This window comes from Argopecten irradians, chromosome 8 (genome assembly GCF_041381155.1).
Source record: "Argopecten irradians isolate NY chromosome 8, Ai_NY, whole genome shotgun sequence".
Classification (NCBI taxonomy): domain Eukaryota; kingdom Metazoa; phylum Mollusca; class Bivalvia; order Pectinida; family Pectinidae; genus Argopecten; species Argopecten irradians.
Genome location: NC_091141.1, coordinates 1,718,043 through 1,790,131, shown reverse-complemented (window position 1 = coordinate 1,790,131; position 72,089 = coordinate 1,718,043). Strand labels below are relative to the sequence as shown.

At 36.0% G+C, this 72,089-nt stretch overlaps 1 protein-coding gene across 1 annotated transcript; it reads left to right on the top strand.

Annotated features, from left to right (window-relative positions):
- Positions 1-19,422: 19,422 nt before the first annotated feature.
- Positions 19,423-66,853, top strand: LOC138329074 (choline/ethanolamine kinase-like). Its single transcript, XM_069275798.1, has 9 exons — positions 19,423-19,792; positions 24,870-25,092; positions 29,780-29,916; positions 46,126-46,245; positions 58,892-58,950; positions 59,177-59,261; positions 61,281-61,389; positions 61,884-62,054; positions 65,310-66,853. Exons 1-9 carry the CDS (start codon positions 19,509-19,511, stop codon positions 65,373-65,375), a joined length of 1,254 nt encoding a protein of 417 aa, XP_069131899.1. The 5' UTR covers positions 19,423-19,508; the 3' UTR covers positions 65,376-66,853.
- The last annotated feature ends 5,236 nt before the right edge of the window (positions 66,854-72,089 follow it).

The following is a 72,089-nucleotide window of genomic DNA, read 5'->3' as shown; positions in this document are numbered from 1 at the left end:
GATGTTAAAATATAACCTATACAGAGCAGTGAAACTGACAAACTGTTTTATTTAATGGGAAATTTTATATACAAGTTGCATAATGGTTCATTTGTATATACTTGTCAGTTTGATGTACTTGTTGAGTGTGATGATGTGACCAAATTATTATAAGAACAATTTATTGTTGATTTGTTTTGTTGATTGTGATGTTTTAGCCAAAATTGTTGATGTGACATTTTAAGACAATGTTATTAGTTCTAGAGTTATATGTTCGGAGGAAACGTTTTGTTGTTTACGTCATCAATACCACTTTTGAACTGACGTCATTTTACACCAACTCTTGTCTCGTTCAACCAGACGCTTGATATTACACATTCTCTCTCTGGCTGGCGTAGTATGCGTAGTCAACAAAAGTCTGATTGAACTCGACTATACTAACACTTCGCGTTTCTCTCGTTGAAAAAGTCGAACCTGATTCCAGGGACAATTATGCCTGCATAAGCAGAAGATTACAGGCCACTACATACCATCACTGTGATCCCCAATAACCATGATATCGTAGTTTTTCATGACAATCCAATCAATATTATGGGCAGAGTTGTAAAATCTTAGTGTGTGAGGTCAAAAGCCAAACCAAAGAATTATTATAGCCATTCTCTGTAGAACTACATCATATGAATAGAATATTTTGTTGTCACGAGTAATATTTGATACTGATAAACACATTTAAGAGTGTATCATACGTGTTAAGTGGCTCATATTTAATTTGCAACTTATTGGTTTCTATTTGCTAGTATGTGGATCCGTATACATGTATGTTAGCTTTATAATGGACTTGTGAAAATTGTCGTACCTGTGTAAGTGTTTCGTGAATAGTGCACGTGGTGGGTTACCTGCGCGGTTCTTATTATGCAAATGTTAGCCAAAGAAATACTGCATATTAATACCCGCCTCATCACCCCTTTTGCTTAGTGTAGGCTAACTAAATGAGAGTATGATATGCCCTGGATATGGTTCAAACGAGAAGTAGATGTCGGTTAGTTGTCAATTGTTCTTTAAGCTATAGTATTAACATTCATAACAAGTACATATATGTCCATGTCATGTGTGTGTATGTAGCTAGTGACAGCTACTTTAATTAAGATGTATCTATTAATGGTGCTTTGTGTTTTATTAGTATGTTATATTAATTGTTTTAATAAATATAAAAGAAGCCTTTTTCAAAGTTCAGTTAGCTTTTACTGGTATTAATGTTTGGAATAAAAGCCAATGTTGATGCGCTAAAAAGAACATTGATAGCGTTTCGGTACATGAATTTAATATAAGATTTTTTTTCTGTCCGATCATTCTTGATACAATGGACCATCGTCTCAGGTGGTTACACAAAATAACAGAAACAAATTATATTTTGTAGTATTATGTAATGAAAACATGCCATAGCTTCGGCAAATATACCAAATCTGTCATTCGCAATTATTTGGATACGGGCTATGCCTTCAGTATACAGATGTGTAGACCAATTCAAGCTATAGAATTATCTTTAACATCCGGGAAAGTCATCCTCCCGATTACCAGACGCCTCATTAATTATAATAGGAGATTTCGGCAGACTTAAACATTGCAGAATAATCCGACAAGTCAGACAATGTGTACGTGAGATAATCTTTAACAGGAAATGTTAATCGACCGAGATCACGACGTGGGTAAAACCTGATCTGTATGCACCTGGTCAGAAAAGATCATCCCACAGACTTAAGTTCTGACCTAGTGAATCATTAATTCCGTTATAAACAGTTACATTATTGTTGATTGGGTATGTCAAAAGTCAAAAACTGCTTTATGATCCTGGGGCCTGATGTATAAAGCCTTGCTTTCAGTTGACACTAGGATAGCAAACGCTGACAGTTCTTTGCTTTTATCTCGCGATTTAAGCTATCAGTTCTTATCAGACCTTGTGTACGAATATTTAACTTTATACCAACAAAAACAAAATAGCTTACTCCTCCAGCAGGTAAAATCATATGAAGTGTTCTTAAAGTTGTTATTTGACAAACATGTCCAAATGGGCAGTTAGTATGTTAATTACTATAATGATGTTAATCAGTTTCTTCCAATTAACAGCTTTGGGCCCAACTATTGTTTTATGAAGGTACGGATAGGTAGTGAGAAGATATTTAAAAGTGATTCAGGTGAATATCATCTGTAATATGCTTCAGTCAAATAGCACTGTAAAGCACAAAAAGATTAAAATTCATTTAAATCGTCAGCTATATATCGTGTTGACTTCGCTGGTCCTATTATCTCTACCAGGTTCAGAACCCCATGAAAGGTTATATTGTTTCATGGTGGGTATTGGTGGTGAAAGTATCCATCTTCTGAAAACAACATTTTCTAACCTTCTCAATAGACCGTTGCAATGGTAGCATGTAGCATATTTCTGATATTATATTAGAATGAATTTAAAAGAATCAATAATATTAAAATAAAATATAATGTATTGCTAAGACATACAAATATACGTTAATCAATGGTATTTCTTTGCCATCCTTCACATCACACAAAATGTTGATCTGTAACTGCTATATATCACCGTACTTTTATGATGCTAACAGTTTTCGTTTCTTGGAACCGGTCTTCACATAAACCGTTTATGAACTACATCTGGGTAACGCAATACTCTATACTCATGGGGTTAATATAACAGAAAAAAAGAGTCGTATAACGGTACACTGTGGTTGACTGTGTTGCTTTGAAGTTGAACGTCGCTCTCTTTCTAAAATTTATAATCATCAAAGGAAATCTTTGCAGACATGTTTCTCCTGGGCTACCTCCAGTTTTACTATAAGATAGCCAGGGGTGGATATAACGTCAGTTATAGTAACCCCTGGAATATTGATGATGAGGTAAAACTTGACAGCGTGTTAATTTTGTCCTGTCATTCGTCTCAGTCCGATCCACTACTATATAGTCATAATAAAGTTCAGCGACGTCTTCCAGATGACCGGCTTATGTAACCTTTTCTGGACACTAATGTTATCTATACTAACGGTTGACTTCTGCCTCTAACACAGGAAAACAAAAATAAAATGAATGGGACAGAAAGCATATTTCCGATGTGACTAAAATGTGAAAAAAACCCATTATGCCGTCATTATTGTGCACGCATGTGGTGCTTCTTTATTTAGGGAACATGATTAAGATATGATGTGATTCTATTGTATTTAAACATCAAATGGTATTAAAGTCAAAGTGTTCTTTTGGCTTTTCAGATTAAGGCTAAAACAAACACCATCCAGAAAAGGTTGATCTTGTCTCCGCTCGACTTACTATTGTCCCCGACGAGCCAGTAATTACTTGAATGTATACGTGGTCGCCAGTATCCACAGACACCACAACTACCCCTGTCGCACTGCCCCAGTTCTTGTCATCCGCATCAGAATCTATAGCATCAAAGGGGGATCCATTTATCATCAATGCTGTGTGGATGTGTCATAGGTACCATCATGATTCGTTTCCGATGTAATGGACCAAGTAAAGACATACACGCCACTTCGAGGAACTATATATATACCATCTCCACGGTTGTACCCATTTCCTTCATCCAAAATCAGGTGACCAAAGATGAACGTCTCGTGTTCGTGAATACTTGCACTGTTCAGCATAGATGTACTAAATGCCACATCTTGAAAAAAAGAATAATAAACAACATCGATGTCTTTTAAGGAATTCTAATAATGTTCGTCATTATAACTTTTTATAATATTGATATTGATATTTCCGAGCATTCACTCAAATTAGCGTCTATTTTTAGTATGGTAATTGTAACTGCGTTAGACTCAAAGAATTTTAGAACATACGTATGATAAAAACAAGAAATGTAAATATCATTAGTAAAAGAAATAGCAGTGACTGCATCCAATCAAGGGAAATACATTTAAAGTCCATTTTATGTTTTTTTAATTTAACAAAATTTCTACAAACTAAAAGATCTATAATCCTTATGGATATACTTGTTCAAATATAAACAGTTTCGACAAAAATGCATATTAAAGAGATATTTAAATAGAACACATGCATGTGTTTGTCTGAAAATAGCCTATGAGTCCTTTCGTACCGGATGAATACCAGGTAAATCTTGTCGACACCAAGGAGAAATAAGTAACATATTTAGATATATTCAATGTTTAACAATGTTCATCCTAATGAAACAGGTTCTTCTTTCCAAAATAAAAAAATAATACTGCAGTAGAACAATGTACTTAATTCTGATGACTTTACCCACGCAAAAGATCTCCAGCAGACCAATCTATAGTAATATTTTGTAAAGGACTTGAATATCTTAAGTAGGATTTGAAGAGATTCACTTAAAAACGACGAAAATAAGATGACAATGCATTAGTATCGTCTGTCAACATCTACCAGTTGACAAACTGGGGTCAAATGTTTTACAAAGCGGTCCTCATGTGTGATTTTACCCACGTGTGGACTGAAGCATCAAAGAAGCAAACATAACGGGAAACCCTGGTATTTTTCCGTCATTGCTACAAACCTGATACCACTATTCAGGGAATTCAGTCACATGTAAATGAACAAGAGTAAAGAAAGCATGGTAAACACTGTCAAAACTATTGTACTACCATCAATTATGTCTACTGAAAACAAGTAATATGATGCATGGTCATATTTTAGCCGTATTAATTTGGATCCATACTTGTTCCAATAGATGCCCGTACAGCTCTTGCTTTGTCTATTTTCGTTTCAGCATTATCTGCTGCAGAGTCTATCACCTGGTTTGATTCCTCTGGGGTTGTTGGTTGTTTCATTTTGTGAAGCTCATCATGTTTTTTCAACTGATGGAGCTCAGTTTCTAGTCTTTGAATGCGTTCTTCTTTCTCGGCCACTGACCTCTTCAGCTGACGAATGGAATCTTCCTGATGGTCCAGTCTTTCCATCAGAGAATCAAACATACCTCTTATTACGTCATCGTGGGATAAATTTCTGTAAAACACAAAAACATTAAAATTCAAAGGGTAGATACATTGATAAACCTCGTCGCAATTATTTCTTGACTATGATTGTGATGTTTGAGTTGTTTTAATTATCACTACATTACCATTGCAATAGATTGTAACAACACATACAAGCAAAGATGATACGCTGGTGTCCATTAATAGAACAAAACACAGTTGGCGAATTACAAAATTTGGTTGAATATATACATGAATGGCCCGTTTATAATAATCATTACTTCACGCGAAACATGTACTTGTATTATGAACGCAATGGAATACAGACATATTCTTCGCTAATGTGCTACATTGAAAATGTCTGTATCTTATTGCGTTCATACCAACTTTAACACAATCAAAATAATGTTGAATCTCTATTTGATATATTGGAAATACTAACTTTATACATCTTTTACACGTGAGCCAATATCAACTTGCCGCTGTGCAAAAATACTGTGATATAAGTCATGGATTAGGTCATTTCATTTTCATTTGCCAAAAGGTCATGAGAGGGTTATGATGGGCATCGACCATAGTAATGGAATGTTACATTCTAAATGAAATTATGTAATTTATATATAGGAAACGGGGACTTTACTTACAATATTAGAAATAAAATGAGTTAAAGCATACAAACAGAATCAGACCACGCACTATCCATAATATGCTGCGCGGATTCACAGTTTGCAACCCATTTCTTCTTTTTACTCTGATTAAAAAATAGTTGCATCAATGCTTGATACTTTGTTTTCAATCTAAATTTAATGCTTTAATTTATTTTGTACGTTGTTTAGAAATACATTGCTTGGTTGGTTCACTTATATCAACCGTTAGTGTCGTGTATGGGAGACCCGTGCTCTATGCAATGTGTTGCGCGAATGAGCGACGTAAGTACTTGTTGGTGTGTTGGTGTTTTTGTCTCTTTGTGAAACTGTATAATAATGATGAAACGAAAATGGTTATAACTCTTTCCATGTAGTTCGTTTGTTTTCGTTTATCTTGTGAGTTCATAAAACTTTTCTGTGTCTGTCTATAAAATTTACGTACCTTTATGTGAACATAATGTCAATACATGATTACGTCGTAAACAAAATGAGAATTTGCTTGGTTTTGGATTGAGTCTTACAAAACTATCAAAGAACAATATGAGCAAGGTAAAAGCTAAATTTAATGATCGACGAAATGACATCCTCGAAACTTTAGGGGTTACCATCACTATCATCAAATCCACATCTAGAATATACCATGTCAAACAATTTACAAGGTTATGAAAAGTTTCTAATAATTAAGCTCATCTACATGTATACTTGTACAATCACACTGATATTAAAAGCGAAATCCGTTCAGCCAAAGTTTGAAATTACCAATTAAGGGGTCGGTGGATGAGAAACTACATTGTAAATCATTTCATCTTGTGTGTAATAACGAAATATTTTCCGACGTGTATTTTAAACCCATGGGGTTATTTGATCTTGGCGATAAGGTCATTGCTTCAAGAGAACGAATGTGGGAGGCTCATTAAGAAGCAAATTAATGCGATATTTAATAAATTCTATTATAGAAATAAAGGTAATCCCAACAGAACTGTATCTTTCACATTATTACTCAAAGGGTAACTTTAAGAAATCGGAATAAACTCTAGGTAATGCCTAGATTCAACCAATAATTTCACCAATAAAGGTTCAAAGTTCAGGGGAAACCCATTATATATATTATATATGAAGTTGACTCAAATCCAGCTCAGAATATAGAGGATTTAAGAATCACTTCATCATTGCAAAATGTTAAAAACTCGTTCCGGCTTTAGAAACAGATGTGTTCGTTTACCTAGTTCGTAAACAGGAAATGCCGCAACGCAAACCAATAAGGACCAAATGGTTTGAAAGTGTAGTTGTATTCGTGTGTGACCATTGTACAGTGCTAGCGTTAGGTGTCCTATGAACGGGGTCACATTCTTATAGATCATGGGGTTCTTCTACTTTCTAAGAAATGCGTGTTCTTTTAATTTCCAGACTATGCTTTAAATGATATTGGGACGGCATAAATGCAAATCCTGGTATAGGCCTGAAAGTGTCGCTTTGACACTGGGGTCAAGGAAATCTTGATTTTTGCTTTTTTCGTTGGTTTTAAAATTGCACTGTAATCCAGGCGACCTTAATTTATATGGAAGGTACCATGGACGAATAAAACAACGCTTAATTTTATACCTGGGATCACATGTGCTGTTCACTCTTTGCTTTTTAACGGCGAACTCTGTACAAATGTTTCAGTTCAATCTTTTTAATTAAGGGTTAAAGTTCAGATATTCGTATCGAGTTGCAGAACTTAAATCGGTCCCAGATGTTGATATAATTTGTAGATCTAGTCAAAATTATGCTACACCAAGAATATTGGAACAATAACACATACCCGACCCACTATATCTTTCAGTCACAAACAAATATCTGTAGAAACGAATTCAGAACAACAATATTGCAGCTACAAGAATATTTATGATGCTTTCTTAGTGGCATTGGTGTAGAAGTTGTTGAAACTTGGTGTTTGTAAACATGTTTGATTTCAAACTAATCGCCATTGAAACTAAAGTGTTGCCATGCGGAAATTAAAATATTTAATTATTACCTCGAGCGAGTTTGGCGCTTTCTCAGTAACGTTTTCAGAATGTCTACCAGTAGAATTTTATCAAAAGTTTTCGAACCGTTACCATCAATCTTTACTTCTTACTTTTGTATGATTTATAGTAGTTTTTTTTCTTCAAAATTCTTCTACATCATGAAAAAAATGGGAATATAGGCCTAGACGTATATAAAATTATACCATAACTTCCAAACAGTTGTACAAGCATGTCGAATATAACAGCTGGTGTTTTGCCATTTGCTGGCGATTTGCCCTATTATTTCCTATCATATCTATGGCCTTGTCAAAGCACGCTTTAACATACTTTCTTTGCTACGTTTATATCCAAGGTCAAGGTGGTTCTTAAAATGCCTGATGGGGTGTCGCTCCAGGTAAAGTTTGTGTTGTTGTGCTGATAAAGTGCCGTACGACACAGCTAGATTAGAGCGTGCTGTTGATTTGACCTTCAAGTCATAAAGACAATGGATTGTGTCTTAAAAACTTTGGAATCAGTATGGATGTATGGAGTACTCAATATTATTATTGGCCACATTCTAAAATAAAACTGTTTAGGTGACGATGTTTTCAAAATTAGAACACAACATTTTCTATACCATTTTAGCTGTGAACCGGTCAGTAACTTATTAGCTTCATATATTATAATAAAAAGATTCAACTTGCAATATAAGATTGCGGACATTGTATAGATGTCGACTTTTTCTTTTACGTTTTATATTTTCAAATTAACCAATTATTTGAAATCTATATATAGATACACTATATATACATAAACATAATTAGATTGAGGTGGGCGGGGTTAAGTTGGAGGTTTGATTGTATATATTACGGGTTAGGGTTGTGATATACAGGTTGGTGAATACCAATGGACAGTTTTACGGTCGATATTACAATTTCGTTGTGAAATACTTTACGTTCCAATGTAATTCTGGATATTCTACGTGTAGTACCATAGTCTCTGAGTTTAAGTTACACTTCATATGTACATATGTATAGAGGTGTCTGTATAGCTAGAATACAAGTACATTGAATACTGCAGTAGTACTAATAAAAACTGATAACTAGTTAATTAGGTAAAGTAAAACATAACATTAATAATACTAATAATAATCAATAATAATATTTACGGTTTGCACTGACATGGACTCAATAACCATGCTTCCTAGTATTATCAGTGTATAATGATAGTAGAACAAGTGCGGCGATTCTATTGTTACGGGAATAGTCGCTGGCGTAGCAACGTGGGGTCATGACCCCACTTTTGGTGGGAACAAATGAATGGCTCGATTCCAATCAGCTGTTCAATCGAATTCGTTGATGATGACGGAGAAGAGAAAAATATGGGTATTTTAATAAAAAGAAAATATGCAACTCTCGCGAGAATAAATGATATTAATTTGCGTGAAAAACTGTAAATATATGGAATTGCTTTTTATTTTGTTGAGGTTATGAGGGTATAATGATAATGGAGCCCGTGTAAATTATATGTAACCCCGGTAATTTGCACGGGCTCCATTATCACTATACCCTCATAACCTCAACAAAATAAAAAAAACTATTCCTTAAATAGACTTTATTTAGAGTCGATAACACTTTTAGTCAGAGACTCGTCTTCCAAGTGGTCGACATAAAAATATACCATATTTACAACACGGAATAAATCATAGACAATACATATTACAGCGTTGCATGTATTATAATAATGGATTTCGCAGTCAGATTATCACAGAAAATAGTATTAAAAATTAAAAAGGCACTCGTAAAGCTCATGTGCATAAATATATGGAAAAATAAAAAAATACATATTTAATGAATTAGTGTCTAATATACAGAATATATATGCTATTATAGCATGTATCAAAATTGATTTTGTTTGATTGATTAACGATAGTTTACTAAGAGGATAAAAGAACAAAAAGTGCTGGGTTTACTAAAATAGATATTAAAGTTGTATGGTCTATAACTTTCGCTGTTTTTGTCATAGTGAAAACTGTTTAAGTGTTATACATATTTTTCTCCGTCTGTCTGAGGTTTAAACTTTCTAATTTTACCACTTTTTATAAAGTTGCAGCACTGGAAGTATCTTTAATTATAAAAGTAAAAAATCTTTTTAACGTGTACACGTGAAAAATAGGCTCGAAAGATGCCGAATCATTCTGAACTCTTCCGAACATCGTCGCGACAATCTCGAAGTAAAACGAGAGTTGTGAAACCAAGAGAAAATATCAACAATTTTTCATAAACAAAATATGTGGTCGACCTCATCAGACTCTATCTACAAAGAAAATAATGCTCGCACATTACAATATTTGATACACATAACATTTTACGGTAATGTGTAAATTGGATGTTTCAAATACTCAATCTATGGACATATTATATTAGCATTATTTGCTCATATAGGCCAGAAGGAAAACGTAAACAAACACATGTGTGCTACGCTAGTTACCTGGCTCACCACGTGCAGGTCGTGTCGAACGTCAGTCACGTGATACGATTAGGAATCCGACAAAACCCGAAGTCACTGAACATGGCGGTGATTGAAGGCGCTTTATTCAAAACCAGGAATATATGATTCCTAGATTTCGGCTCTCTTATAGGCCGACATATGCTTTTGGGGAGCTAAATCATCAAGTTACATGTCAATGTTTAAATATCAAATGTTTAAGTTACATTTCGTTACAGTGAAATTAACAGCAATACAACTTTAAGAAGCAAATGAAACAGTGATTATTGAGATGTATGTAGAAAGTGTTTTTTGCATTCGTATTTGAATTTAGAGAGTTTTGTATTTTTAGAAACATTTTCTGGCAGATCATTCCATAGTGATGGTCCACTATACTTAAATGAGCTCTAATTTTTTTCTGTTTTAAATCTAGGTAATAAATATTTCCCTGTAGTGGGCTGATCTAGTTTTCTTTTCATGAACATTGGATACTAAATTGTTACAATCTAAATAATTAGGACATAATTCGTTAATAACTTTGAACATAAGAATACACTCATTCTACCCTTTTGCTAAAAGGTAGCCATTTTGATTTGCAAAGAAGTTCCTCACCTGATACGGTATAATCTTCGTCTAAAATAATACGAAGTATTCTCTTTTGCATTCGTTCAAGTTTGTTTATGTACAGCTGGCTACAATGGCCCCAAACATTTGAATAATAATCAAGGTAAGGTAAAATGAAACAGTTAAAAAACGTAATTCTTTATAAAATCGGTAAAAAATTCTTTATACGACATAATTGATAAATTTAAAAATTGACCCTTTTTATAACATCTTGGGCATGTTTATCCCACGTAAGGGTATCATCAATACAAACACCAAGTAATTTTTCATGTTTGCCATTTTCTAACTTACTGTTGTTGTTAGATACATCACATAATATATTAATCTCATTTGAAACCCTTTGTTTTTTCTGTTTACTTCCTATTAACATAACTTTGTTTTTTTTTCAGTGTTGAAGACCATTTTGTTAGTTTCACACCAATTTTTAACATTTACAAAGTCAGATATCGATTGTAGACAAGACTCCATAACATCAGTTTTCTTGTCTGCTACTTGCATATGTTTACACTTGCTAGGCTTGTTTACTAAACGCAAGTACTAGCCGATTTTGTTTACCATAACTGCATGGTAACATTGAACTTGCGTATGAAAATGTTCTATGCAACTTAAAGGGGCTACTTACACAACATTACGTGTATATTGTTATTTTTCATAGAATTTTGGAAAAATGTAAACAATATATATATATATATATATGTGTTATATTTATTTATGATACAAACATTTCTTAAATTACCAATGTATGAAGAAACGGGACCGGGGCGACGTGCAGTGCTTTCATTTTTTGTTAAAAATGATGGATGTCAAATGTAAACATTACCTGTGTCTGTGTTCGGCCTATGATCGAGTCTTTGGGGTGGACGGGCGTGAGACCTTCTGACAGAGGTCAGTTATAAACATATCCTCTTGTCTTTGTTCTTTGAGAATTTAATCGTGTGTATTATAAAACATGCACCGCTAGTAATCCACGTGTTGACAGTTATGCGTCACCACAAATACATTGTATCCATCGAACACAGTGAAGTTGTTCCGTCTATCGATGGCGGTGATTCAAAGCGTAGATTTTACAAGTATTAGCATACAGCATTATTTATTGGGAAGCAATTATAGGAAAGCTTGACTCATTGTTCTGTTCACAGTTACATGCAGCTGCCATATAGTTCTTATGGCAATTCATTTTTGAAGAATGATAATATAAATGCTTTCGCATTCAATGTAAAAATAATCAACTTCATGATATTCATGAAAGGGCCACTAGGCTACCTTTCCGAAAAAATAAAGTTTCTTTAAAACAATTATAACATAATATGTCCGAAGATGAGGTTACAACACCAAACAAGTTGAAGTTTTGCCGTCTGGCGCAGAAATAGTCAACTAACGCGTTGTAATTATGACGACGTCGGGAACCATAATACGACCTGTGTTATGAAAATGAACGTTTTTATTTTAATGAAGTTGTTCAGAAGGTGCAGTGGGCCTTTTCCTAATGCAAAAGCAACACGTTTTCCTTCAATTATACACTGTACTGATATACATGTACATGTACTTGGACAAGTTGGTGTAATACATATACATAAAACAAGAGGCCCAGAGGGCCTGTATCGCTCACCTGGTTTTTTGTTAGTAATTATCACAAAAATCTGACAATTAGAAAAATAAGCAAAATTGACTCCCAAAGTTTAATTTTGAATCACAACCATACAATGATGCTATTGATACCATACAAATATGCTATCCAATACATAGGTTCAGAGACAAAGTAATTTATATGAAAATAGTAGCCTAATTGACCTTTTTGACCTCGCATCTATTGCTGTTTAAGGCCCTGGGGGTCAGCCCTATCATTTGTACAATTTCAAATCCCAAACCTATAAGGATGCTACCATTGCATTATAAGTGCTCTTCCATTCTTAGTTGCAGAGAAGAAGTCGTTTATATGGAAATAGCTAAATTGACCCCTTTTGACCCCATCCTTCAGACTCCCAGGGGGGTCAGCCCCATCATTTGCAAAATTTTGAATCCAAACCCTATAAGGATGTAACCATTGCATTATGAGCGCAATCCCATGTTAAGTTGCAGAGAAAAAGTCATTTATATGGAAATTGACCACTTTTGACCCCGCCCCTCAGGCCCCCGGGGGTCAGCCCTATCATTTGCTCAATTTGAATCCCCAGCCTACAAGGATGCTACCATTGCATAATGGGTGCTATACCATGCTTAGTTGCAGAGAAGAAGTCATTTATATGGAAATAGCCAAATTGACCCCTTTTGACCCCGCCCCTCAGGCCCCCGGGGGGTCAGCCCTATCATTTGCACAATTTTGAATCCCCACCCTATAAGGATGCTACATTGTACCATTGCATTATGGGTGCTATATCATACTTAGTGTCAAAGAAGAAGTCGTTTATATGGAAATAGCCAAATTGGCCCCTTTTGACCCCGCCCCTCAGGCCCCCGGGGGGTCAGCCCCATTATTTGTACAATTTTGAATCCCCACCCTATAAGGATGATATCATTGCATTATGGGTGCTATCCCATGCTTGGTTTCAGAGAAGAAGTCGTTTATATGGAAATAGCCAAATTGACCCCTTTTAACCCAGCCCCTCAGCCCCCCCCCCCCCCGGGAGTCAGCCCCATCATTTGTACAATTTTGAATCCCCACCCTATAACGATACTACAATTGCATTACGAGTGCTATCTCATGCTTAGTTTCAGAGAAGAAGTCGTTTATATGGAAATAGCCAAATTGACCCCATTTGACCCCGCCCCTCAGGCCCCCGGGGGGTCAGCCCCATCATTTGTACAATTTTGAATCCCCACCCTATAAGGATGCTACCATTGCATTATGGGTGCTATCCCATGCTTGGTTTCAGAGAAGAAGTCGTTTATATGGAAATAGCCAAATTGACCCCTTTTGACCCCGCCCCTCAGGCCCCCGGGGGGTCAGCCCTATCATTTGCACAATTTTGAATCCCCACCCTATAAGGATGCTACCATTGCATTATGGGTGCTATACCATACTTAGTTTCAGAGAAGAAGTTGTTTATATGGAAATAGCCTAATTGGCCCCTTTTGACCTTGCCCCTCAAGCCCCCGGGGGGTCAGCCCTATTATTTGTACAATTTTGAATCCCCACCCTTAAAGGATTATATCATTGCATTATGGGTGCTATCCCATGCTTGGTTTCAGAGAAGAAGTCGTTTATATGGAAATAGCCAAATCGACCCCTTTTGACCCCGCCCCTCAGCCCCCCCCCCCCCGGGAGTCAGCCTCATCATTTGTACAATTTTGAATCCCCACCCCCCTATAACGATACTACAATTGCATTACGAGTGCTATCTCATGCTTAGTTTCAGAGGAGAAGTCGTTTATATGGAAATAGCCAAATTGACCCCATTTGACCCCGCCCCTCAGGCCCCCGGGGGTCAGCCCCATCATTTGTACAATTTTGAATCCCCACCCTAAAATGATGCTACCATTGCATTATGGGTGCAATCCCATGCTCGGTTTCAGAGAAGAAGTCGTTTATATGGAAATAGCCAAATTGACCCCTTTTGGCCCCGCCCCTCAGGCCCCCGGGGGGTCAGCCCCATCATTTGTACAATTTTCAGTTAGTAGCCCATAAGGATGCTACCAGTCAAATTTTATTGAAATCCGACCAGCGGTTATGGAGAAGAAGTCGATTGTTGACGGACGCCGGACGCCGGACGACGGACGCCGGACGCTGCGGTATCCCATAAGCTCACCTCGGTCCTTTGGACCAGGTGAGCTAACAAGCATAACATTTCGATTAAAACTGTACAAATCAAAGTACTGAAAGTACTGAAGGCGGCGTAGTTCAGATTCTAGACAGGGTAATGATATATTGAAATATTAAAGATAGATCATAATAGAGGTAATAGTACATGTTCAGGTTATTTTCAATCAATATTGAATATTAATAATTGGTTAATAATGGAAATGTTTAATCTTATAAGGTTGTTAAAAATAAATGCTCCAAAGATCTTGAAAATATTGTATGAGAAATTAATATGAACAATGAATAATGATATATAGAATAAAAATGATGCAAGACTAATGTATATTCCTTTTGAAAGTTTGTGTTGGTTTTTACATGTTTTAAATTTTAATCATGGTTTGAACATTCTACCAACTGGGCAAAGTGTATGAAAGTGGTAGTTATGCTCCTGCTGAGCTCAGAATATACTGGCAGTAGAATGACTGGCTGACCCATTGTCAGTTTAATGTGACCAGGTGTGTTGGGATGCTTGGGTGTCTTCAGCGGTATGTTCCAGTGATATCATTATACATGTAGCACAATGAAAGGGCAAGAGTTCCACTATACAAGAAGACCCAACAAATACAGCGCAGTCTGTGCATGCTACACACAACATACATTGGAGGCCGTCCATGCCATTAATGAACCCAACAATCAAATATTGCCAAATCCAGTGTCAATCTGTCAACAACAGTATAAGGTGAAGTTGAAATCAATGTCCAACAATTTTCTCTCAAGGGATATTCCATTAAAACATCTAACCCAACTCAGGATATTAGGTATAAACATTGATACCCCTGATTTCAATTTACAGAAGTTAAAACTGGATTGGAATATTACATTTTGTTGCAATGAAAGTACTAGTTAATATCTAAACGGAATATCCCTTTGTATAGAATATACAACATCTGAAAATATACAAGATATTGTCTTCACAGTTTTACATATCGAGTGACTTTTTTAGACAGATAAAACTTTTAACTTATATAACATTCAAGCATACCATGTATCTACATCAACTATCAAGTGAACACAACTGCAGATAAACAAGTGATTGTCTTCACAGATTTACCTGTCAAGTAACTCAAGTCGGATAAGCTTTTAACTAATCATATGACATTCAAGCATACCATGTATCTACATCAACTCTCAAGTGAACACATCAGCAGATAACCCTTTACCACATGTAAACTAGTAGACTGCATCATCATGCTTCCATGAGGAAAGTATACAATGTTCAACACGAACATTGTTGCAACATCTGTCAAGTGTATGCACCATCTCAATGGCACTTTGTAGAGTTTTCAGTCTGGATTGATAATACTTTTTTAGAGTTGGATTTATTTACTTTTATGTTTATTTTTGAGAAATGTTTTGTTAATAAAGTTGCTTCAGAATGAATCAAACTACACAGTGATGCTATCATTTCCAAATATTATTCGACATGAGGACTTCAAAAATTAATAAATACGTTTACATGTCAGAAAAATGGGCGATTTTCACTGACGGAAATATTCAAAACATTGCCGATTTTTTATAACTTAAAAAACAATATGCACAAATTACCTGAAATATCGTAAACAAACTAATTAATATCTGTATCGTTGCTCCATCAATATATTTACTCTGTAAAACACTGTTATTTCTGCTTTGTCCGTGCCGGTTCACCGCCCGTTTACCGCTTCTTTCACTTTCTATCGTTCCGAGTAGTGCGTTTATTGTAGGACGTTAGTACATTATTTGCCGTTGAAAAATGCACGAAAATAATCTTATCAACTTTAAATGAAGTATATTAAAATTTTATTGAAGTTTTGACAACAAGTTTTTAACAAAATAATCAACAATCACGGCTGTAAACTCGCCAGCCATTCCAGGACCAACACGGCGTCAGGTAATGGCGATAGTACGGGACCTCGTCGTTCTTCATGAACGCAGAAACACACATATATATATATATATATGTACCAAGAAAAAAGTACGTGTCAATGTAGAGTTGAATATATAAAAAATAAAAGTCAACGACTTTCCTCTTGTACATTCACCATTTCATGATGGCTCTTCAGGAGTAGAAAATCCTACTTTTCTACTTTTCTACTCCTGAAGAGCCATCATGAAATGGTGAATGTACAAGAGGAAAGTCGTTGACTTTTATTTTTTATATATATATGTATATATGTTTCTGATGAACGTCAGATTCTCGTTCGGTCAAATTGAATAAAACATTGTCTAAATCATTGTCAGATTATATCCTTTTAGGCCTCTGATATTTAAATACCATGACATCGCACTAATAATTACACATATATGCCGTAATATCAACAGCAGAAGCTATGATGGGGTCCCCGGTAATATGAGTGAAGCAGTGAACACATGTGTTATTTTTTCGGTTAATTTATTCTGAGTTTTATATAGTAACACTCTGCATGGTAGTGCGTCGGCAGAGTTTGTAACAGTTGTCTCCTTTTGTGCGGACTGTTCTTGTTGACGTGTTTGTCAGTTTGGGGGAATTCTAGTTCATTTTTGTAAAATATTAGTGGATAGGTCTAGCAATATTCGAATAAATACCCGTAATTGAAAATTCATTTATTGTCAGTTGGATTATTTTTTCTTGCAAACAAGTTTATATGCAATTACTGTTAGATTCGCGGTTTGAAGTTAGTCTGCCGTAGGTTAGTAAGGCTAACAGATGCAGCGTACTCACTAGTATAAGTCACAGGGGGCAAACTCAATGAAAATGGATGTTGTCATACAGTTTTTGTATTTGGTGGATGGGCTGATGAGTATACATGACAGTCATGTAATTTTTTTCAGAAAATACGAGATTTGAAAATTTATTAAAAAAATGGGATATTTACTATAAAAACAGTGAGAGTGTTTTATAGTAAATATCACAATTTTTTAAAGAATTTTTCAAATCTCGTATTTTCTGAAAAAAAAAATCACATGACTATTATGTATACTCATCAGTCCATCCACCAAATACAAACATCCTTTTTTATTGAGTTGGCCCACTGTGGTATAAGTACCGATATTGAGACACACTTTCGGTGAGAATAATTAATACCTTATTGTGACATTGAAAATAAGTCTGAAGTAATTAAGTGGGAAATTATAATGCGACTGAAACAAGAATGTGACTGAAACATATGATAAACGGAGAACCTCTGACAGTTAGTATAGGCTGCTGTACACAACGGACGTTGCAATACACAGTGTAAAGTTATCTCCCGTAGCTCCGGAAACTGTCGATAGGATTACCAAGGTAAAGTGTTCCGGTGATCATTGAAAACCAGAGTGATTCCATGATGGCAGGCGTGTATTACACACGCCTCCACAATCGCGACATATCGGGGTAATTTCCGTCAATTTCTCCAAGGGGATCCGATTGAGAACTTATATTCTATTCAGTACGTGTAGCGCCACCTTGTGTGATTTCTGAGAATATCCGACAACCAGAAAAGTCCATTCGGACTTCTTTGGGTTTATCAGATGATAATTTGTTTGTGAAAATTTCCCCACTGGTACCCCTTACACACATGAAATCTTCAACAACAAGTAACCAATCAACACACGTAAATCGTTTTGGCTAGTCAATCAAAGTGAACAGACTATTTGTAACCATGTGAAATCCCAACAACATTGAATGACGTGCCCCGAAACGATAGCGTGACGGCACGTAAAACTCTCCACTTCCCAACAACATGGAAGGCAAAGCGACCGATTATAAAAGCAAAGCTACCATCCTGCCAGGATGGTAACAATAATCACATGGCACCCGAGGCAGACGACAATCTCAAACACATTGAGCTACTTGAACACATGTGTTTTGATAACTTCAGCAAACCCCTGTGTGTTTACAAGCGTGCGTCAGCTTCGCCTCGCTGCACAATAACGGTCACCGAGTTCACACTTGTGGCCGAGTACAAATACTTTATGTTATTACGCTATATATTAACTTTTAGCAAAATTGAATATCAATGTAAAGGTCTGGTCTTATTAAATAATATTATCTCTGAAAATTACTTTGTTTGTCATGTTTATTTTACACTAAAATGTTGAACTTATTTGTCGTCGCGGATGAATAATTCTACCTTACGTGAAGAGTCATCATCCTCCTACTTTTGACCGACTTCTATTGAATAATTATGTCACTTTCAAATGACGATTTTATTGCATAAAATATAAATAAAAAGTCGTGTGAGTATTAAAGATGCTGCACCGCTGACAAATGGTATTTTTTCACTATCAAAAACACGAGCAGACGATTTAGTATTTTTCTTCAGTTACAAAAGTTACTTACTTTACACCATTACCACCATTGAAAAGTTTGCGCTTCTAATTTTACTTCAAGTTGAAGTTACAAAAAATAATTAATTGCATCCCGAAAAAATTCCGTGGCACTATATCCTATATGGAATTAAGTACTGATTACGCATGTACTAAGGGCAAAATAAATTAGTTTATATTATTTTTGTGTTAATTAAACATATATTTACACGATTAAACACCAATTATTGTTCATGTGATTAATACACTGTATCATTTATGCTCTGTCGGCGGTGGAGCATCTTTAATATAGGGTTTCGTTTTTATGTTAACCATGCTTGTATGGAGCAATTCCTCTAAGAATAAATTCAATACGGGGCGCGTTAGCGATATATATTCTTAGAGGAATTTCTCCATACAAGCGAAATCCCATCCCAGTATGGATGTGTCATCAGCATACATAAAAAGTTCACATTGTTTACAATGGAGAGGCATGTCGTTTACATATAATGAAAAAGTTCTATATATGTATATGCCTATTTGCGTCAGAAATTTAACATAAAGAAGTACAAGAAAATAAATAGACCGCTGTGAGAGTCAGTAAATCCGGAATTTACCAGCCTGCAGCCTCTTCCAGCATCAGCAACATTAGAATATACTTGTACCGGAAGTGATGTAATTAGGGATCCGGAGCTTCGACGGGGTTTCGAAATATAGATAGGCATGACCGAACCCTCGTTAGTTTGTAAACAAAGTCCGCGTGAGTAGTATGCGACGCGACTCAGTGATAGCTGTTGTCAATAACTCTTCTTCCAAGCTTATGTTATCCGTTGATAAACATCAGATGACACAGATGCATAGGTATTTAGTATATGTGTGGAGTAAAGTCCTCGTTATCTTTAAACATTTGTTTATCGGACTAGGACTGAAAATGGACGAAGACCGAGAGTTGAAAAACCGTAGAAAGGGTTACAAGTGGTGTAAGGAATCTGTTGGAGGCACGTGGGCTAACTTAGCAGAGGATCAATTTGACAGTGGGTTTAAAATCGTAAGGTAATAAATCCTGTTTATTTAATATAAACAATAATTTACGATTTTTCGAGTTTTAACAACAGTCATGTGAGTGTTATAAATACAGACGATGTGTTCTGTACAACGTGTACAGGTAAACACACATGGCCGATACAGCTATCTGTCCGTCTTTAATGGTTAGACGTAATAAGCACAAGATGCCATAGTATACATGTACATACAATGTAAATTACTCTGTACTATAAAGTTATGTTAGGCCTGTCCTTCAAAATCGGGCTTGGCGTGTATCCCATTTTTTATCTTGTTTTTGTTTAAATGAATCTCTGTAATACCTTGGTGTCAACAGTATTTTACTATATATATCAAGCTACCAAAAATAAACTGTACACATTTTTCTTACAGTAGCCATAAATTCAGTAGAGCATCAAACAAAACATTGTACTAGGTAATGACAATGTAAAAGAGTGATTTTAACAGTACATGTACAAAGATACCAGGTGCTAAAGTTAACTGGAATCACTTTAGTTTGTATACTGGGTATGTTATCATTTACTATGTCACACCATATTACAGTTAAATGCCACGTGTGTGATTGTAAACATTCATGTGTAATACATACATTCTGTACATATGTATATACATGAGTTATGTTTTTCTAGTATACTGTATATATAATTAAACTAGTACTGGATCAACTAGTGAAAGAATGAAGTTCTTTGATCCTTTAATTATCAAAACCAGACATACATGTAAATAGCAAATGATACCGGACACTGAGAATTTAATGTTATTCAATACCAAATGATATATGTACATGTATATGAATTTTTATCAACATAAAAAAAACATCTCCTGAAGAACAGCGGCAGCTGGGAAGCGTTAATGATCAATAGCAGATTTGTTTTAGTTTTGTTTCTTTTCTATTTAAATTCCATCACAAGGATATTCAACATTTATTTATTATATAATTTTTGATATATACCACTGCGCTCTGGCCAGCCTACACCAGATATCTTTATGTATCTGTCATAATGTCTAAGTCTGGTGTCAGGACCAGGGTATCTGGGGCTATACCGGAAGTTGCGGAGGTCATTTTGATTTCCAGAATGGTTTCCGATGCGCTATGACATTTTACTTGGATGTTTTTTTTAATAGGTGAAAATTGTCTACATATAATTGTAGAAGAACAGGGAAAATACACATTCCTGTCGAGTGCCTCGACCGGGAATCGAACCCGGGTCTCCAGCGTGGAAATCTACGACTCTACCGACTGAGCCAAAGAAGCATGCTCCGTCAGCTGAGTGACAGAGACCGTATTTAACACTATATACAAACCACACCGACCTGCTCCTTTTACACTATTCCCGCTATTTTTCTTGAGATTTCCTTAATCTCAACCAGAGACTTTTTAACCATCTTCCATGGGTTATTGAGTTGGGCGCCAATGTAAAAGACAAGGAAAATACGCATTCCTGTCAAGTGCCCCGACCAGGAATCGAACCTGGGTCTCCGGCTTAGCTTGGAAATCTACAGCTCTACCGGCTGAGCCAAAGAAGCATGCTCTGTCAGCTGAGTGACAGAGACCGTATTTAACACTATGTACAAACCACACCGGCCCGCTCCTATTACATAATATTGAATGTTTAAAATCATTAAATAAATCAAATAAAAGCGATGAAGTGAAAATTAGACGATATTTCTGAGGTTTTTGCGGTCCCTGTTGTAAATGAGAATGGATTTTCAAACACCGGATGTAACGTTTGTCGCAATAAGTGATAAGAGGGGACCTGTCTGGACGGAAATTCCGGAATTCTAAAAAAATTGCATACAGATTTCTTTAAAATTCAAAATTTTGAAAAAATCATAATAACAAATGGACATGAACCAGATATGATATCACAAAAACATATGAACTGATGTGGAACTTTTTTTGCCGCATGATCATTTAAAAAAAATAGTCAATATAACCTATCTTAGCACTGGATGAAATACGGTAGAGTTGTGAGTTACAAATTTCAAGCTTAAAATGTGAAGATTTTGTTCGGGGACCCCCATGTTTTTTTTTAATTATGATATTTGAAAAAATATTACCTTAGGCATATCATATACAGATATTGTGAAATTGACATGGGTTTAACCCCCCGTTTCTCATTTCCTTTTTGGCCTATTCATTGACTTTTAGGGGCGAAAATATGTCCTGGGAAATAATGAAAATTAATTAGCATTTGTAAAAATACAAGTGTTTTGTATATTGTTCTGTCGCTAGAAATTTAGGACAAAAAACAATAGGACCAAGACTACTTTCACCCTAATATTACAGAAAGCATAATTTAATGAATTTTTCTATTAATTTTAGGGCAGCAAATTTGCACGCATGGTATATTTCAAGCTCAAATACCACGAAAAGTAGTTCGATAACATCCATTTTTCTTCACAGATTTGAAATCTGCATGAAAAATGCAAGAAAATAAGACCTGTAAGAAACAAAAATGACATGGGTTTTCCCAAAAGTATGGAGCTAACTTAAAACACACACATATATAAATATATACCGCAGCAAGGTTATAGTGATGCATGTAAATTAAGGAGCTTTCCATTACATGTAAAGACTACGTTAATGTATGACTACATAGCAACAAGTTTTGTAGGATTAATCTTATATATACACTTCTATAAATCTCAAATACAAAGAGGATTAACATGTTCTGAGAGTAAATTGTGCTCAAAATTAGAATTACTTGTGGAGAAGAAAAAAACTACAAAAGAACTGGAGGATAGCTATTAATTAAAGCTAAAATACTTATTATTTATTTCAGGTGTCATAGAAATTACATAATATTTATCATAAATGATATATATACCGTGGTAATGCTGCAAGTGAGCAATGCTGAGATGTTAAATAGCAATTTGTTTACACTAAAGTGACATATTCATGCAAGAGACACCTGAAAAAATACACTTGAAAACAGACAGATTATATATATTATTATGCAATGTACGATGTGTTTGCACAAATATTTATGATGTCAGCTGGCATCATATGTTATGTAGATTTAGTCAAATTGACAGGCCTCGTAACGTACACTACTGCATTGCCAGTACATGAATTTGCCATGAACAGTTACCCATGAAAATAATGCATGAAAATTCCATGAAACTTTGCCATGAAAAAACCCTTAAAAGGATCATTATTCATAGCCGTGAATTTGAATAAAGAAACATGAAAATGCCATGAATGCATGTTAATATTTGACCATGAAATTGAATTATGTCATCATTCAATTTCATGGCCATGAAACCTAGGAATAATTTCATGGGGATTTTCATACCCATGATTATCCAATGAATCATAAATATTCTTGCATCATGGCCATGAAATTCCCCTTAAAAGGAACATAATTCATGGCCATGAATTTTCAACCCATGAGAATTGCTTGTCTGATGTGATTTAACCATTTTCATGCCCATGGAAATAATACAATCACATAGTTTTGATTTTCATGAAATTGACATTAGAATGGATTTTCAACCCATGAGAATTGCTTGTCTGATGTGATTTAACCATTTTCATGCCCATGGAAATAATACAATCACATAGTTTTGATTTTCATGAAATTGACATTAGAATGCATACTTATCATTCATGGCTATGAATTTTATGATAAGGAATTAAAGTACAAATATGTTACATTCGGCATGATATGATCAGTTTTCCTAAATCTGTCATCAAAAACTCTCTGCTTTAATGTATTCTAAAATAAAGAAATACAATGAAAAAAACAATCTTCAGTTTGAAAGTTCAATTAGCATTAACAAAACATATAAAGCATTCAACATGCAGGCACATGGCAAATAAATTTGTACACTGTCATGTAGTTGATTGTGAGAATTTGGTAATGCCGCCCAGTGTATGCAATTTCATTAATTTCAAGGAATCACATTTTATCTCAAATTGTTTACTGTACCTTTAGGAACTCAGGATTAAATTCAGCACTTGTCTACAGAGTGTATAACAGATTATGAGCATGAAAATTCTGTTCCTAGTCATACATCAACAGACACAGCAGCCATTTTGGATTTCCTCTGTTTAGGCGGGAATATTCAAGTCATGTGACTCAAGTATTAAGATATAGAAGTCACATGACTCTAATAATAGAAAAACAGAAGCCATGTGTCTCAAGTTTTAGAAAAAAGGGAGTCATTTGACTTTAATTATTGACTTTTGACAAACAAAAACTCATCTTAATTAAGGCAAGGATATGAAATTACTAGTGAGTATCTTTATTAGCTAATTTCTAATTAAGGTTAATTTCCATAATTGTAAATTTTCATGGCCATGAATCATCAGCTATTTCATTTTCATTATCATCCTAAAAACATGGCCATGGAATACTTTCCACTTTAGCTCTCCTATTAATTCATGGCCATCATTATTAAATCAATGGCCATGAAATAATACCTTTCATCAAATCTAAAATTCCTTGTCATCACTGACAACTTAATGGCCATGAATGTCACATGAAAAAGTGATCATTACAGAAATTCATAGCCATTAACTCAGACGGATATATTTCAATGATAATTTCATTGATTATTGATATATTCACTGTCAATAGTCATGGGATATTTAATTAATTCATGGCCTTGATATTGATTTTTCATGGCATTTAAAACAATTCAGGAGTACACATGAAAAAAAATAACAAAATTTCATGGCCAAATTCTTGGTATTTATGAAATTTCATAGCATTTTCATGTGTATTTCACAGCTTTTTCAAGGTATTGACGTACAGTAGTGTAAGGCATAAACATGAGATGTTGCTGCGGTATTAAAATATAAATAGGCCTATCAATATTTATCTCTTTGTAATTTAGCAGAGCCTAGCAAGTATGTATTTTGCAAAAAGAAAAGATAATGATCAAAGTCATGTTGACCTTTAATTACGTTAAGGTCAAAGGTTAAATGAGTAGAGAACTTTAAATACAAAATATGGAAATGGAAGCAAGGCATATTTTTGTTCACTTCGCTTCTGTACTTGAAATTGTGGGAAAGATGATCATGAATTATTGAATTTGAGTAATCTTTTCTATTTTTCAGTGGAGGGTTAACAAATTACCTCTACTTGTGCTCACTGCCAAAGAAATACCCACAACAGGGTAATGAACCCACTCAGGTGTTGTTACGTGTTTACGGGGACATTGCTAAAGACCAGGAATTCCTGGTACGCAATACAGCAGTGTTTGCTATACTTTCCACTAGAAATCTTGGACCAAAACTTTATGTTGCACATGCAGAAGGGAGAATCGAGGAATACATACCGGTAGGTATATAAAAGCAGTAATTCGATCAGTTTTGAACTGTTAACAAAATATTTGAATTCTTTTTTTAGGTCACCTGAGACGAAGTCTCAAGTGACCTTTTCTAATCGCCTTTTGTCTGTCGTCGTCCGTTGTGCGTCGTATGTCCATAAACAATTTACATTTTCGACTTCTTCTCCAAAACTACTGAAGCAATTTCAATGAAATTTTGCACAAACCTTCTAAGGCATAAGGCCAATCACAATTGTGAATTATATGGTCCCCACCCCCCAGGGAGCTATGGGAGGGGCTAAAAGGGGTGAAATTGACTAAAATTTCAAAAATCTTCTTCTCCACTCACAGATGTGATGGAATGGTGCAATCAAATACTCTTCTTAGATAGAAAGGTCTTAAGGTCCTTTACAAAAATTGTGAATTATATGATCCTGGGGTCTCAGGTTTCTCCCTGGGGAGGGGTTTAAGTTTACTATAGTTTATATAGGGAAAACACATTTTTGAGTATTATTTGATCATTTAAATGAATTTGTTAAAGGAAATGAGTCAAATATTGTCAGAATTATCAGTATGAAATGGCCATTGAATCCTATTAACCAATTTTCCATGACTGACCCCCAGGGAACCCTAGGGGCGGGTTCAAAAGGGGTCAAATAGGCTATAACTTCAAAAATCTTCTGAAATTCTGGAAATGGTAGAATCAAATACTCTTCATAGATGGACAGGTCTTAAGGTGTTTTATGAAAATTGTGAATTATATGACCCTGGTGTCTCACGTTTCCCCCTGGGGAGGGGGTCAAGTTTACTCTAGTTTATTTAGGGAAAACACATTTATGAGCATTTTTTGCTCAATTTTCATAGGAAATGAGTCAAACTTGTTTAGAATTATTAGCCTGAGATAACATTTTAATATTATATCTATATTGGTCCTGGTCAACCCCCTTGGGGCAGAGGGGCGCGGCCAAAAGGGGCAAATAGGTAATGGTGCATAAATCAACTACTTATATACAGAGGATTCCGCTTATTTGCATAGGTCATTTTCCAGAAGAAAATATGCAAATAACCGGAGTATTCGAATAGGCGGAGATGACATTTTGCACCTCCGTTTGACCCCACACATATGTATGTGAATAGGCAAATAAATATCGTTTCGTTTACTTGATAAATACGTAAATTATTTACACTTAAAACGAACCACAAGTAATTATTTTCGAAGTTGTAAATCGATTTTAATTGTTTAATAACAAAAAATATTAGATTCTTGTTTACGTTAGATCGACACGTGAATATTTGAGAAACAGCTAAACGATCGATATCAAATGCAATTAGATTCTACTAAACAGGATTGGATTTGTGTCTACAATTCTGAACCTAAATAATAAACAAATTTACGTACATTTGCCTGGCAAAATGAACTTACGATCGTGATTAAACTTCAAAGTGCCGATCAACTAGTAGTGTTGCTTTTACACATGTGCATATGAATTCGAAAATGGCGGCAGGTATGAAGCCATGCGTTCACTCGACCTAAATGTCTTTTGAGAATTCTCCCTGTATTGTTGATCTATACGGCGAATAGCTTGATAACATTTCAGAAATTAATTCATATTCAAGTAGCAATGAAACAATTAACGTAGCAAGTATCTTTTGTATCCTAAGCTTACATACTGTACGAAACTTGCGGTAGTCATTGTACGCCGACTTTGCATGCTTTTTTGTCTCGTTCAACGAGACGCTTGATACGCACATGTCTGTCGTACATGTCTGTCGTAGTCAACAAGACTCTGGTTGAACGAGACTACTTATGAATGGCGATTGTTGTAAAGAAGCATGGTTTCTCCAACCGATCGCGAACTAAGGTACGTTACGTTAATAAATAAACATATTTGAAAGTGCAGATGCTTTAATTAGACGTTTGAGTCAGTGATTATACTAAAGTTATGATCAACCGCTGCTAATGTAAATCGTAACAGCGTCGAATACCTTTGCAGATTCATGCATAAAATAACAAGCCATACTATAACGTTAATCTGTTACCAGGATGATGTCTAGTAAAAGCGAAGTATCTTGAAACATATATCGGCGAATTTCGCTAAAAATATATTGCAAAATTGAAAAATATTCGATTTTATTTTCAGAATTTCCCAAATATTTTTATTCAAATAACCGGAGGTCATGTAAAAGTCAATGCAAATACACGGAGTTGAAAAACAAAGATAAAGAAGGAAAAAATCGGTACCGCAGAATTTTATGCAAATAACCGAAATATTCGAATAACCGTTATTCGATTATGTGGAGTCCTCTGTACTGGAAATGGTAGAATCAAATACTCCGCATAGATGGAAAGGTCTTAAAGTCCTTTACAAAAATTATGAATAATATGACCCTGGGGTCTCATGTTTCCCTCTTGGGAGGGGGTCAAGTTTACTTAAGTTTATATAGGAAAAACACTTTATGAACATTATTTGCCTATTTTTCATAGGAAATTAGTCAAACTGGGTTAGAATTATTAGTCTGAAATAGCATTTTAACATCATATCCATATTGGTCATGGCCGACCCCCAGGGGCCAGAGGGGCGGAGCCAAAAGGGGTCAAAATGGTAATTTCAAAAATCTTCTTTTTGAATTCACAGATTTGATGGAACCAGATACTCTTGATAGATTGGAAGGTCTTAAGGCCCTTTACAAAGATTTGTGAATTTCGTGGCCCTGGGATCTCCGATTTTCCCCTGGGGAGGGGGTCAAATTTACTATAGTTTATGTAGAAAAAACACATTTAGGAACATTATTAGCTTAGTTTTCATAGGAAATTAGTCAATCTGGGTAAGAATTATTAGCCTGAGATAGCATTTTAACATCATATCCATATTGGTCCTGGCCGACCCCCAGGGGCCAGAGGGTTGGGGCCAAAAGGGGTAAGAATTTCAAAAATCTTTCTTCTGAATTCACACATTTGATGGAACCAAATAATCTTCATAGATTAAAAAGTCAAAATTATAAAATCACTGACTGACTTCAATGGCCTGATGGGCCAATATATAGTGTTTATATGCATGTCTTTGTTTCATTCTGTATCTGAAATCAGGTGACCGTTAAGGCCCATGGGCCTCTTGTTATTATTTTAGATTGATCATATGCTATACATTTTGTAGATATGTTTGATTTATCATTTGCACATAATATTTGTCATCAAACTTAAATTATTTCCTAGAAGATATGACATTGCAATTCTAGCATGTTTCATTTTAAGTTTCTTTACTCTGATATCGATTCTTAAAATAAATGAAAATAATGACTAATATATTAGACATCCTGCCATCTGTCCTTTGGTCTACTGATCAGACATCGGGGTTTAAGGGATGGATTATGATTATGTTAATTTGTACATTAATAACGTACAATACAAACTACACTGTGCAAAGCACTTAAATAGCACTGGCTTTTAGGAATGTGGCAATGCACTGCACTGCAGTTACTTTTAAAACCATCACTTAACAGCTTGTAGAATTTGTAAAGTTTTATACTGTCTACAAGTCTTACCAGACAATAACAGTTTTCAATATGTTAATTGAGTCTCATGAAAAAAGTTGTTTTGTTTTAACATGTATATGCAAATTTGATTTACCAGGTACATTAATGTAATTAAAAGTTTAACTCAATTACCCCTGAATACTCATAATGAACTATTCCAGCGTCTGAATAAGAAAAGTTCATGTGAGCTCTCCAGGGGGAAATGAGTTAAGAGCTATGAAATATGGAAGGCAATTGTTAAGAATCTCAGATTGAAGTAATATTACAGAGTGGCTGTTGGTGTTCAAGTCGTGTATAATTCAAAACTTATAAATATTACCAAGTTACTGGTCATGGTTTGACTGGAAGATGATGGACAAAGCGATTAAAGTCACAAAATATGTAACTATAGCTGCAAATTGATTTGGACCCGATATTGCTAATATTATTAGATGTAGTTAAAATTAAGCAATATCAAGAATATGTGTAATGGTTTCTTCATAACTTTGGTACAGCAGTTGTTAAAAGTCACTTCTTGTAAATATGCCTTCATTTAAACTGGTCTCCATGACATGTCTCGCTATATAGAATGTTACCGAATGGAAGTCGGAGAGTTCATGACCCGTCAAAGGGAGAGTTTGGACAGACGTCAGGTAATTACGGTCGTCACATGGTGTTCTCGGTAACAACATTACGTTGTTGGCTAACTTTGGTTTCTTTGAAAATTGGGGCCTATTTAGCTATCTTCAATATTTATTTTAATTTTTATCAAAATTTAATTTCTGAATCATAACTGCCCATCTTGACTTCAAATTCTTCAAAATCATGAAGAAAATGAGATAGATATATATATATCATAGGGATATTGGGACTGGGTTAAAGATATGTGGGGTCTGTACACATTTTCTCATCGTGGAATATATACAGTATACATTAGACACTTATACATGTTGTGGATAGTTTTAGTTCTCTTAACTTCATACATATGCATGCAGCTTTGTTCTTTATTTTGGCCCTAGCTACTAAAGAGTAAAAATCAAGATTTCTTACTTAACATGTAAATTAGGTTAAAAGAATGTTCTCCCTTCCCCTAGCATAAGGGATCAGGAAGCTGACATACTTTAAAATGATCTTTGATTATTCTTCTCCAAAAAAATGATTTCTTTTTCTTGTTCTATTTTTCAGACAAAGCCGTTAAGTACACGGGACTTACAGAATCCGTTCCTCTCCCAACAGATTGCCAAAAAAATGGCTCTTTTTCATGCAATAGACGACATGCCTTTACATAAAGAGCCAAAATTCTTAGAAGAAAAGATGTTCTGGTAATACATGTTCATTAATATACTGATTTAGTTATGTACATGTGTTGTAACTGTTGTTCATAAAGCTTTGTAATATAGCTCAGCAAACTTTGGATAAACTGAGGGTATCAAAGGATGGTTAGATGATAACCTCTATCTAACTCTGTAGTGTAGCTTTAGAGATGTGACCTTGATAACCTCTAGCTAACTCTGAAGTGTAGCTTTAGAGATGTGACCTTGGTAGTTCCTCTAGTTAACTCTGTAGTGTAGCTTTAGAGATGTGACCTTGATAACCTCTAGCTAACTCTGTGGTGTAGCTTTAGAGGTGTGACCTTGGTAACCTCTAGTTAACTCTGTAGTGTAGCTTTAGAGATGTGACCTTGGTAGTTCCTCTAGTTAACTCTGTAGTGTAGCTTTAGAGGTGAGACCTTGGTAACCTCTAGCTAACTCTGTAGTGTACATGCATGTAGCTTTAGAGATGTGACCTTGATAACCTCTAGCTAACTCTGTAGTGTACATGTAGCTTTAGAGACGTGACCTTGGTAACCTCTAGCTAATTCTGTAGTGTAGGCTTAGAGATGTGACCTTGGTAACCTCTAGTTAACTCTGTGGTGTAGCTTTAGAGGTGTGACCTTGGTAACCTCTAGCTAACTCTGTAGTGTACATGTAGCTTTAGAGATGTGACCTTGCCAGACATGTTAACCCTACCGATTCTGGCGGAAGTCTACCGCTTTTGAGACTGATATTCCGCCTACCGCTTTAATATCCAAATATTCCGATTTCTGCAAAACATCGTCTTCATTTTTTTTTTTCTTCCGATTTCTGAATTTTCATAGTCGGTTGGGGCTGCCATGGTGGCTTCAAAATGCATACCAGACTAAGTAGGCTGACTTGCTTCATAATTAAGTAAACAAAGGAGGTGTGAACACTCCCTGACCAACATCCACTGGTGCTAATTAGCAGCCTGGGGCTAGTTCCACCTTGGCTTGGTGGTGTCACTTGTGTCTGAGTGTAACGATGTGTGTTTAGGTAGGCCTACCGTAAGGAAACAATCATCTGGCCTTTCAATAAATTTTGTGCTTAAAACTAGTAAGCATCATTTCAAAAACAAACACTACATATAATTGAAATGATTTACTCACGTTTTTAATGTAAAATAGGCATACAGTGTCTGCTGAAAATCATAAACTTTGCAATCGTAATGGCCGCCATTTTGGAATGGGGTGATTCTAATAAAGGATCCGGATTTTGGTATATTTTTTCAGGATATCACTAAAAAAAAGTTATTATTTTTTTCAGGGTGATAATTTCTCTAGAATATTGGTGTAAATTTTAGAAACAAATATTTGTATTTTTTCTTGCATAAATCAAAAGAAAATGAGTCCAGTATGTATTACAAAAAAAAAAAAAAGTGAAAAAAAACCAAAACAAATAGACAAAATGTATAATTAAAAAAGGTGATAAATAGCATTGAAATAAAAATATACAATGTATTTATTGGCATTTTTCATCTTCTAAATCTAATGTAAGCCTTAATTAACATTTAAAAAATACAAAATGAGCCACCATGCAAGGCCTATGGTAATAATTAAAGTTAAATCATAATTTGTTAACAAAATATGTTTTTGCAATTATTTTGCATATTATTGATATTTATACATCTCTGACGCGTCGCGAAAAATGCCGCGTGTAATGCTACCGCTTTTGAGTCAAAAATCTACCTCTTTTTGCTCACCAAAGGTTAACATGTCTGAGATGTGACCTTGGTAATCTCTAGCTAACTCTGTAGTGTAGCTTAAGAGATGTGACCTTGGTAACCTCTAGCTAACTCTGTAGTGTAGCTTTAGAGACTCTGAAGTGTAGCTTTAGAGATGTGACCTTGGTAACCTCTAGCTAACTCTGTAGTTTAGCTTTAGAGATGTGACCTTGGTAACCTCTAGCTAATTCTTTAGTGTAGCTTTAGAGACTCTGTAGTGTAGCTTTAGAGGTGTGACCTTGGTAACCTCTAGCTAACTCTGTAGTGTACATGTAGCTTTAGAGATGTGACCTTGGTAGTTCCTCTAGTTAACTCTGTAGTGTAGCTTTAGAGATGTGACCTTGATAACCTCTAGCTAACTCTGTGGTGTAGCTTTAGAGGTGTGACCTTGGTAACCTCTAGTTAACTCTGTGGTGTAGCTTTAGAGGTGTGACCTTGGTAACCTCTAGCTAACTCTGTAGTGTACATGCATGTAGCTTTAGAGATGTGACCTTGGTAACCTCTAGCTAACTCTGTAGTGTAGCTTAGAGATGTGACCTTGGTAACCTCTAGCTAACTCTGTAGTGTAGCTTTAGAGATGTGACCTTGGTAACCTCTAGCTAACTCTGTAGTGTAGCTTTAGAGAACTCTGTAGTGTAGCTTTAGAGATGTGACCTTGGTAGTTCCTCTAGTTAACTCTGTAGTGTAGCTTTAGAGATGTGACCTTGATAACCTCTAGTTAACTCTGTGGTGTAGCTTTAGAGGTGAGACCTTGGTAACCTCTAGCTAACTCTGTAGTGTACATGCATGTAGCTTTAGAGATGTGACCTTGATAACCTCTAGCTAACTCTGTAGTGTACATGTAGCTTTAGAGACGTGACCTTGGTAACCTCTAGCTAATTCTGTAGTGTAGGCTTAGAGATGTGACCTTGGTAACCTCTAGTTAACTCTGTGGTGTAGCTTTAGAGCTGTGACCTTGGTAACCTCTAGCTAACTCTGTAGTGTACATGTAGCTTTAGAGATGTGACCTTGGTAATCTCTAGCTAACTCTGTAGTGTAGCTTAAGAGATGTGACCTTGGTAACCTCTAGCTAACTCTGTAGTGTAGCTTTAGAGACTCTGAAGTGTAGCTTTAGAGATGTGACCTTGGTAACCTCTAGCTAACTCTGTAGTTTAGCTTTAGAGATGTGACCTTGGTAACCTCTAGCTAATTCTTTAGTGTAGCTTTAGAGACTCTGTGGTGTAGCTTTAGAGGTGTGACCTTGGTAACCTCTAGCTAACTCTGTAGTGTACATGTAGCTTTAGAGATGTGACCTTGGTAATCTCTAGCTAACTCTGTAGTGTAGCTTAAGAGATGTGACCTTGGTAACCTCTAGCTAACTCTGTAGTGTAGCTTTAGAGATGTGAACTTGTACCAAGTACTGAGTTGTTGAAATATCCCATCATCACTCTGAACACATTTGGATTATTCTTATTAAAAAGTCAGATCAGTTCATTTTGAAATTAAGAGTAGTGATCAAGAATGTTCACAAGGGCTGAAACGATTAGTAATTTTTGTATTCGATTATTCGGTCACATGTAATCGATTACTAATCGATTAATCGTTTGAATTGAAGGCAACTATATTGTTTCACTAATGACTACTGAAAACGTCCGCCATGTTTTGTTATCAACTAGGCCTAATAATAACACCTACTGTACAATATGACAGAGGACATGCCTTGTATAATGTAAGCCTACCAATAAATAAGAATAGATTTATTGACAAAACAAACTATTTTATCCGAAATAAGCTCTGAATTCTGTTCCTGTATCGTCTTCCGTAACATCGTTTAAATCAAGTCTGCTAACCCGCTGTTTTGATGTGACCTTCACACGTAAGACTAATCAACCAAATCTGGATCGCCACGGAGCGACATGACCAGATTTTCGTCAATAAACTTTTTTATTTCCGTGATGAAAAAAATAAAATAAATCAACAACTCTTATCTTCAATTAGAATATGAACAAAAACATTCTTTTTATATGATAAACACATGCAATAGTAAAATTTAAATGTTCAAGATTACTGCTCCTTCCGCTCCCGACCGTCCTGGCGTCGATTAGGCCTCCGTGACGTAACAACATGGAGTCGATCGCTAGTGAAAATTGGCGAACAGCGTGCAAGCTTTCCCATGACATCCACTTTTTCATTGATTAATGACTTTAACTTCCACAGAGACGTAATTTAACAAGTATTTCTCACATCATATATGCTTTGTTGAGTTCAAAACATGCACATAAAGAGATGAAACTCCAGTCGGAATGGCTTACTCAGAAATCCATGATCTGTCAATGTGTTTAGTCAGCTTACAATGCACTTGCTATGCATGTTACGATTAACGATTAATAAAATCTTTAATCGATTATCAGCGATTAGCTTCATTAATCTAATCGCCTCCGATTATTCGACTAATCGTTTCAGCCCTAATGTTCACAAATATCATGATACTGATACTTGTTTTCATTACTTCTGAGCTAATCTTACCCTCAGATGAATTATATATTGGAATTATTTAATCACAGTCACTGGAACTGTTAACAACTTACCCTAAGATGAATTATATATTGGAATTATTTAATCACAGTCACTGGAACTGTTAACAACTTACCCTAAGATGAATTATATATTGGAATTATTTAATCACAGTCAATGAACTGTTAACAACTTACCCTAGATGAATTATATATTGGAATTATTTAATCATAGTCAATGGAACTGTTAACAACTTACCCTAAGATGAATTATATATTGGAATTATTTAATCACAGTCAATAGAACTGTTAACAACTTACCCTAAGATGAATTATATATTGGAATTACTTAATCACAGTCACTGGAACTGTTAACAACTTACCCTCAGATGAATTATATATTGGAATTATTTAATCACAGTCAATGGAACTGTTAACAACTTACCCTAAGATGAATTATATATTGGAATTACTTAATCATAGTCAATGGAACTGTTAACAACTTACCCTCAGATGAATTATATATTGGAATTATTTAATCATAGTCAATGGAACTGTTAACAACTTACCCTCAGATGAATTATATATTGGAATTACTTAATCATAGTCAATGGAACTGTTAACAACTTACCCTAAGATGAATTATATATTGGAATTATTTAATCACAGTCAATGGAACTGTTAACAACTTACCCTCAGATGAATTATATATTGGAATTACTTAATCACAGTCACTGGAACTGTTAACAACTTACCCTCAGATGAATTATATATTGGAATTATTAATCACAGTCAATGGAACTGTTAACAACTTACCCTAGATGAATTATATATTGGAATTACTTAATCACAGTCAATGGAACTGTTAACAACTTACCCTCAGATGAATTATATATTGGAATTATTTAATCATAGTCAATGGAACTGTTAACAACTTACCCTCAGATGAATTATATATTGGAATTACTTAATCATAGTCAATGGAACTGTTAACAACTTCCTCAGATGAATTATATATTGGAATTACTTAATCACAGTCAATGGAACTGTTAACAACTTACCCTCAGATGAATTATATATTGGAATTATTTAATCACAGTCAATGGAACTGTTAACAACTTACCCTCAGATGAATTATATATTGGAATTATTTAATCACAGTCAATGGAACTGTTAACAACTTACCCTCAGATGAATTATATATTGGAATTACTTAATCACAGTCAATGGAACTGTTAACAACTTACCCTAAGATGAATTATATATTGGAATTACTTAATCACAGTCACTGGAACTGTTAACAACTTACCCTAAGATGAATTATATATTGGAATTATTTAATCACAGTCAATGGAACTGTTAACAACTTACCCTAGATGAATTATATATTGGAATTATTTAATCATAGTCAATGGAACTGTTAACAACTTACCCTCAGATGAATTATATATTGGAATTATTTAATCACAGTCAATGGAACTGTTAACAACTTACCCTCAGATGAATTATATATTGGAATTATTTAATCACAGTCAATGGAACTGTTAACAACTTACCCTAAGATGAATTATATATTGGAATTATTTAATCACAGTCAATGGAACTGTTAACAACTTACCCTCAGATGAATTATATATTGGAATTATTTAATCACAGTCAATAGAACTGTTAACAACTTACCCTAAGATGAATTATATATTGGAATTATTTAATCATAGTCACTGGAACAGTTAACAACTTACCCTCAGATGAATTATATATTGGAATTATTTAATCACAGTCAATGGAACTGTTAACAACTTACCCTCAGATGAATTATATATTGGAATTATTTAATCACAGTCAATGGAACTGTTAACAACTTACCCTCAGATGAATTATATATTGGAATTATTAATCACAGTCACTGGAACTGTTAACAACTTACCCTCAGATGAATTATATATTGGAATTATTTAATCACAGTCACTGGAACTGTTAACAACTTACCCTCAGATGAATTATATATTGGAATTACAATCACAGTCAATGAACTGTTAACAACTTACCCTCAGATGAATTATATATTGGAATTACTTAATCACAGTCAGAACTGTTAACAACTTACCTAGTGAATTATATATTATTATTCATCAGGAACTGTTAACAACTTACCCTCAGATGAATTATATATTGGAATTACTTAATCACAGTCAATGGAACTGTTAACAACTTACCCTCAGATGAATTATATATATATTGGAATTACTTAATCACAGTCAATGGAACTGTTAACAACTTACCCTCAGATGAATTATATATTGGAATTATTAATCACAGTCAATGGAACTGTTAACAACTTACCCTAGATGAATTATATAATTGAATTTATTTAATCACAGTCAATGGAACTGTTAACAACTTACCCTCAGATGAATTATATATTGGAATTACTTAATCACAGTCAATGGAACTGTTAACAACTTACCCTAAGATGAATTATATATTGGAATTACTTAATCACAGTCACTGGAACTGTTAACAACTTACCCTCAGATGAATTATATATTGGAATTATTTAATCATAGTCACTGGAACTGTTAACAACTTACCCTAAGATGAATTATATATTGGAATTATTTAATCACAGTCACTGGAACTGTTAACAACTTACCCTCAGATGAATTATATATTGGAATTACTTAATCATAGTCAATGGAACTGTTAACAACTTACCCTAAGATGAATTATATATTGGAATTACTTAATCACAGTCAATGGAACTGTTAACAACTTACCCTAAGATGAATTATATTATTGGAATTATTTAATCACAGTCAATGGAACTGTTAACAACTTACCCTAAGATGAATTATATATTGGAATTATTTAATCACAGTCACTGGAACTGTTAACAACTTACCCTCAGATGAATTATATATTGGAATTATTTAATCATAGTCAATGGAACTGTTAACAACTTACCCTCAGATGAATTATATATTGGAATTATTTAATCATAGTCAATGGAACTGTTAACAACTTACCCTCAGATGAATTATATATTGGAATTATTTAATCATAGTCACTGGAACTGTTAACAACTTACCCTCAGATGAATTATATATTGGAATTATTTAATCACAGTCAATAGAACTGTTAACAACTTACCCTCAGATGAATTATATATTGGAATTATTTAATCACAGTCACTGGAACTGTTAACAACTTACCCTCAGATGAATTATATATTGGAATTATTTAATCACAGTCACTGGAACTGTTAACAACTTACCCTAAGATGAATTATATATTGGAATTATTTAATCATAGTCAATGGAACTGTTAACAACTTACCCTCAGATGAATTATATATTGGAATTATTTAATCACAGTCAATGGAACTGTTAACAACTTACCCTCAGATGAATTATATATTGGAATTATTTAATCACAGTCACTGGAACTGTTAACAACTTACCCTCAGATGAATTATATATTGGAATTACTTAATCACAGTCAATGGAACTGTTAACAACTTACCCTCAGATGAATTATATATTGGAATTATTTAATCACAGTCACTGGAACTGTTAACAACTTACCCTAAGATGAATTATATATTGGAATTACTTAATCATAGTCAATGGAACTGTTAACAACTTACCCTAAGATGAATTATATATTGGAATTACTTAATCACAGTCACTGGAACTGTTAACAACTTACCCTAAGGTGAATTATATATTGGAATTATTTAATCACAGTCAATGGAACTGTTAACAACTTACCCTCAGATGAATTATATATTGGAATTACTTAATCACAGTCAATGGAACTGTTAACAACTTACCCTCAGATGAATTATATATTGGAATTATTTAATCACAGTCACTGGAACTGTAGTTAACAACTTACCCTCAGATGAATTATATATTGGAATTATTTAATCATAGTCAATGGAACTGTTAACAACTTACCCTCAGATGAATTATATATTGGAATTATTTAATCACAGTCAATGGAACTGTTAACAACTTACCCTCAGATGAATTATATATTGGAATTATTTAATCACAGTCAATGGAACTGTTAACAACTTACCCTCAGATGAATTATATATTGGAATTATTTAATCACAGTCAATAGAACTGTTAACAACTTACCCTCAGATGAATTATATATTGGAATTACTTAATCACAGTCAATGGAACTGTTAACAACTTACCCTCAGATGAATTATATATTGGAATTACTTAATCACAGTCAATGGAACTGTTAACAACTTACCCTCAGATGAATTATATATTGGAATTACTTAATCACAGTCAATGGAACTGTTAACAACTTACCCTAAGATGAATTATATATTGGAATTACTTAATCACAGTCAATGGAACTGTTAACAACTTACCCTCAGATGAATACTTAATCACAGTCAATGGAACTGTTAACAACTTACCCTAAGATGAATTATATATTGGAATTACTTAATCACAGTCAATGGAACTGTTAACAACTTACCCTCAGATGAATTATATATTGGAATTACTTAATCATAGTCAATGGAACTGTTAACAACTTACCCTCAGATGAATTATATATTGGAATTACTTAATCACAGTCAATGGAACTGTTAAATCACAACTTACCCTCAGATGAATTATATATTGGAATTACTTAATCACAGTCAATGGAACTGTTAACAACTTACCCTCAGATGAATTATATATTGGAATTACTTAATCATAGTCACTGGAACAGTTAACAACTTACCCTCAGATGAATTATATATTGGAATTATTTAATCATAGTCACTGGAACAGTTAACAACTTACCCTCAGATGAATTATATATTGGAATTACTTAATCACAGTCACTGGAACTGTTAACAACTTACCCTCAGATGAATTATATATTGGAATTACTTAATCACAGTCTATAGAACTGTTAACAACTTACCCTCAGATGAATTATATATTGGAATTACTTAATCATAGTCACTGGAACAGTTAACAACTTACCCTCAGATGAATTATATATTGGAATTACTTAATCATAGTCACTGGAACTGTTAACAACTTACCCTCAGATGAATTATATATTGGAATTACTTAATCACAGTCACTGGAACTGTTAACAACTTACCCTCAGATGAATTATATATTTGAATTACTTAATCACAGTCACTGGAACTGTTAACAACTTACCCTCAGATGAATTATATATTGGAATTACTTATCAAAACAAACTTACCCTAAATTGAATTATATCACAGTCACTGGAACTGTTAACAACTTACCCTCAGATGAATTATATATTGGAATTACTTAATCACAGTCAATGGAACTGTTAACAACTTACCCTCAGATGAATTATATATTGGAATTACTTAATCACAGTCACTGGAACTGTTAACAACTTACCCTCAGATGAATTATATATTGGAATTACTTAATCACAGTCAATGGAACTGTTAACAACTTACCCTCAGATGAATTATATATTGGAATTACTTAATCACAGTCAATGGAACTGTTAACAACTTACCCTAAGATGAATTATATATTGGAATTACTTAATCACAGTCACTGGAACTGTTAACAACTTACCCTAAGATGAATTATATATTGGAATTACTTAATCACAGTCAATAGAACTGTTAACAACTTACCCTAAGATGAATTATATATTGGAATTATTTAATCACAGTCACTGGAACTGTTAACAACTTACCCTCAGATGAATTATATATTGGAATTATTTAATCACAGTCAATAGAACTGTTAACAACTTACCCTAAGATGAATTATATATTGGAATTATTTAATCACAGTCACTGGAACTGTTAACAACTTACCCTAAGATGAATTATATATTGGAATTACTTAATCACAGTCAATAGAACTGTTAACAACTTACCCTAAGATGAATTATATATTGGAATTATTTAATCACAGTCACTGGAACTGTTAACAACTTACCCTCAGATGAATTATATATTGGAATTACTTAATCACAGTCAATAGAACTGTTAACAACTTACCCTAAGATGAATTATATATTGGAATTATTTAATCACAGTCACTGGAACTGTTAACAACTTACCCTCAGATGAATTATATATTGGAATTATTTAATCACAGTCAATGGAACTGTTAACAACTTACCCTCAGATGAATTATATATTGGAATTACTTAATCACAGTCACTGGAACTGTTAACAACTTACCCTAAGATGAATTATATATTGGAATTACTTAATCACAGTCACTGGAACTGTTAACAACTTACCCTCAGATGAATTATATATTGGAATTACTTAATCACAGTCACTGGAACTGTTAACAACTTACCCTAGATGAATTATATATTGGAATTACTTAATCACAGTCACTGGAACTGTTAACAACTTACCCTAGATGAATTATATATTGGAATTACTTAATCACAGTCAATGGAACTGTTAACAACTTACCCTCAGATGAATTATATATTGGAATTACTTAATCACAGTCAATGGAACTGTTAACAACTTACCCTCAGATGAATTATATATTGGAATTACTTAATCACAGTCAATGGAACTGTTAACAACTTACCCTCAGATGAATTATATATTGGAATTATTTAATCACAGTCACTGGAACTGTTAATGGAACTGTTAACAACTTACCCTCAGATGAATTATATATTGGAATTATTTAATCACAGTCACTGGAACTGTTAACAACTTACCCTCAGATGAATTATATATTGGAATTACTTAATCACAGTCAATGGAACTGTTAACAACTTACCCTAAGATGAATTATATATTGGAATTATTTAATCACAGTCAATGGAACTGTTAACAACTTACCCTCAGATGAATTATATATTGGAATTATTTAATCACAGTCAATGGAACTGTTAACAACTTACCCTAAGAGTTAACAACTTACCCTCAGATGAATTATATATTGGAATTATTTAATCACAGTCAATAGAACTGTTAACAACTTACCCTCAGATGAATTATATATTGGAATTATTTAATCACAGTCACTGGAACTGTTAACAACTTACCCTCAGATGAATTATATATTGGAATTATTTAATCACAGTCACTGGAACTGTTAACAACTTACCCTAAGATGAATTATATATTGGAATTATTTAATCACAGTCAATGGAACTGTTAACAACTTACCCTAAGATGAATTATATATTGGAATTATTTAATCATAGTCACTGGAACTGTTAACTACTTACCCTCAGATGAATTATATATTGGAATTACTTAATCACAGTCAATGGAACTGTTAACAACTTACCCTCAGATGAATTATATATTGGAATTACTTAATCACAGTCAATGGACTAACAACTTACCCTCAGATGAATTATATATTGGAATTACTTAATCACAGTCAATAGAACTGTTAACAACTTACCCTAAGATGAATTATATATTGGAATTATTTAATCACAGTCACTGGAACTGTTAACAACTTACCCTCAGATGAATTATATATTGGAATTACTTAATCACAGTCAATAGAACTTGTTAACAACTTACCCTCAGATGAATTATATATTGGAATTATTTAATCACAGTCAATGGAACTGTTAACAACTTACCCTCAGATGAATTATATATTGGAATTACTTAATCACAGTCAATGGAACTGTTAACAACTTACCCTCAGATGAATTATATATTGGAATTACTTAATCACAGTCAATAGAACTGTTAACAACTTACCCTAAGATGAATTATATATTGGAATTACTTAATCACAGTCAATGGAACTGTTAACAACTTACCCTCAGATGAATTATATATTGGAATTACTTAATCACAGTCAATGGAACTGTTAACAACTTACCCTCAGATGAATTATATATTGGAATTATTTAATCACAGTCAATGGAACTGTTAACAACTTACCCTCAGATGAATTATATATTGGAATTACTTAATCACAGTCAATGAACTGTTAACACTTACCTGAATTATTAATCACAGTCATGAACGTTAACAACTTACCCTCAGATGAATTATATATTGGAATTACTTAATCACAGTCAATGGAACTGTTAACAACTTACCCTCAGATGAATTATATATTGGAATTATTTAATCACAGTCACTGGAACAGTTAACAACTTACCCTCAGATGAATTATATATTGGAATTATTTAATCACAGTCAATGGAACTGTTAACAACTTACCCTCAGATGAATTATATATTGGAATTACTTAATCACAGTCAATGGAACTGTTAACAACTTACCCTCAGATGAATTATATATGGAATTATTAATCACAGTCAATGGAACAGTTAACAACTTACCCTCAGATGAATTATATATTGGAATTACTTAATCACAGTCAATGGAACTTTAACAACTTACCCTCAGATGAATTATATATTGGAATTACTTAATCACAGTCAATGGAACTGTTAACAACTTACCCTCAGATGAATTATATATTGGAATTACTTAATCACAGTCAATGAACTGTTAACAACTTACCTAGATGATTATATATTGGAATTATTAATCACAGTCACTGGAACTGTTAACAACTTACCCTCAGATGAATTATATATTGGAATTACTTAATCACAGTCAATGGAACTGTTAACAACTTACCTATGATATGTCCTCACAGATGAATTATATTTGAGAATTATTATTGAATTTCACAGTCACTGGAACAGTTAACAACTTACCCTCAGATGAATTATATATTGGAATTATTTAATCACAGTCAATGGAACTGTTAACAACTTACCCTCAGATGAATTATATATTGGAATTACTTAATCACAGTCAATGGAACTGTTAACAACTTACCCTCAGATGAATTATATATTGGAATTATTTAATCATAGTCACTGGAACAGTTAACAACTCTTGTAACATTTAGTGATCATTAATGGTGTAACGGCTGCGATGACTGAATGGTTAAGAGATCTCCCAACATATTACCACAAGCCCTCCACCTCTGGGTCGTGATCATGAGTTTGAATCCCATGTGGTTTAGTTTCCAGCTACTGACGGCTGGTTGGTGGCTTTTCTCTAGATACTCCAGTTTTTCTTCTCCATTTAAACCTTGAATGTCCTTAAAATATTAAATGACCCTGCATGGATGTTCATATTTTACATTATGCTTATCAAAGTTCAAACCTAACCAAGCTTATATCTGAGTAGATCTAGGTCGATTTATACAACAAAATGTCTACCTGGTGGAAAAGCAAAAGTAATGGATATTGCAAGTGGTGATATATATATGTATGTGTACTGGCTGGTGCCAACCAGTGTACCAATGTACGTCATGTGTGAGGCAGGTCACTACTTATCGCTACACAGTGTTATTAATTGTATGATAATTATTCCAGTATTAAGGGTCTGGGGATGTGAATGACAAACAAAAACACATTTAATTTGATGTAATTAACTGCTGGATATATATTTACTTTGTACTTCACAAGTTCTCTCTGTATACCTGTAGATAAGGTACTGGAAATGTAAGGGTATTCATACTATACATGACAGTGTGTTTACACCTGGTAATTTCTTTGGCTTCAGAATATGAATAAAACGACTGAAAAAAAAATAGAGAAAAAGATTAAAAAAAATAACCTTTATAAAATAGGAATAAATTAAATGAAACTTGATGTTGCTATCTCATTATGTATAAAATTAAGGAACAAATTAAATGAAATTTGATGATGATATCATTAGGTATAAAATCAAAGATGCTCCACCTCCAACACACCGGAGTAGGAATGATGCTAATGATTTGAACAATAATTGGTGTTTAATCATGCTTGGTTTTGGTGGATGTACATCATGTACAATCAGTACTTCATTAAATATAGGGCATAGTGCCATAGACATTTTTCAGGAGTTAATTAAAAAGCTCAAACTTTTTAATGATGGTTATGATGTTAAGTAAGTAACTTTTGTAACTGAAGAAAAGTACAAGTTAGTCTGCCCCTGTATTTGATAAACCACCATTCGTCAGCGCTGTAGCGTCTAAGGATTGAATCAATTGAATGAAATTTGATGTTGATATCATTAAAGGGACAATTCACTCAGGCTAATTCTTTTACATAACCAAGAAGCAAAATATGGCATAAATGTATTGTTCTACATTTCTTATGAAACATATAACATAAAATATTGACAAATCCCACGTCATTGTTTAGTATTTTAATTAATATCGTTGAAATATCAAATCGTTGATCAATATGAAATACTACATAACCACTGAGAAGGTGATAAAATGATTTTTAGGCACGACAACTCACCTAATAAATTAAACACACTACTGTCAGAGCGATTTGAGCAGTTCTAGACAAAAGTTGCATTACTCTATGAGCAAGGGACAGGGTTCGGTATACAAGAAGTTCGACCACAATGTGTAATGGTGGACAGCGAGCGAGTTTGAACATCTACACACATGTCACAACCATTGGCTTTTCAGACATATCACAGTAAAACCGACTGATCTGACGTGCATTAGAACTGGGTTTTTTGATATATGTACACATTTTAATGTTCTCTTAGACTGAATTGTCCCTTTAAGTTAATTTTGTGTATGTTTTTACACATCCGTGTCAAATTATAAAGCAATTAATTGTGATTCATGTTTTTGTGCATGCCTAGATTTTGGTTTTCTATTGCTGTTCCCTATGTCAATAGTTACAATATACAGTGATATGAGGTAATTTCAGGACTTGCACCCTGTGTACAATGTAGTATGTGTAGGTGTAGCCTATCAAGATTCATACTTTTGTATTTGATTTGGGTTAATAATATTCCCTGTCAACAGCTAAAACGTAATTTCAGGACCTGCACACCAGTACTAGTGGTGTTTATGTATCATACATACCATATTCGCCGTAACAAACGCACAGGGTATTTAAACATGCAGTTGTAACAAATGGGGCGTTTATTAGGGAACCAAGATGTAAAAGTGGCATACAAAAGGAGAAACATTACCGGTAGTCATAATTTAATTCTCTCTATACTGATGGCACGTTATAATCAATCACAGGACACATGTATATGTATATGCTGACACATTATTAAGTGATTACATGTGAAAGGCTTAGGCTTATAAATATACTATAATATGAATTACTTGCAATATTGGATACATGTACATTGTTGATGTTATAAGTATCACACAGTTGAAGTTTAATGTGATGGTGGAGGGATGTTTATATAACTTCAACTCCTTCTCTAGAAGAGAGGAGGGTTACTTAAAGGAGAGGCACATTTCTAACGGTGGATATAAATACATGTACAGTTGATGTGCTTAGGGTGTACAATATATTGATGTTGTGTCTCTGTGTGATATTGAAACTATTAGAGGAGTTAATTAAAAGTGAGAAGTTCAGAGTAACAATTTTTAATGTGTATATTTTTAGGTCATCTGATCCCATGTTTCGTCCGTCGTCGTGCGCCGTGTGCCGTCTGTTGTTGGCCATGCGTTAACTTTTCACATTTTGAACTTCTTGTCTAATAATTTGCAAGTTCTACCAATACAATTTAGCCGAAACTTACATGAAATTATCCTGACATGGTCCCGACAGAGTGTTGTTATTTTTCGGGTTGATCCGAAATCCAAGATGGCCACCACAGCCTCCATCTTGAAAACACATTTTGAACTTTTTATCAAGTTCTACTGGTGTGATTTGGCTAAAGCTTGCATGAAATGATCCTGACATGGTCCCGACAAAGTTTTGTTATTTTTCGGGTCGATCCGAAATCCAAGATGGCCGCCACAGCCGCCACCCTGACATGTAGGGGAGTTAAGTAAACTATTTATGTATAATGGTTGTGCAATAGTTGGGGGTTGGGGGGGTTGGTGGTGTGTAAGTCGGCCACTCTGGCGACAGTTCTTTTTAATATCCTGAAGATCGTTGGGACAGGTGTATTTTTTGGGGGAATTATTTCAAAGAAGAGTTTCAAATCTGATTTTCTGTTGTTTATTTTAGCTGGATGGAACAAGTAGAAAATATATTAAATAACATAGCAACAGAAAAAGATGTAGCTTCACAACGATTGCTGACCAAACTAAAGAGTTTCAACTTATCAGCTGAGTTACAGACATTACTGTAAGTATACAATGGGCCATTTACCAGGACATGTATAATTCTGATTTGATTGCTGTGTGAAAATTTTTACCCACAAAAAATAGAGATAGTTTGAACAAAGTCATTCACTGCCTTTATAATTAACCATAATTTGTTTTATTTATAACACGAATGTGTCATTAATGTGACAGATTGTATGGGTGGACTGTTAAAAGAATGATCTATTCCTTTAATCAAACAGTCCAAGCTAGAACACATTAACTCTCCCGTTGATACAAACTGAATAAGTGAATGCAGAAAATCAAACTCTGGAAGCATCATTGTGGACAAAATTATTGAGCTTGATTATGCATTAAAATCCACTGTTATTAGCACCATTACCCCAATCAGTGTCCCTCTCCTCTTCTGGAAAGTAGTATGAAGGTAAATATTATTATAGTTGTAGAAAAGAGGTGGATAAAAGTTAACAAGCATGTGCAAATAAGTGCTACGACAGAAAGGACAAGATTAAAGAATCATCAAATATCTGTATTTACATTACAATGTACACTGAAACGGGTCATGGACTCACTGTTTTGGTGTTTTATTTTTAACATGTACATGAATCCTTGTATGAATTAGCTTGACTTTCCTGATATTCTCTGTACATACCAGGTATTTGCATTACAAGTTCAATTTTTAAAGTAATTATAAGCTAGAACTTCATTTTAAGTATGTCTACACAACTACCTGTAAAATCTCTTTCTCTCATCATATCATATTTATTTAGGTCGTGCATGCTAGTCTAAAAGTTTTTAATGTTTTTCTACACCTGACTGCAGATTTGTATAAAAAAAAAAAAAATGTTTGGATTCCTATCCTAGAGTAAAACAGTTAACCTGTTAGTGCTGTATATATGCTATGAGATGACCTAGATAAATTTATAAAAAACATATGTTGAGTGATAAGTCGGTTGAGTTAATTTATCAAAGCTTTTGGTACTATATAAATATTTGACATGTATACAGTAAAACCCCTCTAACTCGAAGCCGGATTCCTCGAATACCCCCTATTCGTCGAACTGGTCGTACGGTCCCGACCGTCTCTCTATATAATCTAAGTAACAAAACTCCGGATAGCTCGAACAGCTATTCGTCGAATACCCCTTATTCCTCGAACAGAAATATGTCCCCGTTGCATCAAATACATAGTATTTACCCATGTATTCGTCGAACAGGTGTTCGGCCCTCGAGATTTTTTTTACCTGTGTCACACCTGACTGCACCGACCAACATGGATAATTGCTCATGATCTTGTGTTTATACAATTGGCGTGTCAAGCCTTTAGGTAATTAAGGGATTAACGGTGTCATTATTACCTACCTACACGATCGCAAGCCGTTGTTTAATGCTAACTTTATTTAAATATTTCAGAAAAGGCATTAAGTTATTAATGTTTCTCTCGTAATAATCTTCGTTGTAAATACGGAAGTTGTTGATCCGTGTTAATAGAAAGTATGCATTGTGAAATGACAAAAGAGGCGGAAGATATTGCTGACGTCCGCCTAATTATAAAAGTTTTTTTTTTTTAAATTTCTTCGTTGGTTTCATTCGACAGGCTAACACAATGTTATTTGCCGAAAGATGTAAACGATAACAAACGATATATGCAAAGTACATTTTATCAGTGCGTTCCGTATCTTTTCATGTAAATTGTATTTTGTAACTTTACTCGTAAATACTAAATAGACATCTATAGATATCATTCCTTATGTCCGTAAATATGCTGGTTAATAACTTTATTGTGAGTATGTATTTTGTAAATGTTTTAAATAATTTGTGATAATTAAATAATAGAAAATGTACTCCTTGTTGACCAATATGGATATTGTACATTAACCTAGATGACGAGCGCTTACTCTGATGTGAATGACATTTGATTTAGGGCTTTCTCATTAGCTTTTCCAAACGCTAAATTTATGTTATACATTTTTTCAACTTGATATTGCTATCAATACAACACTTAAATAAAGAAATCCAAAATGCTGAAAGATAGGGTAATTAAAATGTCATTGCCGTGCATTGTTTGTCATAGTTTGAAACCGGACATTTTAACTGTCGATCTTGACCAACCTCGGATGAGTCGAATACCCCGTATTCCTCGAACTATTGACCTGGTCCCCTGCAGTTCGAGTTATAGGGGTTTTACTGTATTTGATATGAATGCACAAAGACAGGGAGTTTTTGAAAGTCAAATTTGTCTTTTCTCTGTAACCCTGCTGCTCTGCAGGTAGGGGGTTAAAATTCTACCTGCTACTTCCATTGCGTGATCGTAAAAGCTAACTCATACTGCCTCACTTTTTTGCCTCGAGTCGAGCTTTTGCCTTTGTTAGGCTTTTGATTATGTTCCCTCCTGGCCAAGACATACAATCGTATATAAAAGTGATTACTGATAGATTCTGTCTCTGCTTAGCATAAAGGGAGTGGGACGACTGCTTTGTCCAATGTCAGTATAATGTGACAAGGTGAGTTATGTTGGTTCTGTATTGATAGCACTATAAAAAGCACAAAAGTACCATTATTACAAGGCGTGCCCAGAAATGATTACGTTATGCCACGTAAAAGTCTTCATTCCACTATTACAAAGTGGCAAAACACAAACATACTATACAGCTACAGTCTGTTGTTATCATGGTGCCTCTAAATGACTAAAGGTCAAACCAACTGGTCACCTACCAGTACCAGGAACAACCCCACTGGTCACTTACCAGTACCAGGAACAACCCCAATGGTCACCAACCAGTACCAGGAACAACCCCACAGGTCACCAACCAGTACCAGGAACAACCCCACTGGTCACCAACCAGTACCAGGAACAACCCCACTGGTCACCAACCAGTACCAGGAACAACCCCACTGGTCACCAACCAGAACCAGGAACAACCCCACTGGTCACCTACCTGTACCAGGCACATCAACTAGTACCAGGAACAACCCGACTGGTCACCAACCAGTACCAGGAACAACCCCACTGGTCACCAACCAGTACCAGGAACAACCCCACTGGTCACCAACCAGTACCAGGAACAACCCCACTGGTCACCAACCAGTACCAGGAACAACCCCACTGGTCACCAACCAGTACCAGGAACAACCCCACTGGTCACCAACCAGTACCAGGAACAACCCCACTGGTCACCAACCAGTACCAGGAACAACCCCACTGGTCACCAACCAGTACCAGGAACAACCCCACTGGTCACCAACCAGTACCAGGAACAACCCCACTGGTCACCAACCAGTACCAGGAACAACCCTACTGGTCACCAACCAGTTCCAGGAACAACCCCACTGGTCACCAACCAGTACTAGGAACAACCCTACTGGTCACCAACCAGTACTATGAACAACCCTACTGGTCACCAACCAGTACCAGGCACAACCCCACTGGTCACCTACCAGTACCAGGAACAATCCCACTGGTCACCTACCAGTACCAGGAACAACTCCACTAGTCACCAACTAGTACCAGGAACAACCCGACTGGTCACCAACCAGTACCAGGAACAACCCCACTGGTCACCAACCAGTACCAGGAACAACCCCACTGGTCACCAACCAGTACCAGGAACAACCCCACTGGTCACCTACCAGTACCAGGAACAACCCCACTGGTAACCAAACAGTACCAGGAACAAAACCCACTGGTCACCAACCAGTACTAGGAACAACCCCACTGGTCACCAACTAGTACCAGGAACAACCCCACTGGTCACCTACCAGTAGCAGGAACAACCCCACTGGTGACCAACCAGTACCAGGAACAACCCCACTGGTCACCAACCAGTACCAGGAACAACCCCACTGGTCACCAACCAGTACCAGGAACAACCCCACGGTCACCTACCAGTAGCAGGAACAACCCTACTGGTCACCTACCAGTACCAGGAACAACCCCACTGGTGACCAACCAGTACCAGCAACAAACCCCACTGGTCACCTACTAGTAGCAGGAACAACCCAACTGGTCACCTACCAGTACCAGGAACAATCCCACTGGTAACCAAACAGTACCAGGAACAAACCCCACTGGTCACCTACCAGTACCAGGAACAACCCCACTGGTCACCAACCAGTATCAGGAACAACCCCACTGGTCACCTACCAGTACCAGGAACAACCCCACTGGTCACCAACCAGTACCAGGAACAACCCTACTGGTCACCAACCAGTACCAGGAACAACCCTACTGGTCACCAACCAGTACCAGGAACAACCCCACTGGTCACCAACCAGTACCAGGAACAACCCAACTGGTCACCAACCAGTACCAGGAACAACCCCACTGGTCACCAACCAGTACCAGGAACAACCCCACTAGTCACCTACCAGTACCAGGAACAACCCCACTGGTCACTTACCAGTACCAGGAACAATCCCAATGGTCACCAACCAGTACCAGGAACACCCCACAGGTCACCAACCAGTACCAGGAACAACCCAACTGGTCACCAACCAGTACCAGGAACAACCCCACTGGTCACCAACCAGTACCAGGAACAACCCCACTGGTCACCAACCAGTACCAGGAACAACCCCACTAGTGACCAACCAGTACCAGGAACAACCCCACTGGTCACCAACCAGTTCCAGGAACAACCCCACTGGTCACCAACCAGTACCAGGAACAACCCCACTGGTCACCTACCAGTACCAGGAACAACCCCACTGGTCACCAACCAGTACCAGGCACAACCCTACTGGTCACCAACCAGTACCAGGAACAACCCTACTGGTCATCAACCAGTACCAGGTACAACCCCACTGGTCACCTACCAGTACCAGAAACCAACCCCACTGGTCACCAACCAGTACCAGGAACAACCCCACTAGTCACCAACCAGTACCAGGAACAACCCTACTGGTCACCTACCAGTACCAGGAACAACCCCACTGGTCACCAACCAGTACCAGGAACAACCCCACTAGTCACCTACCAGTACCAGGAACAACCCCACTGGTCACCAACCAGTACCAGGAACAACCCCACTGGTCACCAACCAGTACCAGGAACAACCCCACTGGTCACCAACCAGTACCAGGAACAACCCCACTGGTCACCAACCAGTACCAGGAACAACCCCACTGGTCACCAACCAGTACCAGGAACAACCCCACTGGTCACCAACCAGTACCAGGAACAACCCCACTGGTCACCAACCAGTACCAGGAACAACCCTACTGGTCACCAACCAGTACCAGGAACAACCCCACTGGTCACCAACCAGTAACAGGAACAACCCTACTGGTCATCAACCAGTACCAGGAACAACCCTACTGGTCATCAACCAGTACCAGGTACAACCAACCTGGTCACCAACAAGTACCAAGAACAACCCCACTGGTCACCTACCAGTACCAGGAACAACCCCACTGGTCACCTACCAGTACCAGGAACAACCCCATTGGTCACTTACCAGTACCAGGAACAATCCCAATGGTCACCAACCAGTACCAGGAACAACCCCACAGGTCACCAACCAGTACCAGGAACAACCCTACTGGTCACCAACCAGTACCAGGAACAACCCCACTGGTCACCAACCAGTACCAGGAACAACCCCACTGGTCACCAACCAGTACCAGGAACAACCCCACTGGTGACCAACCAGTACCAGGAACAACCCCACTGGTCACCAACCAGTTCCAGGAGCAACCCCACTGGTCACCAACCAGTACCAGGAACAACCCCACTGGTCACCTACCAGTACCAGGAACAACCCCACTGGTCACCAACCAGTACCAGGAACAACCCCACTGGTCACCAACCAGTACCAGGAACAACCCTACTGGTCATCAACCAGTACCAGGTACAACCCCACTGGTCACCTACCAGTACCAGAAACCAACCCCACTGGTCACCAACCAGTACCAGGAACAACCCCACTAGTCACCAACCAATACCAGGAACAACCCCACTAGTCACCAACCAGTACCAGGAACAACCCCACTGGTCACCAACCAGTACCAGGAACAACCCCACTGGTCACCAACCAGTACCAGGAACAACCCCACTGGTCACCAACCAGTACCAGGAACAACCCCACTGGTCACCTACCAGTACCAGGAACAACCCCACTGGTCACCTACTAGTACCAGGAACAACCCCACTGGTCACCAACCAGTACCAAGAACAACACCGTGGTCACCCACCAGTACCAGGAACAATCCTACTGGTCACCAACCAGTACCAGGAACAACCCCACTGGTCACCAACCAGTACCAGGAACAACCCCACTGGTCACCAACCAGTACCAGGAACAACCCCACTGGTCACCAACCAGTACCAGGAACAACCCCACAGGTCACCAACCAGTACCAGGAACAACCCCACTGTTCACCAACCAGTACCAGGAACAACCCCACTGGTCACCAAGCAGTACCAGGAACAATCCTACTGGTCACCAACCAGTACCAGGAACAACCCCACTGGTCACCAACCAGTACCAGGAACAACCGCTCTGGTCACCAACCAGTACCAGGAACAACCCCTCTGGTCACCAACTAGTACCAGGAACAACCCCACTGGTCACCAACCAGTACCAGGAACAACCCCACTGGTCACCAACCAGTACCAGGAACAACCCCACTGGTCACCAACCAGTACCAGGAACAACCCCACTGGTCACCAACCAGTACCAGGAACAACCCCACTGGTCACCAACCAGTACCAGGAACAACCCCACTGGTCACCAACCAGTACCAGGAACAACCCCACTGGTCACCAACCAGTACCAGGAACAACCCCACTGGTCACCAACCAGTACCAGGAACAACCCCACTGGTCACCAACCAGTACCAGGAACAACCCCACTTGTCACCAACCAGTACCAGGAACAACCCCACTGGTCACCAACCAGTACCAGGAACAACCCCACTGGTCACCAACCAGTACCAGGAACAACCCCACTGGTCACCAACCGGTACCAGGAACAATCCCACTGGTCACTGACAAGTTACAGGAACATTGGACTTCGCTTGCTGTCTGAGGTCTTTATAAAGAGGTCAACCCATCAAGTCACCAACCAGTACCAGGAACAACCCCACTGGTCACCTGCCAGTACCAGGAACAACTCCACTAGTCACCAACTAGTACCAGGAGCAACCCGACTGGTCACCAACCAGTACCAGGAACAACCCCACTGGTCACCAACTAGTACCAGGAACATTGGACTTCCCTTGTTGTCCGAGGTCTTAAGAGGTCAACCCAACTAGTCACCAACTAGTACCAGGAACAATGGACTTCCCAGGCTGTCTGAGGTCTGTGAAGGTCAACTCCACTGGTCATCAACCAGTACCAGGAACATTGGACTTCGCTTGCTGTCTGAGGTCTATAGAGGTCAACCCATCTAGTCACCAACCAGTACCAGGAACAACCCCACTGGTAACCAACCAGTACCAGGAACAACCCCACTGGTCACCAACCAGTACCAGGAACAACCCCACTGGTCACCAACCAGTACCAGGAACAACCCCACTGGTCACCAACCAGTACCAGGAACAACCCCACTGGTCACCAACCAGTGCCAGGAACATTGGACTTCGCTTGTTGTCCGAGGTCTATAGAGGTCAACCCCACTAGTCACCAACTAGTACCAGGAACATTGGACTTCCCAGGCTGTCTGAGGTCTGTAGAGGTCAACTCCACTGGTCACCAACCAGTACCAGGAACATTGGACTTCCCATGCTGTCTGAGGTCTGTAGAGGTCAACTCCACTGGTCACCAACCATTACCAGGAACATTGGACTTTCCTTGCTCTCCGAGGTCTATAGAGGTCAACATCACTAGTCACCAACCAGTACCAGGAACAACCCCACTGGTCACCAACCAGTACTAGGAACAACCCTACTGGTCACCGACCTGTACCAGGAACAACCCCTCTGGTCACCAACTAGTACCAGGAACATTGGACTTCCCACGCTGTCCGAGGTCTGTAGAGGTCAACTCCACTGGTCACCAATAAGTACCAGGAACATTGGACTTCCGACGCTGTCCGAGGTTTGTATAGGTCAACTCCACTGGTCACCAACAAGTACCAGGAACATTGGACTTCCCATGCTGTCCGAGGTCTGTAGAGGTCAACTCCGCTGGTCACCAACAAGTACCAGGAACTTTGGACTTCCCATGCTGTCCGAGGTCTGTAGAGGTCAACTCCGCTGGTCACCAACCAGTACCAGGAACATTGGACTTCCCATGCTGGGGAATATTGGACTTCCCTTGCTGGGGAACATTGGCCATGGACTTCCCTTGCTGTCTGAGGACACCCTGTATACTAGATGCCATGACCATTTGATGCTACCAAATACATTGTATAACATTTAGATTATGCGACTGAAATGTCCATGTATCATCACAGTATCCACACATCTGTATGACTTGTGTGGAACAGGGTCCTTTAAATTTATCTACAGAATATTTAATAGGGGAAATGTATATATATATATATTTGAAGTGTGAAACATAAAGATTGTTGTCTCAGCTACAATGTCTATATGTAAGCCCAGCTGGTGCAAATGTACACATTAACTGTATGTATATATACGGTGAGCAGATAAAAGACTTTTTATTGTCGGTACTCACAGTTATTATTGTTTTGTGACTCTATTATAATATATGGCGTTGGATGAAGTAACTGCAGTACTTAGTCAGATTTGAATGTTTTACATGAATGTGCCACATTCACCTTTACCAGGTAGGGAGGTGGATTAGGGTAGCTGTGGTTATCATGGTGACAGAGAGAAAAACAGTGAGGAAATGGAGCCGTTCTATTTAAAATTTCAATAGTTGTTTCCCCTAGCCTTACTTAATATGTTCTATATCTAAATTAGCTAGTATCAAATCTAAAATCCTATTTATAGACATAGAACTACTTTGTACATCACAAGTTTGGTGGTTATGTCCATGGAGTGTTTGTGATAATGTTGTGGTAGTCGTTACTGCTTTATGGTACGATAAATGTATAACATTTCACTTTTGCTACATAAATTGTGTAATGAGACATTGCACTTGGCTTCACTTTGATGCTACTTTGACATAAGGACTGATATCAATACTATCAGTACTTATGTACCTAATAATCCCTGTAATTTTATGATAAACCCTTCCAGCTTCAGAATAAGAAAAGTCCAACTATGTCTTTAGGGGTCTTCCTCTTTTTGGTATTCCAGCCAGTCTGTCAATACTGACGATTTGTGGTTGTCTGGGGTTGGGAGCAGTGGCGTGTGACGGTTGTGTACAGTGGGGGGCTGCGGTGGCCGAGAGGTTAAGATGCCTCGACATATAACCACAAGCCCTCTACCTCAGGGATGCGGGTTCGAATCCCATGTGGGGCAGTTGCCAGATACTGACTGCTGGCCGGTAGTTTTTCTCCGGGTACTCTGGCTTTCCTCCACCATCAAACCTGGCACGTCTTTCCATGACCCTGGCTGTTAATAGGATGTTAAACTAATAAAACCAAACCAGTGTACAGTGAAGGATGTCTTTGTTAGTTTTTTGTGCAGTCTAAAAGTAAAAACTGAATAAAAAGATGTAAAATCTAGTTTGTTGTGAAGGCTCCAAGGTCTGTGATGTGTGAATTGAAGTCCTTGAGTGTTGTATTGCTGCTACCCGGTAATAGATATAGGTTCCACTGTGCGATTGTGGGTGAATGAGTTATAATATTACCCGGATTTTTTTCCATATGCATATACTGGACCTCAGACACTTTCACCGATATAAGTTCTCCTTTGGATGTACTTTTCACTGCAGAGTAACATCAGATTCAAAGAAACAATAAAACAGTATTACTGAAATCCTTTTAGTGTACCTGTATATAAGATCAAGATCCAATGCTTTTAGGCTCTTTAGAACTGTGTAATAACCTTCAATAAGTCAAGTAAAGTTTAGACTTTGACCAGCAAAGTGTGGTTCAATTGAGATAAGATTGAGAGGGAGAGAGTCCATGCAGGCGTGGAATTGATTATACCATATGCATATTACCGTATTTGACCCAATGAACGCTCAGAGCTGATAACAAATTTATACCAGGTAAATTAAGGGACGCTTATTATATGGACAATATTTATACTAATCTTCCACTTAATGATTGCACGGAGTACGTAAGCCATTAAATGATTGCACGGAGTACGTAAGCCATTAAATGATTGCACGGAGTACGTAAGCCATTAAATGATTGCACGGAGTACGTAAGCCATTAAATGATTGCACGGAGTACGTAAGCCATTAAATGATTGCACGGAGTACGTAAGCCATTAAATGATTGCACGGAGTACGTAAGCCACTAAATGATTGCACGGAGTACGTAAGCCATTAAATGATTGCATGGAGTATGTAAGCCATTAAATGATTGCATGGAGTACGTAAGCCACTAAATGATTGCACGGAGTACGTAAGCCATTAAATGATTGCATGGAGTACTAAGCCATTAAATGATTGCACGGAGTACGTAAGCCATTAAATGATTGCACGGAGTACGTAAGCCATTAAATGATTGCACGGAGTACGTAAGCCATTAAATGATTGCACGGAGTACGTAAGCCATTAAATGATTGCACGGAGTACGTAAGCCATTAAATGATTGCACGGAGTACGTAAGCCATTAAATGATTGCACGGAGTACGTAAGCCATTAAATGATTGCATGGAGTACGTAAGCCATTAAATGATTGCACGGAGTACGTAAGCCATTAAATGATTGCACAGAGTACGTAAGCCATTAAATGATTGCATGGAGTACGTAAGCCATTAAATGATTGCACGGAGTACGTAAGCCATTAAAGGATTGCATGGAGTACGTAAGCCATTAAATGATTGCACGGAGTACGTAAGCCATTAAATGATTGCACGGAGTACGTAAGCCATTAAATGATTGCACGGAGTACGTAAGCCATTAAATGATTGCACGGAGTACGTAAGCCATTAAATGATTGCACGGAGTACGTAAGCCATTAAATGATTGCACGGAGTACGTAAGCCATTAAATGATTGCACGGAGTACGTAAGCCACTAAATGATTGCATGGAGTACGTAAGCCATTAAATGATTGCACGGAGTACGTAAGCCATTAAATGATTGCACGGAGTACGTATTAAGCCTTAAAGAAGGAATCAAATAGAGAACCTTTCAAAGTTTTTATAGATTCATGTAGGCTGTATTTATGTCAAAGTAAGTTGAATGGAGGCCTAATAAGTAGGAAGGGCGCTACATATTATAAAGATGGGCATATTTATTGGTTCAAATATGATACATTGTTATAATTATAAAAACTGTTTTCTTTAATCACGCAAGGAAAGCTATAAATCACCTCAAAATGTATGTTGTATCAATGTTTACAGTATGGCTAATGATATTAGGTTAGCATTGTCTCCCTTTAGCAAGGACAAAAGATGATATATATACTGTGGCATTTTATTTAACCCATTTTTCTCAAAATCAAATCCTTGTCCAGATCCCAACAATACAGTATCCCATCAAATTGCGTCATGATTCATTCAACTTGCTATTGACAAAATCCACAGGCACATCAAATGATTTCATTTAAAAAAAAATTGAAAATGTGATAGAATTTTAATTAAGATTACACACTGCTGAGCTGATCAAATTCTTTTATTAGATATGCAACTATATAAGATTTTAATGTAAATAATTTAAAGTGAATTCCATATCAATTCATATCTGATGAATGCTTAGTTTAAATCATACTTCTGTGTATGTGCATAAGTTTTGTATTTTAATATCAACTCTCAGTACCAGAATTATAGTGAGAAAAATAATGTGTTGTTTCCTGTCTAATGTTCCTGTATGGAATATGTTCTTTTGTGAATGTATGCGTAAACATGCATTCTGATGAATCTAATAAGCACTTTCGGTCATTTTGAATATATTACAGCTAGACAGTTTAATACCTTATAAAAATAATTAATCTACTTTAAAAAGTCTTTCAAATTTATTTTTTGTCACAAACATTAATCTCACCAGTGGTAGGATGCTGAGTTCAGGTCATGATTTTATCATCTACTTTAGTTAAAGTACACTTTAAACACATATATAATATTTATTCCAACCCGATAAAAAATTGAAAAAAAAAAGCAAAAATAAAATAAAATAAAAATGTAAAACCAATAAAGTACATGTATACTGTTTACCTAGCTAATTCATTAAATATAAAAAAAATTTCAGGCTTTCAATTGAGCCTTATAATTCAACCAGCGATTATCAAATTTTAGTGCAAATTAGATTTTGAAAAAGTGTGATGATGAATTCGCACATATCCCCAATAATAAGAATTTAATAGCACAATACTTTTGTGGATGCGTAGTTCCTAGTGTGAATGGCTAAAAAAGGATTACATGTACCTAGAAAACATGTATATTTACATTTATCAATGTAAAACACATTGAACTTGTTTTACAACATTTTACCATCAGTTTCCATTCATAAGCTTTGAATGACTGGTTCTGAATTTAATTAACATACTTAACTTTTTGTCAGATGAGATAATTTTTTGTTAACTGAATGTTCTCTGGTCTGATTGATTCTCTGTTTGATTTACAGTACATAAACTTATTTTAAGTTAAATCATAAGGCAATTATATTCAGTGAAAAACATTAATGTTTCTTTTTTTTTCTAGAGTTATTTTAGGAGCTGTTGATTCACCTGTGGTTTTTTCCCACAACGATTTGCAAGAAGGTAAATTTAAGCTGCATGGATCAAATTGAAACAAAATTTATAATATTACAACTGAATTAAAGGAATATGATAAATGCATGTGTACAGCTTATCTGGTTATAAATAACAAGTTTGTGATGAAAAGAAAAGGAGAAATTTGAAAGGATATAAACAATAAATACAAAATGTCAGCATTATATGCAGTGTACAAGTTTATAGCTTACCAATATTTATGATTAATTTGCAGGAAATATTCTTTACCTTGAAGACTGTGATATTCCAGAGAGGAAGATGACTTTTATTGACTGGGAGTATTGTAGTTATAATTACAGGTAAATATAGTTACAATTAAAGGTAAATATAGTTACATTTACATGACAGGTAAATACAATTATAATTAGATGTAAATATAGTTACAATTACAGGTAAATTTAGTTATAATAACAAGTAAATATAATTATAATTACAGGTAAATATAGTTACAATTACAGGTAAATATAATTATAATTACAGGTAAATATAGTTACAATTACAGGTAAATATAATTATAATTACAGGTAAATATAGTTACAATTACTGGTAAATATAATTATAATTACAGGTAAATATAGTTACAATTACTGGTAAATATAATTATAATTACAGGTAAATATAGTTACAATTACAGGTTAATATAGTTATAATAACAATGTCACAATACATGTTAAACATATCACTACACCAACAGGAGTTATAGGAGAATTATTTGTATAAATTCCCTTTTTTGGTTGGTAAGGTTTTGTAGTATCAGTTCCGAGCAAATGGAAATATTACTGAATGAATATTTTAACTTGAAATCAAAACGGACTGCAATTGTCACTCATTTCATTTTTCTGGTAGAATTTTAAATTATTAGCCCTAAATATAAAAAAAAGACATGAGTTGTGATAGGACCTGTAACAGGACTTTGGAGCAGTCAGCTGTCCTGACACTAATTTTATAACATTTCCTTGTTACTTTGTGTTAATTAGACCTTGTCGTATAGTGGGAGTCTCTGCTGTTGTACATTACTCTTACTTCACAGACTGTGTCACATACACACTATAGAGCACATTATAATTGTCTGATGGCATTCACTGTACATATAATTGCCTTCAGATGGTAATAAAGATCATTGATACAAAACGGGATATGTGTATTTATTTGGGAAATGAATATATGCATCATATACCAGTGTTCGTATATGTCAGTAAATTTAAGGTTACTGTAACAGCTGCCAGGCTCATATATATTGTTACAATGTATGTTTGTTTTAGAAGCAAAGTTAAAGGTTTTAATTGTTGTCGTCCCAATTAACTATATCTTACCATGCCAATTAATGCCAAACTCCATGCGCAGAACACAGTCATTGTTTGTGATCCCTTTTCAATTCTATAAAGGTTAACGATGAGAGATACTTTAGTTGATAAAAAAGGATCATTAAATTAGGATAAATCCATGCAGTTCCCTTGTACCTGTTCAGTTAAAACTTGAATATACATGTATGTCATAATATGTTTCCTTAATTATTAAAAATGGTATGGTATGCATTTTATTTGGTCCAAAGGTCAAGTTTAACTTGATATTTCTTTGCAATAATATAAGTTCCATTGAACTTTGTATATAGAAAATTTCCTTGCAATAAGGAATGTCTTTGGGGTTATCAAGCTCAAACTTCATGTTCATCATGCTAACTAATGCCTGCTTGGACCAGATTTCTTAGGTCAAAGGTTACTACAGAGTAAATGGGAGAAACCAATAATCTTATTTGTTTCTGCCAGCAACTTCAATTCCCTGAACTTGTCAACTTGAGTTTGAAGTATCCGTCGGAAAAAGGGATTAATTTTGTGCAAACTTAAATCATTACTTATTATGGATTGGGCTTGCATGGCAAGGAATCATACCAAACACTTCTGTTGTGGGATGAATACGTAGGGTAGATAAGGATTTCATTTGCTTTTTGTATTTGCATATTATAGAGTTATCTGCCCTTGTGGGTAGGTATTGATTATGATGTCATGGGTTTACAAGCATAATGTCATACTATTTAGAGAAAACGGCGTGAATTTTGCACACAACACCATGATGTCACAATTAATACCTATCTGCAAGAGAGTTACATATATGTATCTGTAATTTTCAAAGACAGTATACAAAACCATAGAAGGAATTTGACTTAGAAATTAGTTTAAACCATTGTTTATCAATGTCATATGGAAGTTGGGGTATTGATATGTCTTACAGGTATTTTTAACTTAAATGATATCCAGTTACAATGTAATTGTATAAATTGTAATAACTACAGCTGTGAATATTGAACATTATTGTTACAGAGGTTTTGACTTTGGAAACCATTTCTGTGAGTGGTGTTACGACTATAGTCATCCTGATTATCCCTATTTCTCCTACACAAGGGAAAATTTTCCTTCAAGAGAACAACAGGTAAGTACCGTGTGGTAAGTCTCTTGTATAGAGCTACAAATTAATGTACAGTCAATCAGGTTATCTAATCTGCTTTTACACTTCTAGTAAAATCTTTCCGTCGAAGGGATATTCTGTATTAAACATATTACAGAATTATCTGTCCTTGTGGGTAGGTATTGATTGTGATTGTGATGCCATGTGTTTGCAAGTGTATACGTAACGTCATATTTTTCATGAGTTGTGTATGCCCACTAAGTAATAATGTCAGAGTGGATACCCACCTGCAAGGGAGCTAAATTGTAATATGCAAAGACAATATTAATAATATAGAATGAAATATATTCATAATGGAAAGAAATGGCATTTCAGTCAATTTAAATAGTTTCTGTTTGAAAACTAATGTTAGAAAAGTTGAAAAGTGTGATCTAATTTTTTTTTTTTTGCCTGAAGCGAAGAATGAAAATTCTCCATTTATAGGGAGAGATTGCTTACCATTATATCCTTGTTTCCAGTTCACTTTTTTCCGTCACTACCTATCGGAGAATTCCAAGGTGGAGCCCACTGAGGAGTACCTCCAGAAGATGTACCTGGAAGTTAATACGTTTGCTCTCGCCTCTCACTTCTTCTGGGCACTCTGGTCCATCATACAGAGAGAGATGTCAGAGATACAGTTTGGCTATCTGGTGAGTAAAAATATGGTTGTTAGAAAACATACCTGCATAGGATATCTGTATATGTAAATGTCTCTGGTTTCCTCTGAAATCTGGACAGAATGCAATGCGACATGATGGGCAGGTTGTGATGGGACATGCCTTCATTGGAAACACAATATGCATGCACCCTTCACATGTCATGGTTAAGAGACAATTTATGGATTTACTCTACGTACATTGTAAATGTCAACAAGTGAAAAGTCATTATTATTTAATAAATCCCGCATACACCATGGTCAGATTTGATAGCATGAATTTAAATGAGAATAATACACGTTTCAAGAAAAATTCTCCACTTCGGTATTTAGAATATGCCATGACGAGAGACTGAGATTCTCGAACATTCCTCAACTTTAAAGAATTCCTTAACTTAAAATTCTCCATAGGAAATAATTATAGAAGTTAAGGAAAGTTAAGGAGCCTTTCTTAAAAATTGAAATCCTTTCCTATGGAGAATTTGAAGTTAAGGAATTACTTAAATTTGGGCCCTCTGATGGCCATGACGGATAAGCATTATTTTTTGTTTACTGATAACTGGGGTATAGGACATCATGATATGACATATGATTAAGGTCAGGTCGGAGTCCCTTGTGAGTTATGGGGGGGGGTTAAACAGGAGAGGCAGTTTTCTGTTTTGTCCAGTTTTGTTGGAACCAAATGATCTCTTGGAATGATTTTTCATTATTAATAATGCCTTTATATGTTGAAAATAAAACATTTGGGAAAATATGACTTAGTGTCAAAATATGGGTCACTTTTACCTTGTTTTGTAAAATGTCAATTATGTAAGAATAAAGTTCATCTGGTGGCACAATATACCAGAAAAAAATGTTATATATTTGCATATTGTAATCTTAGGCAAAGAATATCTTGGATGGAATGGGATAGGGGAGGGGGAGCAGGTGGGGGGGAGGAGGATTTAAAAAAAAAAAATATTAAAACTCTAAAACACCTATAAATGTATTGTTACGTTCAGAATTAAGAACTGGCTCAATATTACTATTTTTCTCAAATGAATGGCATTTGAGGGAATTTAATTATATATAATAAAATGCACATTTAAAATATTTACAAAATCATTATTGCATTTCAAAATTTTATAGCAAAGTATTTGAGCTTTTAAGTTTAAAGTTTAAAAAATAAAAACCCCTCTCCCCCCTCCCCCCTGCTCCCCCTCCCCAATCCGATCTCATTCAAAATATTCTTGTCTAAGTTTATAACATGCAACTATATTGCTCAATGCAATCTAATATAATGTTTATAACATTTTTCCTGGTATATTATGGTACCAGATGAACTTTATTCTTGAATAATAGACATTTAACAAAATTAGGTCACTGTGACCTATTTTTTAACATTAAGTTATATTTTCCATTATGTTTTGCTTTCAACATATAAATGCATCACAATTCATGAAAAATCATTCAAAAATATATCATTTAATTGGTTCTAACGAAACAGGACAAAATAAAAAAATTGTCCCTCCTGTTCAACCCCCCATAACTCACAAGGGACTCCGACCTGACCTTAATCATATGTCATATCATGATGTCCTATAACCAATTCAGTTTTTCCCTGAAAATCGGGAGTGCGGCATATACACCAGTGCGACTTATCTGTGGACGAAAACCAAAATCTGACGATGTTTTTGCATTATTACGTCGTGATTCACATGTGAAAATCGTAAGTTTTACTCGCCAGTTTTGTAAAGTTATACATCGAACAAATCACTGTAAAAGTGTTTAAAAGATAAAATATGCAATGAAAATATATTAACGATGAAAATGATTACATATCAGATGCATATTCATTCGTAAAATTGTTTAATTCAAGGAAAATCCGCCGACTGAAACGTGTTTGTTTACTAGCGCAACACAATAGCGGTTTAGTAAAGTTATACATCGAAAATATCACTGTAAAAGTGTTTAAACGATATAATATGTGATGAAAATATAATAAAGATAAAAATAATAACGTACCAGATACATGTTCAATCGTAAAATTGTTTAATTCTTGGAAAATCGGCCGACTGAAGCGTGGTTGTTTACAGTCACAACACAATGGCGGACTGATTTGGATATCGATTTGCTGCAGGATCGTTACCAAGAAAATAATAACTAAAACGTCAAAAACCATCAAATATCAAACAATAAGTTAAATATATTATTTAAATATTATTTGAGTGAAAGAAATGTCCGCAGACAGGGAAAAAACAATCTTCTGAATGACTGCTAAATATAACTTGCACACGTGTTACACACGGTCAACATGTGTATTTCTCAGAATCCTGTCGCTGTGACTTCAATGAAATAATCGGCAGTCAAGTTTATAGTGTGAATTACATGTAATATAGAACATTATAGCGATGTTAAAAAGCACCAAACAGTCGTATAAAACATCATTTAATCGATCTCTGCAGCGGCAAACACCACGAAATCATATCCGGAAGTTTACAAAAATAAGGCTTCGGTGAATTGCATCATGGGATGCCAAGTTGAGAGAGAACACTCTAAACGAAGTCAATTTTAGGTTAATGATAGTCTTGATAATAAAGTAATCCTATACACATCAATATAATTAATACGCGAAGTATATCAAAATAGATATAAAAGAAAATCGTATGCATATTGAGGAAAGTATTTTTAACCGGCATGTTGAAATATGAGAGAGAGTAAGCGTGAATTCGTACGGCCGCCATGTTTGTTTACACACAAGAAGTCTTACGTAATGGCAGAGTAAACAACGAACAGAAACATGACCAAATCAATTTTGCTAAAGATATTTACATCATTCTGAGTTTTATTTGTTATACATTTACAGAACAAGTTTACAGACAGTTTTCGTGATTCTAATTCGATCGATAAGCATTACCGTGCTTCATTAGAGATCGATCGTACACAGAGGGTTGCGTGGGTGCATGGGCCTAACTTTTGGTTGCGGCTTATGTAACGGTGCGTCTTATGTGTGTACAAAACCTGAAAAAATCGTAAAAAATGCCTCTGCGGCTTGTACACAGGTGCGACTTATTGTCCGGAAAATACGGTATGTCATATCATGATGTCCTATAACCAATTCAGTAAACAACAAAAAATGCTTATCAGTCATGGCCACCAGAGGGCCCAAATTGACACTCCTCCTTTAAGGAGTGTTCATGAATCTGGGCCCTGAGCACTAGCTGGTTGTTTGTGAAACATCACATTTCAATTGATTGTGTATCTATTGTAGGAATATGCTTTACTTCGATGTGAGAATTACTTTGATCAGAAGGAGCGACTTCAGAGTTTGAAATGAGGACTGGAAATATAATATTGGTGATAGAGACTTTACAGAAAGATAAGGAAGACAATACTACATGTGTTCAATGTAAAGATGGCTTCCTGTGTATTTGTACTAAATTTTCATTTTCCGCAGACAAATTTGAATAAAACCAAGGAAAAATACAAAAAACAAAAAGAGAAATACAATTTGTGCAGAACATGATCATTGAGGGTACTTATGTGGGAAGCCATCTTGAACTCATTCATCCCTGAAAACACATTAAGATTCTTCTAAATCAAAGACTAAACCAGGCCATTAGGACATTTCAGGGGTAAGTGAGTTCTTAGTGATAAAATCATATTTAATCTACTGCCAGATAACCAGTGGCTACTGTGATTGTTTTGTTAGGAATTGTTTCACGGTATGATATGAACGCTTGACCTGTTTGTTTTACCATTTGAAGTAATATTCTAAGGTGTTGGGTGAATGAAAACAAATGATATATGCATATGACTTTAAAATAGCTTTAATTATATTATATAGAGACAATTATAACTGCCATTTAACGTTTTCTTGTTGATTTGTTTAAATGATTTTCTAATTTTATGAAATTGATCTCCAGCGGTGTGTATATGTAGCCATTGTTACATTTTATTTTGCTTACGCAACACATACTGTAAGATATATATTAGTTATACACTACAGATAATTTGTACTTGTTCCCATTGACTGTTGAGCTCTGAACTATATACAATATACTTAGTTGACAGAGTGAAACAAGGGAAAATAATGTGAATAGATCATACCTACATATTTTGAATTTTGTTGTTTAGATGTTGCAACACAACTTTTCTAAAGTTAGGTAAATTATCTTGAAAATATGTCTCGAAAAGTATTAAGTAACATCAAAAAGACTTGTTCTTAATAGATCTGCACTTGAAGTTGAATACCGTAAGTACTAGTCCGCTAAACCTGCCTATATTATTAGGCTTTTTTTTTTTATTTATTTTTTTTTTTTTTGCCTAATATATAGTCAGCTCGCGGTACCTCTTCAAAATGTGAAATCGTAGGCCAGATTTGGCCTACGCTACGTCAGCGGCATATTTCTAATATATCGTCCATGCAATGCCGGGAAAACGTACACATACCTATATATTGGGATCTTATGTACTCCACTGCCCCCATGTTACATCCCATTTATGAAATTAAACAACTCTGCACAATGAAATACTTCCGAGACCCTTCTATTTCACACATTTGTAATGGCCGCCGTATACACATTTAGTAGAGCAAACGGCAGCCAATCAACTTCGCTTCCGGTTTTATTTTTAAAAAACCACGTGTAGTTGAAAGATAAACAAAATGCTAGCCAGTTAGAGTTTTTATTGTGAAATTATGGTCGACATACACGACATGTTGTCAAATATTCAAATTGAACACGACTATTGCTGGTACCGCATCACTTTCTCTTTATCTTTCAACTACACGTGTTTTTTTTTTAAAAACAAAAACCGGAAGCGAAGTTGATTGGCTGCCGTTTTCACATTTTTAAGAGGTACCGCGAGCTGACTATATATTAGGCAAAAAAAAAAAAAAAAAAAAATTTAAAAAGCCTAATAATATAGGCAGGTTTAGCGGACTACGTAAGTACATGAATGTATGTTCCCCACTCAGTAATGCCAAACACATATACAAATTATGTACACCAGTACTGTTTCAATAAGAGGAAGACAATTTGATTTGATGATTTTTAGTGTGAATGCTTGTGCTCTTACCTGTAATTGTTTTTATCTGTTATACTGAAGTATTTAATTATTGTAATGTTTTGTGTTTTTACCCTTGGATATGATATTATTGTGATATATTGGTTTTAAGCTTACGCCTAACTTTTAAAAACTTTATTCCTACAAATCTGAAAGCTGTTTTAATACATTTTGCTCTCTTAACTGCACTACACAATAGATGGTCTGGCTTTCAGGACACTACACAATAAGTGGTCTGGCTGTCAGGACACTACACAATAAATGGTCTGGCTGTCAGGACACTACACAATAAGTGGTCTGCCTTTCAAGACACTACACAATAAATGGTCTGGCTTTCAGGACACTACACAATAAATGGTCTGGCTTTCAGGACACTACACAATAAATGGTCTGGCTTTCAGGACACTACACAATAAGTGGTCTGGCTTTCAGGACACTACACAATAAATGGTCTGGCTTTCAGGACACTACACAATAAGTGGTCTGGCTTTCAGGACACTACACAATAAATGGTCTGGCTTTCAGGACACTACACAATAAATGGTCTGGCTTTCAGGACACTACACAATAAATGGTCTGGCTTTCAGTACACTACACAATAAATGGTCTGGCTTTCAGTACACTACACAATAAATGGTCTGGCTTTCAGGACACTACACAATAAGTGGTCTGGCTTTCAGGACACTACACAATAAATGGTCTGGCTTTCAGGACACTACACAATAAATGGTCTGGCTTTCAGGACACTACACAATAAATGGTCTGGCTTTCAGGACACTACACAATAAATGGTCTGGCTTTCAGGACACTACACAATAAATGGTCTGGCTTTCAGGACACTACACAATAAGTGGTCTGGCTTTCAGGACACTACACAATAAGTGGTCTGGCTTTCAGGACACTACACAATAAGTGGTCTGGCTTTCAGTACACTACACAATAAGTGGTCTGGCTTTCAGTACACTACACAATAAGTGGTCTGGCTTTCAGGACACTACACAATAAGTGGTCTGGCTTTCAGTACACTACACAATAAATGGTCTGGCTTTCAGTACACTACACAATAAGTGGTCTGGCTTTCAGGACACTACACAATAAGTGGTCTGGCTTTCAGGACACTACACAATAAGTGGTCTGGCTTTCAGGACACTACACAATAAGTGGTCTGGCTTTCAGGACACTACACAATAAATGGTCTGGCTTTCAGTACACTACACAATAAATGGTCTGGCTGTCAGGACACTACACAATAAGTGGTCTGGCTTTCAGGACACTACACAATAAGTGGTCTGGCTTTCAGGACATTACACAATAAATGGTCTGGCTTTCAGGACACTACACAATAAGTGGTCTGGCTTTCAGTATGGCTGTCAGGACACTACACAATAGATGGTCTGGCTTTCAGTACACTACACAATAAATGGTCTGGCTGTCAGGACACTACACAATAAGTGGTCTGGCTTTCAGGACACTACACAATAAGTGGTCTGGCTTTCAGGACACTACACAATAAATGGTCTGGCTTTCAGTACACTACACAATAAATGGTCTGGCTTTCAGGACACTACACAATAAGTGGTCTGGCTTTCAGGACACTACACAATAAGTGGTCTGGCTTTCAGGACACTACACAATAAGTGGTCTGGCTTTCAGGACACTACACAATAAGTGGTCTGGCTTTCAGGACACTACACAATAAGTGGTTTGGCTTTCAGGACACTACACAATAAGTGGTCTGGCTTTCAGGACATTACACAATAAGTGGTTTGGCTTTCAGGACACTACACAATAAGTGGTCTGGCTTTCAGGACATTACACAATAAGTGGTTTGGCTTTCAGTACACTACACAATAAATGGTCTGGCTTTCAGTACACTACACAATAAATGGTCTGGCTTTCAGGACACTACACAATAAGTGGTCTGGCTTTCAGGACACTACACAATAAGTGGTCTGGCTTTCAGGACACTACACAATAAATGTCTGGCTGGCTTTCAGTACACTACACAATAAATGGTCTGGCTTTCAGTACACTACACAATAAATGGTTTGGCTTTCAGTACACTACACAATAAATGGTCTGGCTTTCAGTACACTACAAAATAAATAGTCTGGCTGTCAGGACACTACACAATAAATGGTCTGGCTGTCAGGACACAACACAATAAATGGTCTGGCTCTCAGGACATTACACAATAAGTGGTCTGTCTTTCAGTACACTACACAATAAGTGGTCTGGCTGTCAGGACACTACACAATAAATGGTCTGGCTTTCAGGACACTACACAATAAATGGTCTGGCTTTCAGTACACTACACAATAAGTGGTCTGGCTGTCAGTACACTACACAATAAGTGGTCTGGCTTTCAGGACACTACACAATAAATGGTCTGGCTTTCAGGACACTACACAATAAATGGTCTGGCTTTCAGGACACTACACAATAAATGGTCTCGCTTTCAGTACACTACACAATAAATGGTTTGGCTTTCAGTACACTACACAATAAATGGTCTGGCTTTCAGTACACTACACAATAAATGGTCTGGCTGTCAGGACACTACACAATAAGTGGTCAGGCTTTCAGGACACTACACAATAAGTGGTCTGGCTGTCAGGACACTACACAATAAGTGGTCTGGCTGTCAGGACACTACACAATAAGTGGTCTGGCTTTCAGGACACTACACAATAAGTGGTCTGGCTTTCAGGACACTACACAATAAGTGGTCTGGCTTTCAGGACACTACACAATAAATGGTCTGGCTGTCAGGACACTACACAATAAATGGTCTGGCTTTCAGGACACTACACAATAAGTGGTCAGGCGTTCAGGACACTACACAATAAATAGTCTGGCTGTCAGGACACTACACAATAAGTGGTCTGGCTGTCAGGACACTACACAATAAGTGGTCAGGCGTTCAGGACACTACACAATAAATGGTCTGGCTTTCAGGACACTACACAATAAGTGGTCTGGCTTTCAGGACACTACACAATAAGTGGTCTGGCTTTCAGGACACTACACAATAAATGGTCTGGCTTTCAGGACACTACACAATAAGTGGTCTGGCTTTCAGGACACTACACAATAAGTGGTCTGGCTTTCAGGACACTACACAATAAATGGTCTGGCTTTCAGGACACTACACAATAAGTGGTCTGGCTGTCAGGACACTACACAATAAGTGGTCTGGCTTTCAGGACATTACACAATAAGTGGTATGGCTTTCAGGACACCTACACAATAAGTGGCTGGCTTTCAGGACTTTTCCACTTCATTCACATACTGTAGAAAGGGAGGCCACTCTAATATGGTTCCATTATAACTATTGTTTGTAACATTGATACTGTAGAAAGGAATCATCAGAAATAGCTTTGTTATAATTTTCATGCTAATTTTTTTTATCTTGAACATCAAAACACATATAAGAAAAATATATATATATGTGCTTTTAATAGCAGTCTGTCAAACCTGGTTTTATCGAAGTCATTGGTTAAAGGATGAAAGGAAAGTTCATTACTTTAAATTAACTGGGATTCATTATAACTGGGTTTTGAATTTAAACTATGATATATATATAAATCGGTAATATCGAAAATCTTTGACGTGTGTCGGTTAATATTTTCTATGTCCAACCAGACAATGTGAAAAGGATCTTTCTCATACATTTTCGTACGTTGTAGTGAGAAGTTGTAAAAGTTCATTAGCTACTAAAAAACAAAGTGAAACTTTGATTTTAAATCCATGTAACAAAAACCTATTATAGCACCATTAATTGATATTTCATTGTATCTTTTCAAACAATTAGCTCAAAGTTATTATGTTTTTCACCAAAATATTTCAAAAGTTTCCCAGAAACTGTAAATAAACTTTCACGCCTCTGCAAAACTCAACACACATAATGTAATTGTCACTATCGTTGACTTCAGAGTATCTGATGAATACACATTCCTGGCTTATATTTATTATCAATGATTCAACCGGTGTTAATATGTAGATATATGTTTCAATGTCTCAGAATGAGAACGATGAATAACAGTATCTGATTTCTCAAAACAAAAAGCATTGACTTAAGTCAAAACTTATATTTTCTCCTTATATAACTTGCGTGTATGTGAATATTGTTGACTCAAGTTTGTGTTAGATTCATACGTGTGTTTCAAGAAATTGGGATAGTAAAAGGTCACTTTATAATTGCTTTATTCATCAATGTTTGAGATAAATCTTATTTACTCTGTTATATTGTTCTCTCAGACCTCAGATGGCCCCATCTAATGTGATGATGTCAAACAAAGTTCCCCAAAAAATGGTTAATGAAAGTTTGTTCTGTGATAAAGCCAAAGGCATTGAATTTACTCCAGGAAATTGTGAATAAAAATCTATGCAATCCAACTGATTTTGAATGAACGAAGATTACTTTGAAAAAAAAGAAAAGTCCTTTGTGCCTAGACTTATGATTTTGTTATGACTGTATCTGAGACGATTCTGCAGTAGATCTCTGGAGCTTCATAGTCATTACCATATAAGCATTATACCTAAATTTTAAAGGGTCTTGCATTGTGACTTCAAGCCATTGCATCATATGTAGTCTGTCTGTTACCACAATTTAATACCACGTCCATTGTGTATGATTTTTTACATAACCTCAATTTTATCTACAGCCTTACCTTTTTCATAAACAACTACACAAAATAATGATTCAGTTGTTCAGATTTTACAGTTTGATGAATTTATATTGTTTTGTTTGTTCCTTTTGAACATTTTATGAATCACGCATCTGTGTTGAACATTTATGAAATTGGTCATGTCACACTATAAGCTGATATGATAAGCTATATGTTGATGGAATTATTAAATATTAAAATGCTAATATGCATAATTCTCTGTATATATGTACAAATAAGCTTTGCCTTATGGTCTTGCCATATTACATCCTATACAACATCAATGTTTATAAATCTTTTGTAGGACATATTGG

Excerpts from the sequence above, each read along its gene's own strand:
- LOC138329074 (XM_069275798.1), top strand. The coding sequence starts at position 19,509 with ATGCGACGCGACTCAGTGATAGCTGTTGTCAATAACTCTTCTTCCAAG. Across the intron at positions 19,793-24,869 it reads AGTGGGTTTAAAATCGTAAG|TGGAGGGTTAACAAATTACC; the intron begins GTAATAAATCCT and ends TCTATTTTTCAG. Across the intron at positions 59,262-61,280 it reads TATTGTAGTTATAATTACAG|AGGTTTTGACTTTGGAAACC; the intron begins GTAAATATAGTT and ends TTATTGTTACAG.